The 72089-nt window shown below is 44.7% G+C and overlaps 1 protein-coding gene across 1 annotated transcript; it reads left to right on the top strand.

The window, feature by feature from the left end:
- Nucleotides 1-30773: 30773 nt before the first annotated feature.
- Nucleotides 30774-50938, top strand: LOC143975700 (resistin-like beta). Its single transcript, XM_077478195.1, has 4 exons — nucleotides 30774-30820; nucleotides 40843-40955; nucleotides 48418-48495; nucleotides 50675-50938. Exons 1-4 carry the CDS (start codon nucleotides 30789-30791, stop codon nucleotides 50806-50808), a joined length of 357 nt encoding a protein of 118 aa, XP_077334321.1. The 5' UTR covers nucleotides 30774-30788; the 3' UTR covers nucleotides 50809-50938.
- Nucleotides 50939-72089: the final 21151 nt, after the last annotated feature.

Here is a 72089-nt window from a genome sequence, read left to right as displayed (position 1 = left end):
ATGTGATTGCACGTATCCATTTCTTCCATGTAAAAGATCAGTTAATGCGTTTTGCTAGACAACACCCGTCTCTCCCGGACCCCTTTACAGGGATCGCTCTATATGCTGATCTGTCACAAGCTACGCTCGCGGCTAGGCACAACCTAGTCCCCATCACCAAAATTTTGCGTAATCATAAGGTTCTGTACAAATGGGGGTTTCCAGCTAAACTGGTTTTGGAAATGCATAATGAAACACATGTGATTGCTTCCGTAGAGAAAGGTATGGAGCTCCTCAGAAAATGGCGCCTACTCCCTACCAATGGAGAAACAGCAGACCCGGACCCCCTTCATGACAGAAGGAGTTATCATCGACTCAACAGAAGAAACAGATAAGTACCAGCCTGATACCATTGTGGTTTACTATTGAGTCTCCGGACTACACAATTCTATTACCCCTCACTCTGGCCATCGCCCACGTGCCTTATTTGAAGCAGCTAACTACTCGGGCATAGGTGCAAGTAAGCACCCGCTGAACGGCCACTGTTATACGTTTCTTTCCCCCAGGAAGTCTTGCAGGATGAATCCTGCACACTGTTCATTGGATTTTCCTATGACTATTCTCCCCAAGTTCACTGTTGGCTGTTGGAGGCCTAATCCCCAGTTTCTGACTTCCCAACCACGTCTGTCGGTGTCATTGACACGTAACACCCTCTTGAGCGTTACGATCACTTCTTGGGCTCTACTTCTACAATTTACAATTGGATGGCAACGAACGGCTGTACTGTTCCAGAATGAACATTAAAGTTATGTCTCACAATGTGAGAGGCCTTAACAGCCCCTATAAGCGTAGATCACTTTGGAAGTCTGCTATGGTTATGCACTGTGACATCCTGTGTATACAAGAAACTCACTTCCCCAGTGCTAATCCACCTAGATGCACACATGGGAAATTCCCCCATATATTTACTGCCAACGATTTGAAGAAAAAGAATGGGGTATTAATAGCTGTGAAAGACACTGTCACATTTTCTTTGTTGCAAGATTACATTGACCCTCATGGTCGGTATATTATACTGATTGCTGAAATTAATCACTCTATATATACGTTAGTGGATTTATATGCCCCAAATGTTAGACCTGCACGATTTGTCCGCAAAGTTGTACACAAAGCGAAATCTATGCAAAAGGGTAGCCTAATTTTGTGTGGTGATTTTAATATAGTACTGAATGCTGATCTTGATTCCTCCTCTGTAGCCCTCAGGCAGCGCCCCTGTCTAGACAGCTTCTGCCATGAAGAAAGGCTTTTTGATCCTTGGCGCTGCACCAGGGCTACGGAGAGGGACTATACGTATTTCTCTGCAATGCATAACAGCTACTCGAGGATTGATTATTTCCTCACAGATTTGCATATGCTACAAAATGTGATTAAATCAGAGGTCCATAGCATCACTTGGTCAGATCACGCACCTATAACGCTGGAAATTGTAGACTTTAACAAGGCTAATGGTAGGCCGCTTTGGCGCAACAATACCTTCCTCCTGTCTCGCCCCACCATTAGGGATGAAATGGAAGCGAAGGTCAAGGAATTTTTCCGATTAAATGACAATGGGGAGGCCTCCCCTGCAATGGTATGGTGCGCTCACAAGGCCTTCACTAGAGGTGTCCTTATACAAATAGCTTCGAGGGAACGCAAAAATAAAACCCGCCGCATAACGCAGCTCCAAAATAAAATTATTGAATTGGAGGGAATGCATAAAAACCCGACCCTCACTTCCCCCACCATACTCCAACAGCTCAATCAATGTCGGGAAGACCTAAGGCAGGAGATCAAAACTGACCATGACCTGTACTTCAAAAGACTGAAACTATCATACTACTCACAAAGCAATAAGGCTAGTAAGCTCCTAGCCTCCCAACTTAAAAAAAGACAGACTAAAGCTAACCTACCTTTCATCAAGCACCATCACTCACATCAGATTTTTCGTAATCCTAAAGACATAGCGAATACCTTTAAAGATTACTACCACTCCTTGTATAACCTTAACCAGGACCATGACACTCACCAACCCTCTGACACGGAATTGATCGTTTCCTTGGCACTTTGAAACTACCTAAAATAGATATCCCTACACTGAATGCTTTAAACTCCCCCATCACTTGTGAGGAAGTGACCGCAGTGATTAAGTCGTTGCCCATGCATAAGTCCCCAGGGGCGGATGGCTTCTCGGCTGAATACTATAAAGCACTTACGACTATTCTGACACCTAAACTTACGACTGTCTTCAATTCTGCTATATCCACAGGCTCCTTTCCCAAAGAAATGCTACAAGCTATCATAGTCACGATCCCAAAACCAGGAAAAGACAACTCCCTCCCCCAGAACTTTAGACCGATCTCACTCTTGAACTCCGATTTAAAAATATATGCTAAGGTATTAGCAAATAGATTGATGAATATTACCCCTACCCTACTAGGTTTAGATCAAGTAGGCTTTGTTAAAGGTAGGCAAGCACCCGATGGAACAAGACGCATGATCAATCTCCTACGATATTCTGAAATTAACAAACTTCCTAGCGTATTTTTAGCCTTAGATGCAGAAAAGGCCTTTGATAGGGTACACTGGCCGTATCTATCTAAAACCCTTCAAAAATTCGGACTCTCGGGCCAAATACATACAGCAATCATGTCCTTGTACTCTCATCCATCAGCAAGAGTCTATAATTCAGGCCTTCTCTCCGACCCCTTTAATCTAACTAATGGCACAAGACAAGGGTGCCCACTGTCTCCCATAATTTTCTCACTTGTCATAGAACCATTAGCAGAAAGTATCAGAGAAGCGACAGCTGTGAAAGGTATTCAGGTAGGTGCAGAAAACCATAAAATAGGGCTATTTGCTGATGACGTCATTCTCACAATTACTGATCCTGTCACATCCCTTACTAAAATTCAAGAGCTGATTAGTAACTTTGGGAGGGTATCCTTTTATAAGGTTAATACTAATAAATGCTATGCCCTGGGGTTGCACTTGTCATCAAGTACCCTAAGCACACTAAAAAATGTCTTCCAGTGTAACTGGAATCCTCCCTCGATCACATACTTAGGAGTTCAACTTTCCCCCTCCGCCTCTGACACATACTTGCATAACTATCCTCCCCTGTTAGATAATATAGCTGAAGAAATGAATCATATAGCTAAACTACATCTCTCCTGGGTGGGAAGAATAGCGGCTTATCAAATGCAAGTACTGCCTAAACTACTGTACCATTTCAGAACGTTACCAATCCCTATACCCTGCAAGTTCTTTGCCCAACTATCCACACATCTAAATAAATTCATATGGGCAGGTAAAAAACCTAGACTAGCCTTAGCGAAACTCTATAAGCCAAAGTACCTTGGTGGAATGGGTCTCCCTAACGCACAGGATTACTATCATGCAGCCGTATTGGACCAAATGAAGTACTGGTTCTCCTGTCAATCCGACAATAAATGGTCAAACATAGAACGTACCGTCACTCCTGGGCATGACCTCCCTGCTCTAGCTATGGCGGCTAGCATTCACCACAAACCAATTGTCCCCAACTACCCTACTATACAAGCCACGATTAAGGCATGGTCGGGCATGACTCAAAGTAAAGTTACTGACGTACCACTAAGCAACCTACGAATTCCATTAGCAACCTACCAATACCTAATACCCGACTTCTCCACACAGAAATGGAAGCAATCAGGCAATCATTTTTTTGCGCCCCCTGACGAACAAAAAGACTTAGCTGACCGTTATAGGCTACACCAAATTCAGCACCTCAATGTGTCCAACGCTCCTAATCCAGTAGAAATCCCACAAGTACTATGGGATTTCCTTCTAAACAAAAGCTCTAAATGTAGAAAGGGGATCTCACTTTTCTATAGGCTAGCGAACCCTCTGTATCTAAACTCTAAACTGCCCTGCATGTTACACTGGGAAAGAGAAATGAGGAAGGAATACTCACTATCGCAGTGGCATATGGCGCTAAAACATAGTGGGAAATCCTCTGCTTGTATAGATCACTGGGACAACGCCCAGAAGATACTACATCGATGGTATCTAACCCCGCTACGCATCCACAAAATGCATACAGATACAGCCCCTTTGTGCTGGAGAAACTGCCAGCACATGGGGAATCTTCTTCATATATTATGGAGTTGTGAAGTTATCAACCCATATTGGAAGACGGTGGAGTCCCTGATCAGAGACCTTACAAAGTCTAAAGCCGCGTACACACGAGCAGACTTTTCAACGTCCAAAGTCCGACGGACTGAGTCCATCAGACTATTCGATCGTGTGTGGGCTGCAACGGACTTTTGACTCACCAAAGTCTGAAGGACTTTAGAATATGGAACATGCTTCAAATTTTCCCGACGGAACTCCGCCGGACCCGGGTCCCTTCGAAAACTCCGCTCGTGTGTGTGCTATTCCGACGGACTAAAACCGACGCTAGGGCAGCTATTGGCTACTGGCTATGAACTTCCGTATTCGAATCCAGTCGTACGTCATCACGTTCGAATCCGTCGGAGTTTAGTGTGATTGTGTGTGGCCAAGTCCGCTCCGCCGAAAAGTCCGTCAGAACTCCGTCGGAACTCCGGCAGAACTCCGACGGAACTCCTTCGGAAGTCTGTCGGACATAAGTCCTCTCGTGTGTACGGGGCTTTAGTGTAAACTGGATCCAGGTTTGGCTCTTCTTAGCCTCTCGATAGAACAATTCCCACCAGTAATGCGAAAAATAGTGATTAATATCCTCTTTGCTGCCAGAATTTCGCTAACAAGACATTGGAAGACCCCCACACCCCCTTCTCTAGAGGAGGTTATTATCAGAGTAAACAACATATATCTTATGGAAAAGATGTTAGCTTACAAAGATGGGGCAATCCCGGGTTTCCATAAATATTGGGGGACCTGGGATTCCTCCAAACATGCCTCACCACATAGGTGATCGAATTTGTGGATTTTCATGTTGAATTATACCCTGACATTACGTTGCCCGAACCCAAAATGCGCTTCATCCAACTGCAGTGTAAGCAAAGGTAATTTCATTCATTTTAACCCAGGAGTAGTGCCCAAGGAGGACTATATATCTCTGTTTGTGTTGAAGTTTCTTGGTTAACGTTTTCCCTATGCTTTATGGACAAGTCTTGCCGTCCTATATAATAATACAAATGAGCTGCGTACTTACATGTACCATCGCCCTTGACCCTCGGTAAGGTCAAAGGATACTGATATTCGGGTAATCCTACTCTAGCGCTAAGCCTGCTCTCAGTGTGTACCCGTCTGGGGTGACAGGCTAGGCCTACTAGTAGGCCATGTATTGTTCGCAATCTATCATAGCTCTAATAGGATACTATTGTTATTATCTTCTTATCTATGTGAGTATGTGGAACACTGCCTTCAATATGTATGACAATACTACATATTTCTTTGTTGATTGATGTATACTTGTTTCATTCAAAATCTAATAAAAATCTTTGGTTAAAAAAAAAAAAAATAGAAATACATACGATATTGAATACAAAGTTCATATGAAGAGATTACAACTTAATATTTACACCAGACCCAAATGGCCTAGTAATGGAGTGGGGCAGGGGGGGGGGGAAACCCATGCCGTTTTTTTCTATTTCAATATGTTTATTAGAAATTTAAGTAGACAAGAAAACAGAATACGCTCATTGGACGCCCAAAGCATGAACATAATTCCAAAGGGCAAAACACCACAATATACAGACTGGACAATACAGGTAGAGGATGGCATGTAGACTAGCTGCAACACAAATAATCATAACCCCCTAGCCATCTCTGGGGTGGAAGCCCTTCACCCGCTACCCTCACCGTGGGGGGCAACGGTAAGTGTTAGAAAAGAGAGAGAGACTACAGAGAAGAATAAAAAAAAAGTGAAAAGACTAGAGAAGGGAGACAAAAGACGAGAGGGAGGGGAAAAAAAGAAGGAGAAAGAAAAAAAAGGAGGGGGGGGGGGGGCTCGGGCACGGGGGTCCCAGCAAAGTAGGTCAGACCAGGCCCAGGCATGCTGCGTGGAGCGTAGGGAATTCATATGAAATCCACGGCTCCCAGATTTTTAGAAATTTAGCGTGTGAGTCATGTACGGTGCTGGACATGCGTTCTTGTAGTAGCATAGCAGTCATGCGTGTCTTTACCCCATGAAGATCCACCCGTTGGGGCTTCCAGGCCTGGGAAATGGTCCGCTCAGCTGCTATGAAAAGATAGGTAGCCAGCTTCTGTTGAGGATCTCGCAAACCAGGTATCGGACAGTGGAGAAGAGCTAGCTTGGCATCCCTTCGGATTGTCAAATGGAAGAGTGTCTGCAGCAAACCTAAGATTCTTGACCAGAATCCCACTAGCCTCGGGCAGGATCACCAGGTGTGAAGAACATCCCCCCCGTTGTCCACAATTGCGAAAGCACCTGTCAGAGCTTCCAGGGAAGGCCTGAGCGGTGCGAGCCGGAACCCAGTACCAACGAAATAGTACTTTGTACGCGGCCTCTAAGGTATTTGTATTAAACGAACATTTGGCTACCATTCTCCAGGCTTTACTCCAGTCTTCCAGATCAATTGGGGCCTGAAGGTCCCTTTCCCACTGGGCCATATATGGGAGGAGTGCTGATGGCGAGCGTCCATTCAGGGATGCATAAATGGCCGAGATAAGGCCTGGGGACCCAGTGGGCCCCAATCCAGTGTCTCAATTGAATAAAACAATAAAGCGTACTAATCGGAGCCTTGTGCTTCTCCCGGATAGCCTCCCAGGAAGGGAAAAGGCACGTGGAAAGAAAATTTTGGACTCGTAGATAGCCATGAGAGGGCCACCAAGAAAACGCCTGAGGTTCTTCCATGCCCGGGGGGAAAAGAGGGTTATGAGTGATGGGGAGCAGGGGTAGAAAGGGAGACATCAAGTTGCCAGAGAATCGGACAGAATCCCAAATTTGCAGACCATGAAGCAGCATTGGACTCAAGGAAGAAGGGCGTAATGTCCGAGGGAGCCAAAGCAATGCCTGAAGTGAACAAGGGTTACAGTTAGGCACCTCCAGGAGCACCCACAGGGGAACATCCGTGGCGATATTGGGAACCCCCATCCCTCCCTGGAGCCTATGGGTAAAAAGAGTCGCTCTAGATATCCTGGGACGTTTATGCACCCAGATGAATTGGAGGATCCTATTCTGCAGGAGTCGGAGAAAAAAAACGTGCACGCGGACCAGCAGGGTGCGAAAATAATAAAAAACTTTGGGCATGATCGTCATTTTCACAGTCGAGATCCTGCCCACCCACGAGATGGGTAGGGAATTGCCAATTCTGCATAAGAGTGGACACTGTGCGCAGCAGGGGATAGTAGTTGGCGCAGAACAGGGAGGAATAAGAAGGTGTCAATTTAATACCTAGATAGTCAATTGAGTGGGATGCCCAACGGTAGGGAAAATGGTCCTGGAGGCGCCGTACTAATTCCAACGGGAGATTGACGTTCAGTGCTGTGGTCTTAGAGGGATTAATTTGAAGGCCGGAGAAGGCTGAGAACCGGTCCAATATAAGCTGTAAGTTGGGCAGGGAGATGAGAGGGTCCGACAGAGTCAAAAGAGCGTCGTCCGCAAAAAAGTTTGCTTTATATTGAGTAGCCGCATAGGGAACTCCCGAGATATCACCGTTGGCCCTGATCGCCGCCGCGGGACAGGGGGCATCCCTGTCTAGTACCCCGGAGTATGGGGAATGGGTCTGAGAGAAAACCCACATATTTTACTGTCGCCGATGGTGCAGAATAGAGGGCTTGGATCCAACTCAAAAAATTCACCCCAAATCCCCATCTAGTCAAAACAAATTGGAGATAATCCCAGGAGAGCGAGTCAAATGCTTTATAGATATCTAATGAAAGCAGGAACCCCGGGATTTTACGTTGTTGGAGAATATGGAGGAGATGGATAACCTTGCGGACATTGTCCCCTGCCTAGCGACCGGGCACAAAGCCCACTTGGTCCCTGTGAATGAGGGCCCAAAGGTATCTATTAACTCGCGTGCTCAGAACCTTGCCTAAGACCTTCAGGTCAACATTCAACAGGGAGATGGGATGAAAAGATTGTGGGTCTGTAGCCTCCTCAATTGACTTGGGGAACATGGAGATGTGAGCTTTAAGCGAATCGGGCGAGGGCCACAATCCCTCCCGCCAGGAGTTGAAATAGGAAGTCAGGTGGGGCGTGAGCAGGGGTGCAAATGTCTGGTAATAGAGTCCAGTAAAGCCGTCCGGGCCTGGTGCCTTGGACGGCTTAAGAGACTTGAGGGCCTGGGTGACTTCCAGCTCAGATATAGGAGCATTCAAAGAATCTTGAGCCTCCAAGGACAAGGAGGGGAGGCTAAATGTTTAAAAGAATCTCTCGGCCTTGTCCCGGTCAAAGGCCGCTGGTCTGCTATATAAAGGTGAGAGAAATGAGGCAAAGCCAGCCACTACCTTGGATGAGTTTGACGTGAATCCCCCTCCCCTCACCTGCAGGCGAATTGGCCTGTTCGGGCGCCCCACTGAGTTAAGTTTCCTAGCCAGCATAGGACCAGGTTTGTTTGAGCTGCTATAGAATTTATACTTGGTCCAGCGCAGGGCCTTCTCAACCTGCATGGATGCTACCAGGTCTAACTCAGTGGCCAAGTCATCACGGACCTTTCTGTTGGCTACCGTTGGGCGCGCCTTCCAAGTCGCGTCTGCAGCTTCCAGCAGAAAGTTCAACTCCCGTGTCCGCTGCTCTCTCGCTCGCTTTATGCGAGAAGTGATCAGGTGTCCCCTGACTGTCGCCTTGTGGGCTTCCCACAAAGCGACCGGGGATTCAACAGAGAACACGTTTTCCACAAAATAGTTTTGGATATGCGTTTGCACTTGGGTGCAGGTATCCGGTAGATAGGCCGGGTGGGATACCCCGGCTAGGGAAATCCCAAGGATCAGGGGGTCATGGTCAGACCACGAAGAGGTAGAAATAACAATCTTATGGACCAGCGGCAGGGAGGAAAGTTGTAAGAAGACATGATCAATTCTACAGAAACTCTGATGGGGGTTAGAAAAGAAGGTGAATTCCCGAGACCCTGGGTGTGGCTCGCGCCACACCTCCACCAAGCCATATGAAGGGAAAAGATTGCACAGCGCTCGTTCTTGCGAGGCATCATCCCATAGAGTCCGCCATCGGTTCGTGAGGCCGGGAGCATGCCATTTTTTGATGATATTGCCGGGATCTGACAATTCATTATAGCCGCAAGCAGTTTTAAATGACATTTTTTCCTTTAGAAATATCATTTTACTGCAGTACTGTTCTAAACATGGGAAAGATGCACTACTTGAACTAAGGGGACCCCCAGTCATGATATTAAAAGGAATATAAAATTTTTATTGTTTCACTTTAAGCATTATTAAAATCACTACTCCTGAAAAAAATGCCCATGCATTGATACATGTCCCCTGAGGCAGGACCCGGGTCCCCAAACACTGTTTATGGCAATGACTTGCATATTAGCCTTTAAAATTAACACTTTTGATTTTTCATGTTCATGTACCATAGACTTTAATGGTGTTCGCACAAAGTTTTTGCCTGTTTGCAAATTCTGGAGTGCTAACCTAACCGGGGGGGGGGGTTCGGCTCATCCCTAGTGTCCTAGTATCAGTGCCACCTTTCAGTGTCCCTCAGTGCCACCTGTCAGTGTCAGTGCCACTTATCAGTGTCCATCAGTGCCACCTATCCATGTCCATCAGTGCCACCTTCTCATATATAATAAAAAAAATGGAGATTATCTATTCCCCCCCCCCCCCGATGGTGAATTAATTTTATTTATTTTTATATTTTTTATTTACGGTGTCTGGCTCTGGTGTTTGTCCATTGGTCTCCAGAGGGGGACGGAGTGTTGAGGCCGGTTCCTCATACAGTGGGCTTGTTTTTGCATGGTATATGGGCGGATAAAGGTAGGGACTGGCTGCCGGTGATGAGCTGATAGTGTGGGTGGGGCCTGTTTTTGACGGTGGGCCATCTCACATCCAGTACGATTGGAGGTATCCCTGTGATGTCAGGGTCCATGGCTAGGCTGGGGAAGCATCCACGGGTGAAAGCGAGGCTTGGTCACAGAGGAAGCGACCGTGGATTGGACGGGACTGACCGGAAGACATTCGCTAGTGAAAGCGAGGCTTGGTCAGACCGGATGTGGCCGTAAACCGGATGTGATGGACCGGAAGTAGAGCGGAGGGTGCTGAGTGTCATTGGTCCCTTCTGTTCCTGTTGCTATGGGGTGATTTGTCGGGGGTTGGACGCGGTGTACCGGAAATACAGCGGAATATGCCGTGTTTTATTGGTTCCTTTGTGATGTGGCTGGTCCAATGGTAGCCTCATTCGTATCAAGCGCACCGGTAATTGGGTGGTTTTCATACGGGGTGAGAATGAGGCTTGGTTAATGTGAAGTCTCCCAGCAATTTATTAATCCCATTGGTGGGATCAGTGACTTTGGGAGGGCCTGGCGAATCAGAATTGTCTGACATGGGAATGAGGCTTGGTTTTGGCGGGTGCCCAGAGTGAGGCTTGGAGGGGTAGTGACAGTATAAATGGAGGTGATGCAGCGTGCCGCTTGTGCCCCTGGATGACGCAATTTTAGGGCTGAGCGATACGCTAACGTCACCTCGTGTTTTGGAACAGTTCCAGGAGAACGGGTCTGTCCGTATGCGTCCGGCCGGCGCAACGGACTCAAGGCTGATGATTTCTGTATACACTGTAAGTGCAATTTTATTTTTTGTTTTTTTAGTAATAAAAGGTTTTACACTATCTGGAGTTCTATTTCTCTTCCCTGAGTCCCTCTAAATTTATGAGAAGGATTTTGTGGCAGCATGGGGGGTCATTCTGCGACCCTCTGTAGTGGGGGGTCATTTTGCGACCCTCTGTAGTGGGGGGTCATTCTGTGACCCTCTGTAGTGGGGGTCATTCTGTGACCCTCTGTAGTGGGGGGTCATTCTGCGACCCTCTGTAGTGGGGGGTAATTTTGCGACCCTCTGTAGTGGGGGGTCATTCTGTGACCCTCTGTAGTGGGGGTTCATTCTGTGACCCTCTGTAGTGGGGGTTCATTCTGTGACCCTCTGTGGTGGGGGGTCATTCTGTGACCCTCTGTAGTGGGGGGTCATTCTGTGACCCTCTGTAGTGGGGGGGGTCATGATTTTCTGGTAAGCGGCAAATTGAATTATTTGGTGGCGGATCAAGCACTACTTAATAGCATACGGTGGTGGATGCAGTACGGTTCATCTGTGGAGGACTTTATTCACATTCTGTTTTATTATACAGGGACTTCTTTGACAAACACATATAGACTTTTTGATCTATACACTGGGTGTTTCTAGAGTTTGTATTATTTCATATAGGGGTGTGCGGCCTGGTCCCATATTGTAAGGGATAGGCAGTTTGCCTGGTTTAAGATTGCATTATTCATATGTATTTATCACTTATAATTGGATGTTTATTAACCAATGTTTAGAGGCCGGTAATATCACATAATCTATTGTCACTTTATTTATTTACACACATTTTGATGTATGTGGAATTTAGCGCAGCTTGTATATTTTTTTAAAGTAATTTTTCCCTGTAGTTATTAGACATGGGCGCCGTCAATAAATTCGTTCCGTTCTGTTCCGTTTCGATTCGTAAAAAAATTAGTTCGTACTTCGTGTCCGAAATTCCGTTCTGTTTCGTACAAAATACGAATTGTCGTTCATTCGTTCTTTACGATGAGTTTAAAGGCAAAAACATTGCTCATTATGCTTATTATGACTTGCAGAAGACTTCTGTGATAGAAGTCAATGTAAGTTGCCTGAAGACATCGTCGGATGTCAAGGTTTTTCAGTGCGCAAACCTGTGGTGAAACACAAAACACTCGGGCCTCCCGGCCACGAGCGTGGGGAAGGGGAAAACAAAGAAGGACTCCGATCGTGAACGTACCGTTAAGCAGTCGACAATTTTATTAATAAAAAAATATAAATACACAGCAGACCAAAGGTATGACCGAATAGGTCAGATTCTAACAAATAAAAAGTATGCATAAAAAAACGGTGAAAATTAAGAACAAATATACACCCGTGCTAGGGAATATTCTAAGCGTGGTGGTATCAGCACAAACAGCCCAACATGTTTCGTAAAAACTTACATCCTCCTGGGGCACCTCATACATGTGTTATGTCACGGTGCTGGTGTCAGATCACTCTATCTGACAAGTCGCGGCAGTGTGAACGGGCACTGAGTCGTCGTCCGAAATCCGGAATTCGTAAACAAAAGTTCGTATTCCGTACAGAATTCGGACGCACGGCAATTCGTATTTCGGATCCTCCCGAACGTACGAATTTTTGGAAATTCGTACGAATTTGAGATTCGTACAAAACGAAACGCACATGTCTAGTAGTTATGTGATACAGTTAAGCCGCAGCTAAATCTGATTAGTTTAGAACCAATTTATATAAATTTTTGTGGTTCACCTTAGCACAGTTTTTTCTCTTTTTCTTTTTCGGAGAAAAATTACTTGTTTGCTAAATTTTATAACGAAAAATTTCTGTCCTCTTAAAAAATAAAAACCCCCAGAGGTGATTAAATACTACCAAAATAAAGCTCTATCTGTGTGACCCCCACTTTTTTCTGCTGCTTCCCTGAAAGTCCCCAGAGTGACCTCAGATACTGAGATTTCACAGTCCATGCAGCAGGTCCAACCAGATTCCAGCAGCTGCCTCCAAGACGTCTCTTATGCCGCAGGCTACCATTGGCTGGAATGTCATCATTACTCTGTGCATGTCATCTATGGTGGAGACCCCTCCAGGGTAACGGGCTCAGTGATCTCTGTACAGCACTGCGGTATATGTCAGAGCTATATACTGAGCCTTGCAAAAGTATTCACCCCCCTTGGCTTTTTACTTATTTTGTTACATTACAGGCTTTAGTTCAATGTTTTTTTTTTTTAAATCTGAATTATATGTGATGATCAGAACACAATAGTCTAGGTTGGTGAAGTAAAATTAGAAAAATATATACATAAAACGATTTTTCAGAAATAAAAAACATATAATTGTCATGTGCGTATGTGTTCACCCCCCTTTTGTTATGAAGCCCATAAAAAGCTCTGGTGCCACCAATTATCTTCAGAAGTCACATAATTAGTGAAATGATGTCCACCTGTGTGCAATCTAAGTGTCACATGACCTGTCATTTTATATATATATATATATACATATACATACACCTTTTTGAAAGGCCCCAGAGGCTGCAACACCTAAGCAAGAGGCACCACTAACCAAACACCGCCATGAAGACCAAGGAACTCTCCACACAAGTAAGGGACAATGTTGTTGAAAAGTACAAGTCAGGGTTGGGTTATAAAAAAAAAGGTATCCAAATCTTTGATAATCCCTAGGATCTCCATCACATCTATCATAACCAAATGGAAAGAAGATGGCACAACCGCAACCCTGCCAAGAGACGGGCGCACACCAAAACTCACAGAGAGGGCAAGGAGGACATTAATCAGAGAGGAGAACAGAGACCTAAGGTAACCCTGGAGGAGCTGCAGAGTTCCACAGCAGAGACTGGAGTATCTGTACATAGGACGACAATAAGCCGTACGCTCCATAGAGTTGGGCTTTATGGCAGAGAGGCCAGAAGAAAGACATTACTTCCAGCAAAAAACAAAATGGCACGTTTTGAGTTTGGGAAAAGGCATGTGGGAGAATCCCCAAATGTATGGAGGAAGGTGATCTGCTCTGATGTACGGAGGAAGGTGATCTGCTCTGATGTATGGAGGAAGGTGATCTGCTCTGATGTATGGAGGAAGGTGATCTGGTCTGATGTATGGAGGAAGGTGATCTGCTCTGATGTATGGAGGAAGGTGATCTGGTCTGATGTATGGAGGAAGGTGATCTGCTCTGATGTATGGAGGAAGGTGCTCTGGTCTGATGTATGGAGGAAGGTGATCTGCTCTGATGTATGGAGGAAGGTGATCTGGTCTGATGTATGGAGGAAGGTGATCTGCTCTGACGTATGGAGGAAGGTGATCTGGTCTGATGTATGGAGGAAGGTGATCTGGTCTGATGTATGGAGGAAGGTGATCTGCTCTGATGTATGGAGGAAGGTGATCTGGTCTGATGTATGGAGGAAGGTGATCTGCTCTGATGTATGGAGGAAGGTGATCTGGTCTGATGTATGGAGGAAGGTGATCTGGTGTGATGTATGGAGGAAGGTGATCTGCTCTGATGTATGGAGGAAGGTGATCTGGTCTGATGTATGGAGGAAGGTGATCTGCTCTGATGTATGGAGGAAGGTGATCTGGTCTGATGTATGGAGGAAGGTGATCTGCTCTGATGTATGGAGGAAGGTGATCTGGTCTGATGTATGGAGGAAGGTGATCTGGTGTGATGTATGGAGGAAGGTGATCTGCTCTGATGTATGGAGGAAGGTGATCTGCTCTGATGTATGGAGGAAGATGCTCTGGTCTGATGTATGGAGGAAGGTGATCTGGTCTGATGTATGGAGGAAGGTGATCTGCTCTGATGTATGGAGGAAGGTGATCTGCTCTGATGTATGGAGGAAGGTGATCTGCTCTGATGTATGGAGGAAGGTGATCTGGTCTGATGTATGGAGGAAGGTGATCTGGTCTGATGTATGGAGGAAGGTGATCTGGTCTGATGTACGGAGGAAGGTGATCTGCTCTGATGTATGGAGGAAGGTGATCTGGTCTGATGTACGGAGGAAGGTGATCTGCTCTGATGTATGGAGGAAGGTGATCTGATCTGATGTATGGAGGAAGGTGATCTGGTCTGATGTATGGAGGAAGGTGATCTGGTCTGATGTATGGAGGAAGGTGCTCTGCTCTGATGTATGGAGGAAGGTGATCTGCTCTGATGTACGGTGGAAGGTGATCTGGTCTGATGTATGGAGGAAGGTGATCTGCTCTGATGTATGGAGGAAGGTGATCTGGTCTGATGTATGGAGGAAGGTGCTCTGGTCTGATGTATGGAGGAAGGTGATCTGCTCTGATGTATGGAGGAAGGTGATCTGCTCTGTTGTATGGAGGAAGGTGATCTGCTCTGATGTATGGTGGAAGGTGCTCTGGTCTGATGTATGGAGGAAGGTGATCTGCTCTGATGTATGGAGGAAGGTGATCTGCTCTGTTGTATGGAGGAAGGTGATCTGCTCTGATGTATGGTGGAAGGTGATCTGGTCTGTTGTATGGAGGAAGGTGATCTGGTCTGATGTATGGAGGAAGGTGATCTGCTCTGATGTATGGAGGAAGGTGATCTGGTCTGATGTATGGAGGATGGTGATCTGGTCTGATGTATGGAGGAAGGTGATCTTGTGTGATGTATGGAGGAAGGTGATCTGGTCTGATGTATGGAGGAAGGTGATCTGGTCTGATGTATGGAGGAAGGTGCTCTGGTCTGATGTATGGAGGAAGGTGATCTGCTCTGATGTATGGAGGAAGGTGATCTGCTCTGATGTATGGAGGAAGGTGATCTGGTCTGATGTATGGAGGAAGGTGATCTGCTCTGATGTATGGAGGAAGATGCTCTGGTCTGATGTATGGAGGAAGGTGATCTGGTCTGATGTATGGAGGAAGGTGATCTGCTCTGATGTATGGAGGAAGGTGATCTGGTCTGATGTATGGAGGAAGGTGATCTGCTCTGATGTATGGAGGAAGGTGATCTGGTCTGATGTATGGAGGAAGGTGATCTGGTCTGATGTATGGAGGAAGGTGATCTGGTCTGATGTACGGAGGAAGGTGATCTGCTCTGATGTATGGAGGAAGGTGATCTGATCTGATGTATGGAGGAAGGTGATCTGGTCTGATGTATGGAGGAAGGTGATCTGGTCTGATGTATGGAGGAAGGTGATCTGCTCTGATGTACGGAGGAAGGTGATCTGCTCTGATGAGACTAAAATTGAACTTTTTGGCCATCAAAGAAAACGCTATGTCTGGAGCAAACCCAACACATCGCATCACCCAAAGAACACCATCCCCACTGTGAAACATGGTGGTGGCAGCATCATGCCGTGGGGATGTTTTTCAGCAGTCAGGACTAGGAAACTGGTCAGGGTTGAGGGAAAGATGGATGGTGCTAAATACAGGGATATTCTTGAGCAAAATCTGTAGCACTTGAGGCTAGGACGGAGGTTCACCTTCCAGCAGGACAATGACCCCCAAGCACACTGCTAAAGCAACACTTGAGTGGTTTAAGGGGAAACATATAAATGTGTTGGAATGGCCTAGTCAAAGCCCAGACCTCAATCCAATAAAAAATCTGTGATCAGACTTAAAGATTGCTGTTCACAATCCCAAACCATCCAACCTGAAGGAGCTGGAGCAGTTTTGCAAGGAGGAGGAATGGGCAAAAATCCCAGTGGTGAGATGTGGCAAGACTCATAGAGACTTATCCAAAAGACTTGGAGCTGTGATAGCTGCAAAATGCGGCTCTACAAAGTATAGGGGGGTGAATAATTATGCACATTGACTTTTTCAGATATTTTGTCCTATTTATTGTTTGCTTCACAATAAAAACATTTTTTTTTTAAAGTTGTGGGCGTGTTCTGTAAATTAAATGATGCAAATCCTCAAACAATCCATGTTATTCCAGGTTGTAAGGCAACAAAACATGAAAAATGCCAAGGGGGGTGAATACTTTTGCAAGGCACTGTAAATGTATAATACTAACTTAAACACAATCCAGGCTAAGAAACATTTTGAGAGGTAGCTGCCATCAGGAAGATTTAGATTAACGCTTCTTAGCTTGCTCACCCCCCTCCCCCCTACTCGGAGATTCTACCCGTTTTATTATTCTCTGCGATTCCTCCTCCATAGAAATCACAGACTCCCCAGCAGATGATCCCTCCACCTCAGAAAACACCTCAAAAGTATTTGATACCCCACCCTCACCAATTCCAAGCCATTAACCCCTTCCCTCACATCATTCACCCCAACTTCCACATCATTCACCTTCCATTCTGCACCAGCCACTCTCATTCCCTTCCCACCTCCCCCTCCACCATCATCCAATCCATCACTCATTCCACCCCTTGGTGTCTGCCGACCTCCAGCCGCACTTCTGCCATGCCGAGGAAGAGGGGTTGGCACTACCATACATGCTGGTCCAGCACCCTCCATGACATCTGTAGGACTCTAAGCCCAGTGTATTATAAACCTTTTACTCCTCCAATTTCCCTTAACCACTTCCTGTAACCCACCTTAAACAAACGACTGGACTACATATGGATTAAATGGCCATCCGGCCGTAATTTATTTAACAAATCTGTTTCATAAATAACATAAATAACTTTAAAATAACCGTAAACCTTCCCAGCCTTTAAACGGGTCCTGGGTACTAGCATAATAACATACTGGTCACTGCGAACGACTTTGAACTTTTGACCTCTTGACCTCCAGACGGAATCCCCTGTCTCGGAGGCTATACCCAAATCATCGCAGTGACCTACCCCTTTTAACCCTTCCAGGTTAACCCCTCGTAACCTGGAAGTACCAATAAACCACCCCCATCCATGGATGGGTACAACAGTTTACTACCCGTACCTCCCATTATTACCTTAAAACTCCCAAAGAACCGCCTGGCTCCCCTTGGAGCACTAAAAAAACCTCCCAACAAATGACCCCCACTCTATAACTAGGGAGGGTGGGTGGGGATCACTTCCTCCTCCGCTCTGTGACTGAGCGCAGCACGCACTGCAATCACAGAGCTCACGCTAGGCTCCGCCCCTGGCTCCGCCTACCTGGCCTCCTTAAAGCGGCCCTAATTTTTCCTAAAGACGGCGACTGTGCGGTCCAGCACATGTCATGCCGTCCCTGCGCCCACCCCCTACGGCTGCTAGCTCCGGGACTCTCTCTACTTTAGGAGAAATAACAGGTACAGACTCAGACTTAACAACCACATTTTCTGACACTGACTTGGGAACCACAAACTGGGGGGACACTGACACCACAGAGGACCTCACAGACACAGATTCTGATGGGACACAGACACTAGGATCCCCTGACACAACCTCCACCAACCCAGACTCTTCTCTATCCAGACAGAGGAGTTCCTCCACTAACTCTGGCATATTGTGCAAAGCCTCAGGGCACCGGCTATAAGGGTGATCAACCTCATCACATAGGTTACATTTAATGATGTTACAGTCCCTCGCCAGATGCCCCAGTTCCTGACACAAAGAGCACTTCTATTCTGTACAGGAAGAGGAGAAATGTCAGTTGACTCCACATTAATGGCACAGCTTAGGTTGACCAGAGTAGAAGATGGTAATCCTAGCTCTACCAATAAAGGCAGAAGAGGGCAAATGCTGGATCACATTCCCACACACACTCAACCTCATTGACACCGACCACCCACCACCAGATTCCTCTATCATCCATAATCTTTTTTAGGTGGCATGAAGCACTGAAGCAAGAAATGGTCCATCATCTCCTCTACACCGCCACACTCCACTGTTGGACAACCATGGTTCTCCACAGAACAATGCTTCAAGTTGCCCTTCACATAAATTCTGCCATGGAACGAGAGCCCGGCCAAATCCTGAAACTTTAAAGGAATTCTCTCAAGATTATTCAAACACAGACCCTCCCTTATAACAGGACCTGGGAAATTCCTCAAGGCCATTGGCTCGCTAAACGTAGATTCAACAACCCTCTTCTCCATTGCCTTCCAAGGAAGAGGCTTAATTTCCTCCGCCGTCACTCGCCACTGCTGAAGCATTTTCAGGCATGGGGCAACGTGAACCGGGAGCTTACCATGTCGGACCCTCAGGCTTTTCACTGGCCCACCATTCTCCCAGCTTCACAGAAAAGGCGTAACCTAGGACTGAAAAATACCAACCCACCCAGGCGGTTCCTCTGCCAGCATATTACCAAAATGATGTTTCAAAAATATCAGAGAAAATAAAACCACCGGGTTGACCATACCTAGGCCACCCATCCACCTGGGAAGGTAGGTTACCGACCTCTTAATGACATAACAGCTGGAAGAAACAGCTGTAGATTCTCGCATAGAGAGACACTGGCAAAACACTGACAAAGCTGACATACAGAAATTCCGGGATCAGGTCAGTTTTAATCAGGTCAATCCTTTCCTTCTGAGAGCATTTCCAATCCTTCCAGCTGGCAACCTTGGCATCGGCATCTTGTACATTGAGAAGCAGTGTAGGCATGGCGCTGTTCTGTTATTATTATATATATATTTATTATTAATAAAAATGATATTGTGGATGGCTTTGTATGTAGTTGTTAGTATTTTGAATTTAATTCTTTGGCCGAGCGGAAGCCAGTGGAGGGATTGACAGAGAGGAGTAGCAGACACCAAGCGACTGGTAAGGTGGATGAGTCTGGCAGCGGCATTCATGATGGATTGAAGAGGTGATAGACTATGTAGAGATGAGCCAATGAGAAGGGAGTTGCAGTAGTCGAGGCGGGAGATGACCAGCGAGTGAATTAAGAGCTTTGTTGTGTAATTGGTTAGAAAGGGGCATATTTTGGAGATGTTGCGGAGGATGCGGCGGCAGAATTTGGACAGTGATTGGATGTGTTGCTTGAAGGAGAGTTCAGATTCCAGGACTACACCTAGAACTTTAGCATGTGGGGGATGGGCTTATGGTTGTGCCATCGATTTTGACAGTGAGATCAGGGGAAGGGGCATATGGGGGAGGAAAATGTATAAGTTTGGTTTGGTATAGATTGAGTTTGAGGAAGTGATGTGACATCCAGACTGATAGATCTGATAGTAAATTAGTGATATGTGAGGAGATGGAGGGAGTGAGCTGAGGGGTAGAGAAATAGATCTGGGTGTCGTCAGCATAGAGGTGGTATTGGAAGCCGTGGGAGGCTATCAGTTGACCCAGGGAGGAGGTGTAGATTGAAAATAGGAGCGGTCCAAGAACAGAACCTTGGGGGACCCCAACAGAGAAAGGAAGAGGAGAGGAGGAAGTAGAGTTGTAAGAAATGCTAAAGGTGCGGTTGGATAAGTAGGAAGAGAACCAGCGAAGAATACAGTCACGGAGACCAAAGGTGTGGAGTTTTTTGAGGAGGAGGGGGGTGGTCAACTGTATCAAAGGCAGCAGAGAGGTCCAGGAGGAGGAGTACAGAATAATGTTGATTGGTTTTGACCGTTAGTAGATCATTTGTTAGTTTTAGGAGAGCAGATTCTGGGGAGTGTTGAGGACGAAATCCAGACTGAAGGGGATCAAGAAGGCTATTATCAGCGAGGTGGTCACTCAGTCGGTTGTAAACCAGACGTTCGAGTTGTTTGGATAAAAAGGGGAGCAAGGAGATGGGCTGTAGGTTGTTAGGATTGGATGGGTCCAATGAGGGATTTTTTAAGTATGGGGTGACAAGGGCACGTTTTAGAGAGTTGGGGAAGATGCCAGAAGAGAGGGAGAGATTGAAGATGTGGGTTAGAGAGTGTAGCATAGAGCCAGAATGTAGCATTTGTGAGGCAACGGGATCCAGAGGGCAGGTGGTAAGGTGGACATTACCAAGTAGTTTAGCAACTTCGTCTATAGTGGTGGGGTTGAAAGAGGGAAGTAATGATTGTGCCTGTGGGCATGATGTGTAAAGCGTGAAGGGTATGTGTACAGCAGAGATCTCCTCGTGAATTGTATCAATCTTCTGTTTGAAGTGATTGGCGATCTCCTGGGCAGTGAGTGAGTTGGCGGGTGGAGGACGAAGTAGAGAGTTGAAGATAGAGAAGAGTTGACGGGAACGGGATGATAAGTTGCTAATGAGAGTGATAAAATAGTTCTGCTTGGCAGAGAGGAGGCTGGAATTGTATTTTTGGAGGGCAGATTTATATTGGTTGAAATCTCTCTGAGACTTGGTCTTACATCACAGGCATTCATGAGTACGTTTTTTCAGACTTCTAGTAACATCTGTTTGCCAAGGTTGAAGGGGTCGGGGCCTGATTCTGTGTGTAGTGAGGGGGGCCAGTGAGTCCAGAGAGGCCAGAAGTGAAGCGTTGTAGACAGAAGTGGCTAGGTTTGGTGCAGGATAGGGGTGAGATTTTGTTGTGGAGATTGTCGACAGTAGAGTAGAGAAGAGAAGCGTTGAGATGATGTAGGTTTCTATGGGTAACTTTTAGGCGGTTGGATGGAGAGGAGGTGAAGGAGAGAGAGAGAGTGAAACGAATAAGGTGGTGATCAGAGAGAGGGAATGGATAGTTAGAGAGGTTGCATGGAGTGAAAAGGTGAGAGAAAACGAGGTCAAGGATATTGCTTTCGGAGTGAGTAGGAGCGTGTATCCACTGCTTCAGGTCAAAGGAGGAGGATAGGCTGAGAAGTTTGGAAGGGGCAGGAGTGTTAGTATTAAAAGGGATGATGAAGTCACCAAGAATGATTGTGGGTATTTCAGAGGAAAGAAAGCAGGGTAGCCAGGCAGAGAAGTCATCAAGAAAGGCTGGTAGATCACGGCTATCCTAAGGCTGCGTACACACGCGGGGACTGTTCGCTCAACTTTGTCCGCTGAACAGTGTTTCGGCGGACAGTCCGCTCGTGTGTGGGCTTCAGCGGACAGTCTGACGAACAAAGTTTTTCGGAAATTCCGTAAAACTGTCCGCTGAAACTTGGTTTGAGCGGACAGTCCGCCCGTGTGTAGGCTTGTTCGTCAAACTAAGTTCCGCGCATGCTCAGAAAGGATTTACACGCCGAAGGTTGCATTGCAGTGTATAGGACGTCGTATTTCTAGTCCCGTCGTACGTGCCGTTCACGTCATCGCGCAAGTTTCAGCGGACTGTTCGTTCGTCGTGTGTGGCCAAGTCCGTCCATGCTAATTTTGAGCGGACTGTCCGCTCAAACTGTTTGACGAACAAAGTTGGGCGAACAGTCCCCGCGTGTGTACGCGGCCTTAGAGAAACTGGAGTGAAAATAATGCAGTGTGCTTCAAAAGAGGAGAGTGACACTGGATCTGGGGGAGTGAGTCCAGAGAAGACCACCATGGGATAGGGCAACAGAAGACGCAGTGTCTGATTCGTGGAGCCAGGTTTCGGTGATGGCGAGTAGGTTCAATGAGTTGGCGATAAAGAGGTCATGGAGAGAGGTGAGTTTGTTGCAGACAGAGCGGGAGTTCCAAAGGGCACAAGAGAAAGGGAGTCTGGTCTTGGGAAGAATAGAAATGGGAACTAAATTGTGTTGATTGCGGCTGCTGCCAGAGGGTGCAGGGTGATGGGTGCAGGGTGATGGGTGCATGGGGTACAGTTTGATGATGGAGGCCCGGGGTTTGGGGATATATCTCCAGAGGTTAGGAGAACCAGGAGGGTGAGGGAGGAAATATGGGAGTGTGATTTATATGAGGGGACATGGCTCAGGGTCCTGGAGATTCTTAGAGTGTGTGGATTTACAATTAGCAGGAGTTGGTGGGTGCAGTAATAAGGAGAGGACAGAAGTGAGGGTGATATATATATATATTGTGGGGGGGAGAAGAGGGGTGAAGGAGAGATAGTTTTAGAAAAGAGGACAGAACTGTTGGAAGAAGTGGTAGAGAGTGCATGTTACAAGGAGAAAGAGCTGGAGGGGTAAACAAGTTCACCTGATGTCTGTCGGGTTTTTTCTAAGTATTTCTTTGTGACCTTTCACTTTGTGCATTCTCTGAAGTGCAGAGTCAGAAGTTCTCCCACTTATAGAAATCGCCACTGAAAGAGCCCCAGTTGCAAATGTTCCCCCTGCAATAGCTTCCCCCAAAAGAAGCTTATCTTTATACTGATAGGGGTGGGGGGATGGGTGGATTTCAATTATCACTTAGGAGGTAATAAAGGTTGGTTGGTTAGCGGGGCAAAATTCTAACTTCAGAAACAGACTAGCAAGAGGGCACTAAAGTTAGACGGGCCATAATTTTGGGTAGGACAAAGGAGATAATAAAGCATTGTAATGTGGACAGGTCTACAGACTGTTGAGCAAAAACAACATACCAGCAATTATTAAATAGAGATAAGAAAAGCAGATAGCAGTGTTTCAGTTTTTGGGTGGAGATGGTTCAGTTAGTACATACCTGTAGGATGAGAGAAGAGATTCTCAGATGAGACAGTCAGATGATCAGTTAATGATAAGTGAAGAGTCAGAAGTGCTTCCACTTATAGAAATCGCCACTTTGAGAAAGAGCCCCGGTTGCAAATGTGCCCCCTGCAATCTGTTAAGCAAAAGTGCTTATTTTGGATAAATGAAAGTGACAAGTGCTGGGTGTCGCCTTGAAAACCTTTGGCTAAAAAAATGAGCATTCAAATATTTATGTGTGATGATACGTAAGTGTCTGCTGTGTGTAGCACCGACCCCCGAAGGAGCGGCTGGTTTGATTGGGCTTACTGTTACCTTCTTCTCCTCGATTTGTGTCTAGGGGGTTCCTGTGGTAGATGCCCAGTAACTTTGGAGACTGACGACAGATCCGCTTAAAGGGATTTTTATTTGCAGAAACGTAATCAACGAACAGTCTCTTGAAATGGGATCAGAGGGTTAGGAGGAAAGTTCAGGTACTCTTAGTGTCAAAGTCAATAAAAAAAGGACTTGCTTACTTTGACCAGATCCAGAGAATAGCCAATCACAGCTGGATGATCACTCAGGTTGGACAGTCCCTCTATCACAAGGCCTAGCAGTCAACAAGGTGCTTAACTCAGGAACAAGTCTCTGCCACAGACGTAGAAAATATAGGAAACCAGAATTTGTAGAACCTTCGTGTGGAACCAGGATCTTTCAGCCGGTTCGGCGATACCCACGAAACTGGATTCACTTAGGTCCCTCAGCCTCACCAGGCTCTTGCTAAGAAGTCAACCCATACGTGGCCTTCTTCTGAAGAGTCCTCCCTTGGATAGCTACAAAGTTGTTGGGCCTCTCCATGACCGGAGACGGCACCGGACCAACTTGGAATCCTTTCCTTAGATTCCCGAGACATAAAGTCGGGTGGATCCGCACCCCAGGCCATAGCCTTCCCGGGGGCTGGTCAGGAGGACCAGGACCATGGAGTCAGAACATACTTCTGGACCGGAACCCCGAACCACGTGACATCTGCATCTTAAGTACCCTGTACCAGAAAGCACAGCAAGAGTGACACTCCCACGGGGCGGGCTCAGAGAGAAAGTAGCCTTAAAGCACCCAACCAGACTGTGGTTCTATGCCTGCCAGAAGAGACAGCGCCCCCTATGGCCAGGCTGAACATCCTATAGTCCAGTCAGACTGATTCTGAGGTCAAAATTTAGAACAAACTGCAGTTCAGGTGAAACTGAAATTTCAAAACACATACAGTAATGCGTGCTCTTCAGGAGCCGGCACTACATGTGCGTATGGTAACACAACCTGATAATGTTTGACCCAAACTAACGGTGTTTTTACCAGTGTTGTAAATCCCCTACCATCTATTAAAGAACTGGTATCTGAATTCGTGATTTGAATAAAAACAGTATAAATATACAGGCGAGAAATTTGTTTTTGAATAAGGAAAAAAACATAAATAAAGTCCTTTTCACTTTAAATATTGTGATAAACGGTGAAAAACGAAGTGACTTTTGCTCTTCACAGGAAAATGTCCAGTGCTAGTGAACAGAAGGTTGCTCGTTCTTCTTCTCCAAATAAGGTGATTGCCATGTAGGTGACTTTTCCGGGCTCTTTCTACAAATGCACTCACCAGATACTTCTTACCCCCCCAGGGGTGTAATGCAGCCGCAGTATTTGCCACTGTGTAGCGATCTAGGAGACGGTCAAGCTGAGGTGTTTTGGCGTTTCTCCAAGGTTGTTACATAGGGGAGAGAAGGATGCCCATAGCGTGATACAGTTTAAAAACTTTTATTTCAATAAGAAGATGTGGAGATATACTCACATTGCTACAAAAACAATGCAGACACAGGCGCTGAGAAAAAGTCCTGTCTGCGGTCAATGATTTTTCATCTATATTGCCGGGATCTGACAATTCATTACAGCCCCAAGCAGTTTTGAATTACATTTTTTCCTTTAGAGATATCATTTTGCTCTCGGACTTTTCTAAGCATGGGAAACATGCGCTCCCTGACCAGAAGGGATGCAAAGACGTATTAAATGCCGCCCTGCGCGTTTCATCTCTCTGACGTCGTCTGGAGCGTACGTTCCAATGAAAGCTTTTATATAGGTGAGGGCGGGGCCACCCGGTGACGTAAACGGGTGACGCCGCACCCCTCTGTTGTTAAGTGACATCGCATGACGTTAGAAGGGGTAGGGACATCCATTTACTTCACTGGGTGGCCCGTCCTCAGCTGTATAACACCTGTCATTGCAAAAAAGCCTGCATGGAGGCGGAGTTTTTTTGTTTTTTTCTCAGGTCGACGGCTCTGTTGATGAAGATGAAGTGACATCACAGGACACTTTTTAAATTTTTTTATTGTTTAATAAAGGACTTGTTCCAAACTGTCTCATGTCATTTTTACCATTTTTACACTTTTTGTTGGTGAATGTGTAGGGGTACAATGTACCCGATACCATATCACATATAGGGGGGCAGGATCTGAGGGCCCCCCACCCACAGACCCCCACAACAAACGGCCAGGGTTGTGGGAAAGAGGCCCTTGTCCCCATCAACATGGGGACAAGGTGTTTGGGGGGACCCTAAAACACCCTCCCCCTTGTTGAAGGCATGTGGCCTGGTATGGATCAGGAGGGGGGTGGTGCGCTCTCATCCCCCCTCCTCTCCTGCAGCCTGCCAGGTTGCGTGCTCGGATAAGGGTCTGGTATGGAGTTTGGGGGACCCCCAGACATTTTTTTCACATTTTGGTGCGGGGTTCCCCTTAATATTTATGCCAGACTGAAATGGCCTGGTAATAGACCCATGCAGTTTTTTTCCATGATTTTTCATCTATATTGCCGGGATCTGACAATTCATTACAGCCCCAAGCAGTTTTAAATTACATTTTTTCCTTTAGAGATATCATTTTGCTCTCAGACAGTTTTAAGCACAGGGAAACATGCGCCCCTTTACAGGCATACTATAGACACCCCCCAGGTACGATATTTAAAGGAATATTTCACTTTTATTGTTTCACTTTAATCATTATTAAAATCACTGCTCCCGAAAACAAGGCAGTTTTTAAAACGTTTTATTTGCATTGATCCATGTCCCCTGGGGCAGGACCCGGGTCCCCAAACACTGTTTATGACAATAACTTGCATATAAGCCTTTAAAATGAACACTTTTGATTTTTCACGTTCGTGTCCCATAGACTTTAACGGAACACACATTTTTTGCCTGTTTGCAAGTTCTTCTGGTGCAACCCGAACCGGGGAGTGTTTGGCTCATCCCTAGTGTCCATCAGTGCCACATATCAGTGTCCATCAGTGCCACATATCAGTGTCCATCAGTGCCACATATCAGTGTCCATCAGTGCCACCTGTCAGTGTCCATCAGTGCCACCTGTCAGTGTCCATCAGTGCCACTTGTCAGTGTCCATCAGTGCTACCTCATCAGTGTCCATCAGTGCCACCTATCAGTGCCAATCAGTGCCACCTACCAGTGTCCATCCATGCCACCTACCAGTGTCCATCCATGCCAACTACCAGTGTCCCTCAGTAAAAGATAAAAATGACCTGTTTGCAAAATTTTAACTCGAAATATGAAAGAAAAAAAATCCCCAAACTTTTTGTCCTTCCGTTAAAAAATAAAAACCCCAGAGGTGATTAAATACCACCCAAAGAAAGCTCCATCTGTGTGACCCCCACTTGTCCTGCCGGTTTCCCCAGAGGGACCTCAGATACTGAGATTTCACAGCCCATCCAGCAGGTCCAACCAGCCCAACCAGATTCCAGCAGCTGCCTCCAAGACGTCTCTTATGCCGCAGGCTACCATTGGCTGGAATGTCATCATTACTCTGTGCATGTCATCTAACGACATCTAAAGGAACGATTGATTGCGGCCTTTTTTGAAAAATCTGATCTTATCAAAATCCAGGGGACATGAAAGGGCAGAAAGAAAAGCCGCACACCCAGAGACTGACAGACAGCGGCTACCGGCACCTGACATTCCTCCACCACTTTGTCCAGACCCCCCGACCATCACCTGTCCATCTTAAGACCCTGAATATTCCCAACCTTGTCATCTATGGTGGAGACCCCTCCAGAGTAACGGGCTCAGTGATATCTGTACAGCACTGCGGTATATGTCAGATCTATATAAATTTATAATAATAATAGTGTGTGACTGCGGGGGAGGGGACATTACAGTGTAAATTTTCTTCATTAAAAAATCAGACAAACATACAGCTTATTGGTAAAAACATATTTACATAAAAATAAATAATAACTAAACAAAAACAAGCATGTTTACATCATCAGGTAAAGAAAACAGCTTTCTGCCAAGATAACAGAGAAAGAATCATATTTTAATGGCAACAAAAAAGAGACTACAAACCCCGAAGCTCAACTTATACACAATCCAGGCCAAGACACATTTTGAGATTTAATCGCCATCAGGATGCGATTCCAAAACCCCTCAATTAACCCCTCCCCCACATCATTCACCCCGACTTCCACATCATTCACCCCGACTTCCTCATCATTCACCTTGCATTCTGCATCAGCCACCCTCATTCCCTTCCCACCTCCCCCTCCACCATTGTCCAATCCATCCCTGACTCCACCCCTCGGTGTCCGCTGACCTTCAGCCCCCATTCTGCCACGCTGAGGAGGAGGGGTTGGCACCACCATACACTCTGGTCCAGCACCCACCACTGCCTTCACTACACTAGGAGAAACAATATGTGTGGACACAGACTTAACAACCACAGTTTCTGACACTGACTGGGGAACCACAGACTGGGGGGACACTGACACTACAGAGGGCCTCACAGACACAGATTTTGATGGGACAGTGAAACTAGAATCCCCTGGTACAACCTCCGCTAACCCAGACTCTTCTCTATACAGACGGAAGAATTCCCCCACCAACTCTGGTTTATGCCCCGTACACACGAACGGACTATCTGGCGGACTTGGTCCGGCGGACTAGAGTCCGCCGGCAAATCCGCCCGTGTGTGGGCTCTGGCCGACTTTTTTCCCCAAAAAGTCTGGCGGACTTAGAAAGACTCAAAATTGTCCACCGGACTCGGCAGTTGGCGGACAATTCGGCCGTCTGTGCGCTAGTCCGCCGGACTTTTGAAATGAACGGACTTGCCCACACTCGAAGGAAAGTCCGTTCATTTTGAATTCAGCTCCAGGCAGACGGGACTAGCGAAGGAAGTCAATGTCGCCGCATCCATCGGCGAGATTGACACCTCGCCGGCCCCGTCACCTGGTATGGACTTAAAGGGGAAGCCCTACGCTGAAAAAACGGCGCGTGGGGGTCCCCCCCAAGGTCCATATCAGACCCTTATCGGAGCGCACAGCCTAGCTGGTCAGGAAAGGGGGTGGGGATGAGCGAGCGCCCCCCCCCTCCTGAGCCATACCAGGCTGTGTGCCCTCAACATGGAGGGGTGCTTTGGGGAAGGGGGGGCCCTGTGGCCCTCCCCACCCCAAAGCACCTTGTCCCCATGTTGATGAGGACAAGGGCCTCTTCCTTACAACCCTGGCCGTTGGTTGTCGGGGTCTGCGGGTGGGGGGCTTGGTTGAGTATGGAGTACCATTCACCTGGTGAAAAAAGTGTAAATAAAGCACAACACAAGGTTTTAAAATAATTTACTGCACAGCTCCGATGGTCTTCCGTCTTGGGGGGTCTTCTCACCGGACTTCTCCGCTATCTTCTGCCAGCTCTTTTACTAGCGGAGGAGCCTGGCTTTCTTCTTTGCTGCCCGGGGGTCTTCTTCCGACTTCGGGGGTCTTGTCTCCCTCTTCAGGGTCTTGTCCCCCTCTGCGGTTCTTCTTGCCGGGCCTCCGCTTTCTTCTCCTAGCTCTTTTACTAGCGGTGGCCCAGTCTTCTGTCGCCGCCACTGCCTTCTCTTCTTCTTCCTTGAGATGTTGACTCGACGATGTCTCTGGCCGCAATGACAGGGATGCGTTGAGCGGCGACTTATATAGGGACAATGGGTGGGGTCACCGGGTGATGTCCCCGGCCCTTATGATGTCACAGTCCTGGAGGATGCGGAACCTGCATTACATCAGAGGGGGCGGGGTCACCCATACGTCATTGGGGAAGGGAGAGATCACCCGTCGCTGGATCAGATCAGCCATCGCTGGACCCCGGAGTGATGATCATCCGTCGCTGGATAGCAAGAGCGGATTACCACCGCTGGAATCTTTTTTTATTTTTAATAGAGGAATTTTTCAAAAGTGTGTTTGTCTTTTTTAACATTTTTTTTTTTACACTTTCTTTGTGAAAGTCAATAGAGGTCCAAAAATTGTTACACATGTAACTTCCCAAAGGTTTAAATAAACCTTTCATATGACCCTAGTCACATAAAGTGCTCTCATATATAATATGTGCAAAACCAGGAACTAATCAATTAATTCGATATATAAAATGTGCATAATCCTCTACTTATGGAGACTTAGAAATAAACTTCAAATTTCCAGCCACACACTGGTCTTTCAATCACCTATTTTCATCCTCCCTCCAAGTAATGGTCAAACCATTGCAACAGATACGGACATGCGTGGGACCAAAGAGAGGAAAGACACAATAGTGTGATACTGCGGGTATAGGTCAATACTGCTCTGTGCTCAGCGGTTTTACTCACAAAACCTGGACTTGTATACAACCTTTCTGATAGAGCGTCAGTGTAATCACTCCTCCTCACAGCCTTCCTGCCGACCGAAGGCTCCACGCCACTTAGCTCCCCCTCCCGACGCGTTGCGTCACAAGTCACGTGACATTCTCAAGGGAATACTTTTGTTCCCCCTTACCATTTCAAACAAGGGGGGGCGGGATCTGGGGGTCCCCTTGTTAAAGGGGGCTTCCAGATTCTGATAAGCCCCCCCACCCGCAGACCCCCACAATCACCGGCCAGGGTTGTGGGGATGAGGCCCTTGTCCCCATCAACATGGGGACATGGTGCTTTGAGGGGTCACAGACCCCCAAAGCATCCTCTCAATATTGAGGGCATGTGGCCTGGTACGGTTCAGGAGGGGGGGCGCTCTCTCGTCCCCCACCTCTTTTCCTGCGGCCTGCCAGGTTGTGGAATATTACACTTTTATTGTTTCACTTTAATCATTATTAAAATCACTGCTCCCGAAAAAACTGCAGTTTTTAAAACTTTTTTTTGCATTGATACATATCCCCTGGGGCAGGACCCGGGTCCCCAAACACTTTTTAGGACAGTAACCTGCATATTACCCTTTAAAATTAGAACTTTTGATTTTGAACGTTTGAGTCCCATAGACTTTAATAGGGTTCTAAAGTTCACACGAAGTTTAGGTCTGTTCGCAGGTTGTGGTGCAAACCGGGGGGGGGGTTCGGATCATCCTTAGTCAGAGCTATATCAATGTATAATGATAATAGAGTGTGATTGTGGGGGGGGACATTAGAGTGTAAGCTCCTCTGTACAGAGACTGATGTGACTGTGGGGGGAGGGGACATTAGAGTGTACGTTTTCTCTGTACTGCGCTATGGTATATGCTATCACTTTATAAAATCAGAACATGCCAGTACAATCCTGCAGATATACACACTTGTGTTTGTGTGAAATCTTGGAGTGTCAGCTCTGTGGGCTCACATAAGATATGACTGTATCTGGGAGGATACACATTCCTTTCTGTTCCCTGCAGGGAGGGGGCTGGGCTCCAGCAGGGGAGGGGTTATTGAGGAAGATGACCCTTGTCCTACTGTGATTGGTGGAAGGTCGGTCCCCATCAGGTATATAAGTGTCTCCTCACCTTCATGAGATATAGAACTTCTCTCATATCCATCAGGTAAGTGTTATGGAGGGGGGAGGGGGGTCTTAGTCCTGTATGGGGGTCCTGAATCTTTATATCACTGGGATAATGATGGGTTACTGGTGTAATGTCTCCCTTTATAATGTTGGTGCCGAATAATTCCTGAATAATGATAATAATACACCATATATAGAGCTCAGGGGGGAATTACTAAAGGAGTGGAGCATGGTCCCTCTTCCAATAGTCCCCATTACTATCTATATAGGAAAGTCTATGGGACGTCACCAGAAGTAAATGTTGGGGACAAATTCCTCTTCTGTGATCTTCCCAAATATTTCCGGATGGTACAAAAATCCAAGTTATAAAGGTTGCTCCCGACTCATCCCGGCTTCTTCACCTTAAAGTTGGTGAAATGGATTATTATCAGTGGAGGAAGCCAGAGGAGGAACGTCTCACCATAACTGGTACTTCAGGTTCCCGGGGGAAACTTCTCCGCGTTGGGGGCGGAGCCGGGAAAATGTATCAGTAAGGAAAAGTGAGATGATTTTGATGATATATATAGGGAAAAACTAGTGCGCTCCACCTAAAATATCATACAGGAAAGAAATGATGTATCTAGGAAGCAGCCAGCATAAAAAAGTGATCTCTATACCCAAAATTATGTATATAAATTAATAAAAATGCGGCGCTACCAAATGTGATAAATCCAATCAGTGAATGGTAATCTCAAAAAAATATAAATCAAATAATTACCACTAAGTGTAACAAAAATAAAAAATGTAAAGTAAATCAATATCAATACTTCAAAAAAAAAATTCACGTGTATACAATACAAGTGCAACAATTGGTGAATAAATGTCCGTGAAGAAATAATCAGACACCTAAAATGATCCGCATAAACCATTCAAATAAAAACAAACGTGTAAAATACATATAAGAATTAATGTATAAAGATAGTAAAGTGAAATATACGTGAAAAATAATTAATCAAACAATTAATATAAACACGTGATAGTCCATAATTAACGTGCATTGATGACTGATGCCATTGCAAAATATAAAGTTCATGCAAAAAGATGTGCAAAGATGATTCCCACGTGTGACAAATCACTGCAAACTTCAGTGCATTTAATGGGTGCACCACCTATTTCCCCCAGCCTCTCACCTCCAATATCTCATAAACAGGCACTGTATATAGGGATAACTGCTGGCTTCTATTTCTTTCACACTGCTCCACCGCTGGTTGTTTTTTCACTGTGGTGTTAAATATTAAATGCCCTCCCAATAGCTCCAGGATATCCAGGTCATAGAGAGTGAGAAAACACAGAGGGCTCTCATGTGTAGTACCTTCACTATTTATTATAATCAACAGTAACAATCCACACTTACATTTAAAAAAACAGCAGAGTGTGCAGCAGACGCGGACTTCCGGTTTCGGCCGTAAACCGGAAGTAATGGATCCGACACCGAATTCCTTCCCTGACGCGTTGCGTTACAAGACGTAACTTTTTCAAAGGGTGATAGGAAGTAGGTGTCATAGGTGTATATATATGTGACGAGCGCCGCCGCCATATTAACTTAGGGCGGTTCCACCATTACTAACTAATGATATAGTGGCTGTGATACCCATAATCCGAAGGTGTTAGTTTTAAAAGTATCAAAGCCTAAACCATATGTATGGGTCACTAGTTAGAGGGAATTTATAATTAAAATACATTAAATTTAAAATCACACCGTAATATATACGGATTCGATGAAGAGAGCGACATCTAGTGGTCAAACTACAAAATTGCACTTTAAAATACATTCAATTTAAAATAGCACCGTAATATATACGGATTCAATACGAAGAGCGACATCTAGTGGTCTAATAAAAGATTGCTCTTTAAATTATTAAACTTGGATATATAACACCGTGCTGGTTAACGGACTCAATAAGAGGAGCGACATCTAGTGGTTTAAATAAAAAATAGCTCTTTGAATATTCATGTTAAAATCCGAAAAATAATAAAGAGCACTAAAGGGCAAAGGACTTGGTAAACAAAAAGATGGATCATACTAATATTATTGTTCAGCATGATAAATGATCCTCTCTATTTGAGCTAGCTGCATGAGAGTATCTCAATAATATCTCCTATGGATATCTCATGAGGATAACTCAATAATACATCTATATCTCCAAAATATAAATAGACAAATAAATTGTATAAAATATTACTATAAAATATCCTAAAGTTAAAGAAAATCACCATATTGTCAAAAAAATAACATAAATACATACAGTACCAGTATATGCAAGTGCCAATATATATCTAATAAAAAATCTTAAAATCAAATAAATTATACTTATTACTGGAGTGTATATAAAAACCATCTATAAAATTTCTAGCTAAAAAAGGTTAAAAATTCGAAATAAAACTATTGAGATCAAATTCAACATTATGTCCTAGTGGTGTAAGGGTACGAAGTTCATGTATCCATCTTGACTCAGCTTGGCTGATTTTAATCACTTTATTATCGCCTCTCCAATGAGGTACAAATTTTTGAATACCGCAGATTTTTAATGACGTGGGGTCTTTATTATGGAACTTAGTATAATGTTTAGATAGGCTATGTTTATCAAAACCTTTCTTTATGTTTTGAATATGTTCCCTTAATCTTTTCCATAATTTTCTTTTTGTTCTTCCTACATACTGGATCTTACAAGGACATTCTAATAAATAAACAACCCCTTCCGTGTGGCAGGTGATGCAATCATCAATTATATATTCTTTTTCTGTCACCGTAGATCTAAATGACTTTTTTTTGGTTTTTGATTAATATGTCTGCAGGCATAACATCTCTTGCAAGGATAGAAACCCTTTCCCTCAAAGAAGGAAAAAGGTTTCTTTGGAGGGTCAGGAACATTTTTTGCCAGACTATCTCTCAACGTAGGCGACTTTCTATAGACAAATTTTGGAACTTTAGGTAAGATATTGGCAAGATGACGATCAGTTCTAATAATCTCCCAATGTTTCTTAATTATTTTTTCTATTTGTTTATGTTGCATACTGAAATTCATAATGATGGGTACCATGTCGTGTTTTTCAGAATTCTTTGTATTATCCTGTATAAGTATCTCTCTATCTAATAATGCTACGCTTTCAATTTGGTCCCTAATAAAATCTCTATGGTAACCTTTTTGTATGAATCTGTCACCAATTAGATTAGCTTGCTCCAGAAATGTTGATTTATTGGAACAGTTACGTTTCAATCTGATTAGCTGTCCCTTGGGAATATTGTCCAGCCATCTTCGGTGATGACAGCTATCTATAGGAAGATAACTATTCCTATCTACTGTTTTGAAATAGGTCCGGGTACTCAGTGAATTTCCATTTTTTTCAATCACTAAATCCAGATAGGTTGCTTTTTCCTCATTAATACTCATACCAATTTAATATTTTTTTGATTCATATTAAGGTTGGAACAAAAATCGTTTAGGCTTTCTCTATCCCCTGACCAGATTAGGATGAGATCATCTATAAATCTTTTATACAGTTTTACCTGTTTTGGTAAATCTTTGTAGATACTTTCTTCCTCCCACTGAGCCATATACAAATTGGCTACGCTAGGTGCATATTTTGCTCCCATTGCGATTCCGCAGATTTGTTTATAGTAATCATTAGCAAACCAGAAGTAATTTGACTCCAGGCAGAACCTTAAACATTCAGCAATGAATTTCCTTTGTTTGCATTTTAAAACACTAAAATTTCTCAGGCCCCATTTAGTAGCCTGTATTGCCTCTTCGTGATTAATTATTGTATATAGAGAACTTACATCGGCTGTGACTAAATAGGTGGGCCCATCCTCTAATTTGATAGTGCTTAATAATTGGATCAGATGTTTAGTGTCCCTTAAGAAGGATTTAGTTTCTCTTACTGTGGGTTGCAGAAAAAAATCAATATATTCCCCGAGTCTTGCACAAACAGAATTAATTCCATTCACAATGGGTCTACCAGGAGGATTGGTCTCATTTTTATGTATCTTAGGGACCGTATATATGATAGGTATCTTACATGTATTAGGCACTAAATATTTGGCTTCTTTTTTGTTTATCAATCCTTTATCAAATCCTTTCTGTATAATTTTTGTTAAATCTTTCTTATATTGTGAGGTAGGATTATTATATAATTTCAAATAGGTGGTTTCATCTCCCAATTGTTTATTTAATTCTTCGTTATAGTCTTTTTTTGACTGTATAACGATAGCTCCACCTTTGTCGGCGTGTCTTATGACAATATCTTTTCTAGCTTCAAGTTGCCGGATACCTTTTTTAATATCAATAGGGTCATAAATCTTCTTCGTCTTCAGTTCCTGTAGGTCTTTTAAAACCATTTTTTTAAAAACTTCAATGTGAGCATCATTCGTCCCTGGTGGATTAAAAAGGGATTTGTTCCGCAGATTTGTATATAATATACCATTTTGATCAGGGAGTTTAACTCCTCTACCCATTCCAGGGTCACTTAGCATATATTTCTTTATATTCATGCTTCTTATAAACTTATTGATATCTACATATGTGCTAAATTTATTCAGATTTCTTTTTGGAGCAAATTTTAACCCTTTATCTAGTACTTTTAATTCTTCTTTTGTCAGTATGGCTTCGCTTAGAATGATTATGCCTTCGCCTATCTTTCTCTTTTTCTTTTGTTCTTTGACTCCTGCTCGGCGACCTCGTCTCGTTTTTCGTTTCTTCCATTTCGTCTCTCTGCTTTTTCTGGTGATCTTCTGGGCGATTTGCTCCTTTGTAAATCCTCTTTGTTTTTGTTCCTTTGATGATCCGCTTTTCTGGGACTTTTGTTTTCCCTGTGCTCCGGGGAGCGTCTGTCGATTTTCCATGGTGATATTTTTTGGTCGTGATATCGAGGGGGATCCCACCGGCGTTGATCTAAAAAATGATACGGGGTTTTCTCATAATTATGCCTTCGTGATTCATGGCGTCCGCGTACTGGAGTTCTTATGTTACCATAATGTCTTTGATCATCATATTCTCTAAGTTGTTCAAACCTATTTCGAACTGGTACTGTATATAATTCTCTTTGTGGTGATATTTCTCTTCGTCTATTATATTCTGGATATTGATCATGAGGAGATCTTCCTCTTCCATCTTGATGTTGTGTATATCTCCAGTCATCATCTCTTCTCCTTTGTTCTTCATATTGATATCTTTTGTTCATATCATCTCGATCTCTTCTTGGAGGTGATGGAGATCTTCTGATGTAGTATGGCGGTTTGAATGTTCTTCTATTAGGGTTATTGTTATAACCTCTCTTCTTCCAAAAAGGTTTTTTCCAATTTTTTTGGTTACCATTCCACCCATACTGTTTATTGGGAGTATAATGTCTCATTTGGGTGGGGAAGGTGGGGATTTCATTATTAGTTTTCGTTCTAGTTTCTTCTTTTGCTGGAGAACTATTATTAGAATTTATGGCTGGTTCTTCTATTTTCTTTTGCCATTTGAAAACAAGATCATCTTGAAAGTCTTTTATATCTCTTTGGAATTTTCTTTTCTTTCTTGCCGCCGTTTCACTATCCTTTTGTTCCAAATCATTATTTAATTGTTTGGATAATGTGGTGAATTCTGGGAGATCTTTTAATGGCTCTAAGCTAGTTCTAATTACTTCAACCATTTTATCTATAGTCCTAATCTTCTTTTGTTTCCGTTTTATTAAAAAATGTAATAATTCTAAACCCTTATTATTAAAAAAATGGAACCATTCATCAGTGGACTCTTTGTCCATCAGGCCATCATTTATGGGAACATCCCATCTCAGTCTTCTAGGGACTATTTTTTCTTTGATATATTTCTCATGGGTTACAATATCCCACCATGCATTGATCTTTTTTTCCATTAAATGTCCAATTTTTCTAAATGAGTGTTCAATGGATCCTGTATTGTTAACCTTTTGTTTCTCAAAAAAATCATCTGCATTAATGGTTCTACCATTTAAAAAAGTACTAGATAAAGGGTTAAAATTTGCTCCAAAAAGAAATCTGAATAAATTTAGCACATATGTAGATATCAATAAGTTTATAAGAAGCATGAATATAAAGAAATATATGCTAAGTGACCCTGGAATGGGTAGAGGAGTTAAACTCCCTGATCAAAATGGTATATTATATACAAATCTGCGGAACAAATCCCTTTTTAATCCACCAGGGACGAATGATGCTCACATTGAAGTTTTTAAAAAAATGGTTTTAAAAGACCTACAGGAACTGAAGACGAAGAAGATTTATGACCCTATTGATATTAAAAAAGGTATCCGGCAACTTGAAGCTAGAAAAGATATTGTCATAAGACACGCCGACAAAGGTGGAGCTATCGTTATACAGTCAAAAAAAGACTATAACGAAGAATTAAATAAACAATTGGGAGATGAAACCACCTATTTGAAATTATATAATAATCCTACCTCACAATATAAGAAAGATTTAACAAAAATTATACAGAAAGGATTTGATAAAGGATTGATAAACAAAAAAGAAGCCAAATATTTAGTGCCTAATACATGTAAGATACCTATCATATACACGGTCCCTAAGATACATAAAAATGAGACCAATCCTCCTGGTAGACCCATTGTGAATGGAATTAATTCTGTTTGTGCAAGACTCGGGGAATATATTGATTTTTTTCTGCAACCCACAGTAAGAGAAACTAAATCCTTCTTAAGGGACACTAAACATCTGATCCAATTATTAAGCACTATCAAATTAGAGGATGGGCCCACCTATTTAGTCACAGCCGATGTAAGTTCTCTATATACAATAATTAATCACGAAGAGGCAATACAGGCTACTAAATGGGGCCTGAGAAATTTTAGTGTTTTAAAATGCAAACAAAGGAAATTCATTGCTGAATGTTTAAGGTTCTGCCTGGAGTCAAATTACTTCTGGTTTGCTAATGATTACTATAAACAAATCTGCGGAATCGCAATGGGAGCAAAATATGCACCTAGCGTAGCCAATTTGTATATGGCTCAGTGGGAGGAAGAAAGTATCTACAAAGATTTACCAAAACAGGTAAAACTGTATAAAAGATTTATAGATGATCTCATCCTAATCTGGTCAGGGGATAGAGAAAGCCTAAACGATTTTTGTTCCAACCTTAATATGAATCAAAAAAATATTAAATTGGTATGAGTATTAATGAGGAAAAAGCAACCTATCTGGATTTAGTGATTGAAAAAAATGGAAATTCACTGAGTACCCGGACCTATTTCAAAACAGTAGATAGGAATAGTTATCTTCCTATAGATAGCTGTCATCACCGAAGATGGCTGGACAATATTCCCAAGGGACAGCTAATCAGATTGAAACGTAACTGTTCCAATAAATCAACATTTCTGGAGCAAGCTAATCTAATTGATGACAGATTCATACAAAAAGGTTACCATAGAGATTTTATTAGGGACCAAATTGAAAGCGTAGCATTATTAGATAGAGAGATACTTATACAGGATAATACAAAGAATTCTGAAAAACACGACATGGTACCCATCATTATGAATTTCAGTATGCAACATAAACAAATAGAAAAAATAATTAAGAAACATTGGGAGATTATTAGAACTGATCGTCATCTTGCCAATATCTTACCTAAAGTTCCAAAATTTGTCTATAGAAAGTCGCCTACGTTGAGAGATAGTCTGGCAAAAAATGTTCCTGACCCTCCAAAGAAACCTTTTTCCTTCTTTGAGGGAAAGGGTTTCTATCCTTGCAAGAGATGTTATGCCTGCAGACATATTAATCAAAAACCAAAAAAAAGTCATTTAGATCTACGGTGACAGAAAAAGAATATATAATTGATGATTGCATCACCTGCCACACGGAAGGGGTTGTTTATTTATTAGAATGTCCTTGTAAGATCCAGTATGTAGGAAGAACAAAAAGAAAATTATGGAAAAGATTAAGGGAACATATTCAAAACATAAAGAAAGGTTTTGATAAACATAGCCTATCTAAACATTATACTAAGTTCCATAATAAAGACCCCACGTCATTAAAAATCTGCGGTATTCAAAAATTTGTACCTCATTGGAGAGGCGATAATAAAGTGATTAAAATCAGCCAAGCTGAGTCAAGATGGATACATGAACTTCGTACCCTTACACCACTAGGACATAATGTTGAATTTGATCTCAATAGTTTTATTTCGAATTTTTAACCTTTTTTAGCTAGAAATTTTATAGATGGTTTTTATATACACTCCAGTAATAAGTATAATTTATTTGATTTTAAGATTTTTTATTAGATATATATTGGCACTTGCATATACTGGTACTGTATGTATTTATGTTATTTTTTTGACAATATGGTGATTTTCTTTAACTTTAGGATATTTTATAGTAATATTTTATACAATTTATTTGTCTATTTATATTTTGGAGATATAGATGTATTATTGAGTTATCCTCATGAGATATCCATAGGAGATATTATTGAGATACTCTCATGCAGCTAGCTCAAATAGAGAGGATCATTTATCATGCTGAACAATAATATTAGTATGATCCATCTTTTTGTTTACCAAGTCCTTTGCCCTTTAGTGCTCTTTATTATTTTTCGGATTTTAACATGAATATTCAAAGAGCTATTTTTTATTTAAACCACTAGATGTCGCTCCTCTTATTGAGTCCGTTAACCAGCACGGTGTTATATATCCAAGTTTAATAATTTAAAGAGCAATCTTTTATTAGACCACTAGATGTCGCTCTTCGTATTGAATCCGTATATATTACGGTGCTATTTTAAATTGAATGTATTTTAAAGTGCAATTTTGTAGTTTGACCACTAGATGTCGCTCTCTTCATCGAATCCGTATATATTACGGTGTGATTTTAAATTTAATGTATTTTAATTATAAATTCCCTCTAACTAGTGACCCATACATATGGTTTAGGCTTTGATACTTTTAAAACTAACACCTTCGGATTATGGGTATCACAGCCACTATATCATTAGTTAGTAATGGTGGAACCGCCCTAAGTTAATATGGCGGCGGCGCTCGTCACATATATATACACCTATGACACCTACTTCCTATCACCCTTTGAAAAAGTTACGTCTTGTAACGCAACGCGTCAGGGAAGGAATTCGGTGTCGGATCCATTACTTCCGGTTTACGGCCGAAACCGGAAGTCCGCGTCTGCTGCACACTCTGCTGTTTTTTTAAATGTAAGTGTGGATTGTTACTGTTGATTATAATAAATAGTGAAGGTACTACACATGAGAGCCCTCTGTGTTTTCTCACTCTCTATGACCTGGATATCCTGGAGCTATTGGGAGGGCATTTAATATTTAACACCACAGTGAAAAAACAACCAGCGGTGGAGCAGTGTGAAAGAAATAGAAGCCAGCAGTTATCCCTATATACAGTGCCTGTTTATGAGATATTGGAGGTGAGAGGCTGGGGGAAATAGGTGGTGCACCCATTAAATGCACTGAAGTTTGCAGTGATTTGTCACACGTGGGAATCATCTTTGCACATCTTTTTGCATGAACTTTATATTTTGCAATGGCATCAGTCATCAATGCACGTTAATTATGGACTATCACGTGTTTATATTAATTGTTTGATTAATTATTTTTCACGTATATTTCACTTTACTATCTTTATACATTAATTCTTATATGTATTTTACACGTTTGTTTTTATTTGAATGGTTTATGCGGATCATTTTAGGTGTCTGATTATTTCTTCACGGACATTTATTCACCAATTGTTGCACTTGTATTGTATACACGTGAATTTTTTTTTTGAAGTATTGATATTGATTTACTTTACATTTTTTATTTTTGTTACACTTAGTGGTAATTATTTGATTTATATTTTTTTGAGATTACCATTCACTGATTGGATTTATCACATTTGGTAGCGCCGCATTTTTATTAATTTATATACATGATTTTGATGATGTTCTCTGTTATTCGTGTCGTATTTGCTGTCGCGGTTGTCCACCATATTTGTATAGAGGATCGGTATTTATGGTGAGATATCATCCCGTTCTCCACAGATTCTCCGTCCCTCTCGGGTGTTCCTGGACTCTGAAGATGAAGCTTCTTCTGCTTTGTTTGGCTCTCCTGTATGTGGTCACAGCGGTGGACGGTGACATCTCTCAATCTTTAGGTAGGTCACACTCCGCTCTTCATGATTAGAAGGCATTCTTTCCTCTGCTATGTATCTTCTTGCTGTGTACTTCTCAATCAATTTACATCACCGAAAACTTCTCACAGGGATATGTTAGGACAGACCCCCGGCTTTTATCAAATACTGGGGGGGGAGGGGGGAGGGGCACAAGGTACTTGAAACCCAACAAAAGAGCAAATACATTCTTCAATAAATTAGAAGTTCCAACCAGAATGATGGTCGGTTACACGGCTGAGTGTAAGAAAGGACTTCTGAGGTCTCTTGTTCTGTAGGTCCAGTAATTGTGAACCTCCATTGGTTGGACGGCTGAATGTAGGGCTGGTAAATTGAATTGGTGTGGGGGGGAGGGGTGGGGGGTTGATGGGGAGGTGGGTGACACTTCCTCCATGTTTTCCTCCTAGTTGGGCTACACTAGGCACTTTGTTTAGGGTCACTGCCTTACACACGGGGTACTTTTACTTGGACAGACGACTGAACTTTAGTAAATTCTTTGGATATTATATACACCACCATGGTCGGTGATGCATCCAGAGCCAATATCCCCCCACCCGTCCGGCGTATCACCGCTACCTCACTCCCAGTAATGGTATGGGGCCACTCCATGCACCTAGTGCTGACTCCATGCGAGGCAAAGTTTCCAAAGCTTTACTGGAACAACTTGTTATAACAGATAAATGAATTCTAAAGGCAGAAGGTGCATTCTAAGCAGGAAGATAAAGAAAACATTTGTGTGCAGCAGCCCCCCCACAGCCCCCCACAGCCCCCCATCACTTCAGCCTCATTGGTGTGTGCAGACTATTGTATTAGGGTGTGCACCCCAAAGCTCAAACACACAGGTCTGTCTGTATATATATATATATATATATATACACATGAATGCCCCCATAGCAAGTGGCATTCTGTGGGGCACTTGGCAAGGGAGGGAAAGGCGGGATCACTGATGGGGGACCCAAGAAAAGGAGGATCAGGGCTGCTTTGTGCAAAACCATTACACAGAGCAGGTAAGCATGACATGTTTATTTCCTAATAAAAAATGTTTGTTAAATAACATAAGCCTCTAGTATCTATTTAAACAAAGGCCGCAGTCTTTCCCTAAACAAATCCATAACTCAGGATTGTGGCTGCCCCAGCATACCTGCACAGGAAAGTGTCTGGCTTAGTCCAGGATGGCAGTATACAGGGTTGGCATCTTTAGGGCAGGCTGCAGGTATCAGAAAGGTACAAGTGGCTGGGCAGACCCTGTGCTCCTTTGTGATAGACAGAGGCTGTGCCCCCCTGTGATAGACAGATGCTGTGCCCCCCTGTGATAGACAGATGCTGTACCCACCTGTGATAGACAGATGCTGTACCCACCTGTGATAGACAGATGCTGTGCCCCCCTGTGATAGACAGATGCTGTACCCACCTGTGATAGACAGATGCTGTGCCCCCCTGTGATAGACAGATGCTGTGCCCCCCTGTGATAGACAGATGCTGTACCCACCTGTGATAGACAGATGCTGTGCCCACCTGTGATAGACAGATTCTGTGCCCCCCTGTGATAGACAGATGCTGTGCCCCCCCTGTGATAGACAGATGCTGTGCCCACCTGTGATAGACAGATGCTGTGCCCACCTGTGATAGACAGATGCTGTGCCCACCTGTGATAGACAGATGCTGTGCCCCCCTGTGATAGACAGATGCTGTGCCCCCCTGTGATAGACAGATGCTGTGCCCCCCCTGTGATAGACAGATGCTGTGCCCCCCCTGTGATAGACAGATGCTGTGCCCCCCCTGTGATAGACAGATGCTGTGCCCCCCCTGTGATAGACAGATGCTGTGCCCACCTGTGATAGACAGATGCTGTGCCTAGACATGTGCATTTCATTTCGTTCCGAATCGAAATTTCGGACGAATTTTCATTATTCGGACATTCAGATGCATCCGCATTACCGAATTACAATGCTAACGAATTCAAACGAAATTTGAATCAAATTCGAAAAATGACATTTTGCGACCCGAATTTGGGGCCACGTATCTCTGGGCCACTTGTAGCTAGAAACCCCAAATTTGGTATGCAAACACAGTAGAAGTAGCACTACAAATTTGGGGTTTCTAGCTCTAAGTGACCCCGAGTTACGGGGCCCCAAAGTCGGGTCGCAAAATGTCATTCTCTGCTGCAGAAAAGTCCTTGACATTTTGCGACCCGAATTTGGTGGCCCCATAACTCAGGGTCACTTAGAGCTAGAAACCTCAAACTTGAAAATATTTTAGTGCTAGTTCTACTGTGTTTGCATACCAAATTTGGGGTTCCTAGCTATAAGTGGCTCCGAGATACGTGGCCCCAAAGTCGGGTCGCAAAATGTCATTCTCTTCTGCAGAAAAGTACTTGACATATTGTCCATATCTCTGGGTCACTTGGTGCTAGGAACCCCACAACTTGTGGCAGGTGTCGTGGCAAGTGGACAATACACAACTTGTGGCAGGTGACGTGGCAAGTGGACAATACACAACTTGGTCATGTGGCACTCATGGCAGGTGATGTGGCAAGTGGACAATCCACAACTTGGTCATGTGGCACTCATGGCAGGTGACGTGGCAAGTGGACAATCCACAACTTGGTCATGTGGCACTCATGGCAGGTGACGTGGCAAGTGGACAATCCACAACTTGTGGCAGGTGACGTGGCAAGTGGACAATACACAACTTGTGGCAGGTGACGTGGCAAGTGGACAATACACAACTTGGTCATGTGGCACTCATGGCAGGTGATGTGGCAAGTGGACAATCCACAACTTGGTCATGTGGCACTCATGGCAGGTGACGTGGCAAGTGGACAATCCACAACTTGGTCATGTGGCACTCATGGCAGGTGACGTGGCAAGTGGACAATCCACAACTTGGTCATGTGGCACTCATGGCAGGTGATGTGGCAAGTGGACAATACACAACTTGGTCATGTGGCACTCATGGCAGGTGACGTGGCAAGTGGACAATCCACAACTTGGTCATGTGGCACTCATGGCAGGTGATGTGGCAAGTGGACAATCCACAACTTGGTCATGTGGCACTCATGGCAGGTGACGTGGCAAGTGGACAATCCACAACTTGGTCATGTGGCACTCATGGCAGGTGATGTGGCAAGTGGACAATACACAACTTGTGGCAGGTGACGTGGCAAGTGGACAATGACATACAGCATATGCACTTGCCTTGTGATCGACATCCGTGACTTCTTCAATCAGCTGACAACTTCATTGATGTGATAAATATAAATGAAATAAGATGTGTGAGTTGTTTGCACTGTACACTGCAAGTATGAGAAGTTGATGTGACAGATGTATATAAGTAACCATCTTCCAAAATTTCTAATTCAAATAGAAAAGATTAGAAAAAAATATAATTTAATAGAATAAAATAGAAAGAATGTACAACCATCTTCTGAAATTCAAATTTCAAATAGAATAAATTAGAATTTCGAATAGTATGAATTCAAATTTTTTAATGATTTAATTTTAAATTTGGATAGAAAAGATTATAATAAAATAGAAAATAGACTAGAAAAACTATAGAATATATTATATTCTATTCTGTTCTATTGTTTTTCTAGTCTATTCTCCATTTCTATTCTAATCTTTTCTATTCAAATTCAAATTCATTCTATACGAAATTCAAATGGCGGAAATATATATATATATATAACCATCTTCGGAAATTCGAATTTAGTATATAATGATTTTGATTTTAATAAAAAAAAAAGATTTTAATAGAATATAAAACAATAGACTAGAAAAACAATAGAACAGAACAGAATAAAATATAATATATTCTATTCTGTTCTATCGTTTTTCTAGTCTATTTTCTATTTTATTATAATCTTTTCTATCCAAATTTTAAATTAATTAATTTAAAAATTTGAATTCATACTATTGGAAATTCTAATTTATTCTATTTGAAATTTGAATTTCAGAAGATGGTTGTAGATTCTTTCTATTTTATTCTATTAGATTATATTTTTTTCTAATCTTTTCTATTTCTAATTAGAAATTTTGGAAGATGGTTAGTTACTTATATACATCTGTCACATCAACTTCTCATACTTGCAGTGTACAGTGCAAAACACACACATCTTATTTCATTTATATTTATCACATCAATGAAGTTGTCAGCATGCCTGATTGAAGAAGTCACGGATGTCGATTGCAAGGCAAGTGCATATGCTGTATGTCATTGTCCACTTGCCACAAGTTGTGTATTTGTCCACTTGCCACGTCACCTGCCACGAGTGCCACGTGACCTGACACGAGTGCCATGTGACCGGCCACGAGTGCCACGTGACCTGACACGAGTGCCATGTGACCGGCCACGAGTGCCACGTGACCAAGTTGTGTATTTGTCCACTTGCCACGTCACCTGCCACGAGTGCCACGTGACCTGACACGAGTGCCATGTGACCGGCCACGAGTGCCACGTGACCAAGTTGTGGATTGTCCACTTACCACGTCACCTGCCACCAACTGACCCCAGATATGGGCAATATGCCAAGTACTTTTCTGCAGCAGAGAATGACATTTTACGACCCGACTTTGGAGCCATATATCTCTGGGTCACTTATAGCTAGAAACACCAAATTTGGTATGCAAACATAATATAACTAGCACTACAACATATACAAATTTGGAGTTTCTAGCATCAAGTGACCCCGAGATACATGGCCCTAAAGTCGGGTCGCATTTTTTCAAATTTTCAAATCCGGTTGAAATATTTTCTAATGTGGCCAATTTTTCGAATTCCGTAGATAACGAAACAAAATCTGAAAACGAATTTAACGAATTTAACGAAGATAACTAAACTAAATTAATTAACGAATTATAACGAAACGGAACTAAACAATTTTTTTTTCCTTTTGCACATGTCTAGCTGTGCCCCTCTGTGATAGGCAGACCCTGTGCCCCTCTGTGATATGCAGGCCTTGTGCCCCTCTGTGATAGGCAGACCCTGTGCCCCTCTGTGATATGCAGGCCTTGTGCCCCTCTGTGATAGGCAGACCCTGTGCCCCTCTGTGATAGGCAGACCCTGTGCCCCTCTGTGATAGGCAGACCCTGTGCTCCTCTGTGATAGGCAGACCCTGTGCCCCTCTGTCATGGGCAGACCCTGTGCCCCTCTGTGATAGGCAGACCCTGTGCCCCTCTGTGATAGGCAGACCCTGTGCCCCTCTGTCATAGACAGATCCTGTCCCCCTCTGTGATAGACAGACACAGTGCACCTCTGTGATAGGCAGACCCTGTGCTCCTCTGTGATATGCAGGCCTTGTGCCCCTCTGTGATAGGCAGACCCTGTGCCCCCCTGCCATGGGCAGATTCTGTGCCCCTCTGTGATAGGCAGACCCTGTGCCCCTCTATGATAGGCAGACCCTGTGCCCCTCTGTGATAGGCAGACCCTGTGCTCCTCTGTGATAGGCAGACCCTGTGCCCCTCTGTCATGGGCAGATCCTGTGCCCCTCTGTGATAGGCAGACCCTGTGCCCCTCTGTGATAGACAGACCCTGTACCCTTCTGTGATAGGCAGACCCTGTGTCCCTCTGTGATAGGCAGACCCTGTGCCCCTCTGTGATAGACAGACCCTGTGCCCCTCTGTGATAGGCAGACCCTGTGCCCCTCTGTGATAGGCAGACCCTGTGCCCCTCTGTGATAGGCAGACCCTGTGCCCCTCTGTGATAGACAGACCCTGTGCCCCTCTGTGATAGGCAGACCCTGTGCCCCTCTGTGATAGACAGACCCTGTGCCCCTCTGTGATAGACAGACCCTGTGCCCTTCTGTGATAGGCAAACCCTGTACCCTTCTGTGATAGGCAGACCCTGTGCCCCTCTGTGATAGGCAGACCTTGTGCCCCTCTGTGATAGGCAGACCCTGTGCTCCTCTGTCATGGGCAGATCCTGTGCCCCTCTGAAGTTGGACTGGGATCAGCATCAGCTAGGCTGCACTGGCGTGGCGCCCCTGAAGTGCAGAACAGCAGCTCTGATGCTCTGTGTGAAATCCCCGGTGCCAAGAGAGCGAGCCCGCCAAATTCAATCAAATATATAATCTCTCCCACAAGTCTACTGTGCGGTTCAGCCACTTGGGAGGTGTAATTCAAGGAGTGGTGTCAGGGCCGTCTTTAATAGTGATTGGACCCCGGGCAAACGTTTTCTTGGGCCCCCCCATACAGTTTCGCTCTCCACCTGCTCTGAGACATACAATAAATAGCAGCTAGACTTAAAAGCAGTTTACTGTATCAGATCAGGAAGCGATTGCGATTGGTTGCCAGAGGTTACAGTGTATCATTACCTTTACTGACTGGTTGCTAGAGGTTACATCACACATTACGGCTCACTGACTAGTTGCTAGATATTATAGCACATGATTTCTGCTTGTTGATTGGTTGCTAGAGATTATTGTACAGTAATACTGCTCACTGATTGGTTGCTAGAGGTTACATCACACATTACGGCTCACTGATTAGTTGCTAGATATTATAGCACATGATTTCTGCTTGTTGATTGGTTGCTAGAGATAACTGTACATTAATACTGCTCACTGATTGGTTGCTAGAGGTTACAGCACATCATCTCCTCACTGCAGGGAGCATGATATACATATGAATGCCGCCTTTATTTACATATCTATGTCGCCGGATGCAGCTATTTACATATGAATGACGATTATTTACATGTAAACACAGGGTCTGCAGGTGAGTCATCTGTACACAACAATAAGGCAGAGCTGGGCAGCATTAATAGCAGCACGTCACACTGAGATATCAGGACATAGCACAGGACTAAAACTTCAAGGGCCAAGGGAATGTAAACTGGGATTGTTGGCAAGTATGAGACGGCTGCTTTGGGCCCCACAACAATGACAGGGCCCAGGGCAGCTGCCCCTTTTGCCCTGCCTTAAAGACGGCCCTGAGTGGTGTGGTAACCTTTTGTCTAATAACATCAGGACTACATGTCCCAAGATTCTCTGCTTAATCCAGGACAGGCATTCTCCACTCCTCGGACAGGAAATGACACGGGGGATTATTTACTAAAGGAAAATCCACTTTGCACTGCAAGTGCACTTGGAAGGAAAGTCTCTGTAGATCTGAGGGGGACATGCAAGGAAAATAAAAAAAACTGCATTTTAGCTTGCACATGATTGGATGATAAAATCAGCAGAGCTTCCCCCGCATTTCAGATCTACCCCTTAGATTTAGTGCGACTTCACTTCCAAGTGCACTTGCAGTGCAAAGTGGAGTTACCTTTCGTAAATAACCCCCCCATAGTCTTTGGTAAAACAGACACTAGAGGGAAATGTTAGGTCAGCTGTCCCGAGTAATGTCTTCCTCCATCATGGCATAGCTGCCACCTGACTACACGAGTATTGGGGGGCAATATCTTCTCATTTACATTTGTAGGCTCCTCATATCTCTGTCTTCTCTTCCAGCTTCTGGTTTGCGGGTGAACAGTAAACTTGTCTGCACCGGTGTCAGCACCCCAGGATTATCCGCTACCTGTCCTGATGGTAAGTGACCACAAGACCCCAAATAGAGCTCAGTATCTGTGTGAGAGAGACATGTCCTTCACTCCAGACCACCCTTGAGGTCCTAGAGATTACAGACCACCCACGAGGTCCTAGAGATCGCAGACAACCCATGAGGCCCTAGAGATCGCAGACCATCCATGAGGCCCAAGAGATCTCAGACCACCCATGATGCCCTAGAGGTCTCAGACCACCCATGATGCCCTAGAGGTCTCAGACCACCCATGAGGCCCTAGAGATCTAAGAGCACCCATGAGGCCCTAGAGATCTCAGACCACCCATGAGGTTCTAGAGATCTCAGAACCCCCATGAGGTCCTAGAGGTCTCACACCACCCATGAGGCCCTAGAGATCTCAGACCACCCATGACGCCCTAGAGATCTAAGAACACCCATGGAGCCCTAGACATCGCAGACCACCCATGAGGCCCTAGAGATCTCAGACTCCCATGAGGCCCTAGAGATCTCAGACCACCCATGAGGCCCTAGAGATCTCAGACTCCCATGAGGCCCTAGAGATCTTAGACCACCCATGATGCCCTAGAGATATCAGACCACCCATGAGGTCCTAGAGATCTCAGACCCCCCATGATGCTCTAGAGATCGCAGACCACCCATGAGGCCCTAGAGATCTCAGACTCCCATGAGGCCCTAGAGATCTCAGACCACCCATGAGGCCCTAGAGATCTCAGACCACCCATGAGGTCCTAGAGATCTCAGACCCCCCATGATGCTCTAGAGATCTCAGACCCCCCATGAGGCTCTAGAGATCTCAGACTACCCATGAGGCTCTAGAGATCTCAGACTACCCATGAGGCCCTAGAGATCTCAGACCACCCATGAGGCCCTAGAGATCTCAGACCACCCATGAGGTCCTAGAGATCTCAGACCCCCCATGATGCTCTAGAGATCTCAGACCCCCCATGAGGCTCTAGAGATCTCAGACCACCCATGAGGCCCTAGAGATCTAAGACCACCCATGAGGCTCTAGAGATCTCAGACTACCCATGAGGCCCTAGAGATCTCAGACCACCCATGAGGTCCTAGAGATCTAAGACCACCCATGAGGCTCTAGAGATCTCAGACCCCCCATGAGGCCTTAGAGATCTCAGACCACCCATGAGGTCCTAGAGATCTCAGAACCCCCATGAGGTCCTAGAGGTCTCACACCACCCATGAGGCCCTAGAGATCTCAGACCACCCATGACGCCCTAGAGATCTAAGAACACCCATGGAGCCCTAGAGATCGCAGACCACCCATGAGGCCCTAGAGATCTCAGACTCCCATGAGGCCCTAGAGATCTCAGACCACCCATGAGTCCCTAGAGATCTCAGACCACCCATGAGTCCCTAGAGATCTCAGACCACCCATGAGGCCCTAGAGATCTCAGACCACCCATGAGGTCCTAGAGATCTCAGAACCCCCATGAAGTCCTAGAGGTCTAACACCACCCATGAGGCCCTAGAGATCTCAGACCACCCATGAGGCCCTAGAGATCTCAGACCACCCATGAGGTCCTAGAGATCTCAGACCCCCCATGATGCTCTAGAGATCTCAGACCCCCCATGAGGCTCTAGAGATCTCAGACCACCCATGAGGCCCTAGAGATCTCAGACCACCCATGAGGCCCTAGAGATCTCAGACCACCCATGACGCCCTAGAGATCTAAGACCACCCATGAGGCTCTAGAGATCTCAGACCCCCCATGAGGCCCTAGAGATCTCAGACCACCCATGAGGTCCTAGAGATCTCAGAACCCCCATGAGGTCCTAGAGGTCTAACACCACCCATGAGGCCCTAGAGATCTCAGACCACCCATGACGCCCTAGAGATCTAAGACCACCCATGGAGCCCTAGAGATCGCAGACCACCCATGACGCCCTAGAGATCTAAGACTACCCATGAGGTCCTAGAGATCTCTGACCAAATATGAGAAGAAGGACCGCTGTCACCCCCCCCCCCCCCCCCCAGCAGAGCAGAGTGGGAACAGTCTAAGAAATAGGAGAGGGAGGGCTGGACATTCACCCAAAGCCTCTATATGAGGGTATTTTTGGGGTACACCTGGGGGGGCTCCAATCTTCTGTAAATAGCTGTGTATATATGTATGATTGTAGAATGTTATTATCAGATATTTCATCACTGCCTCTTCTCATTTTATTCAGGTTACATCCCCACGACTTGTGTCTGCACGATGGGCTGTGTGTCGTGGAGCGTCCAGTCTGAGAATACCTGTAGATGTCAGTGCCCCAATGTGGACATGACAACGGCCCGCTGCTGCAAGGTCGTCTCTCAGTAGAGTCTGACCACCAGAGGGCGATGGGAGTGACACCGCTGAATGATCTCTTCTATCACAATAGCTGCACATCACAACTATTATATGGCTGTAGAACGGCTGAGGGGGTCCAATAATAAAAGGTTGAAGTTTATACTTTGTGATTTCTTTTGTGGCAAATAAAGTTTTCCTGCAAATGTTGTTCAGTTACTCCGCCCTAAACCCAAATTATCTCCTATTATTCCTCACAGTGGGAGGGCGGAGTCGGGGTGACATCACAGGTTCTCCCCAGTTGTAGCTGGGCCTCACCAATAAGGTTTTCTAGATCCTCCCCCTGAGGTTGTGACTTTGTGTAAAACCTTCATAAAGTGGAGAAAAGCCAGTGAGAAGGGCAGCGGTAGAAGCGGGGGATTATTTTGCAGATCTGTCAGGGGATGCCATACACAGACATCCAATACAGGTGATCAGATTGTTGGGCTGCACCAAGGAATCAGGAACAAACAAGTGAGGAAAGTATATTTATTAAAATAAAGACATATGTGCAAACCCAACAGCAAACCATAGACAAGTAATAAGTGAAAGACACAGCAAACCCCAGAAACACCAACTAACTATCTAACTGTAGCGGCGGCTCCTGAAGAGCACTCACTATGTTTTTTTTTCAAAGTTAAAGTTTATACTGAACTGCAGTTTGGTTTGGGTACAATTGTCTAAATTTGGACTTCAGCATCAGTCTGACTGGACTATGAGATGTTCAGCCTGGCCACAGGGGGCGCTGTCTCTTCTGGCAGTCATGGAACCACAGTCTAGTTGGGTGCTTAAGTTACTCTCTCTTGGAGCCCTCCCAGTGGGAGTGGCGCTCTTGCTATGCTTTCTGGGAGAGGGCATTTAAGATGTGGATGTCACGTGGTTCTGGGTTCCGGTCCAGAGTGTTGTACTGACTTCATGGTCCTGGTCCTCCTGACCAGCTCCCAGGAAGGCTATGGCCTGGGCTGCAGATCCACCCGACTTGATGTCTCAGGGCTGGCTAGCCCGAGGCAAGGAAACTAAAGGAGGATTCTGAGGTGGTTGGGTGCTGTCTCCAGTTTGGGAGAGACCCAGTAACTTCAAGCTATCCAGGGGAGGACTCTTCAGAAGAAGACCACGTATGGGTTGGTTTCTTAGCAAGAGCCTGGAAGGGCTGAAGTACCCAAGAGAATCCGGTCTCATGGATATCACCAAGCTGGCTGAAAGATCCAGATATCCTACGAGTGTTCTTCAAGTTTAGTTTTCCTACATGTTCTACAACAACGTCTGTGGCAGAGACTTGTTTCTGAGTAAAGCACCTTGTTGACTGCTAGGCCTTGTGATAGAAAGACTGTCCAACCTGAGTGATCATCCAGTTGTGATTGGCTATTCTCTGGATGCAGTCAAAGTAAGCAAGTTCTTCAACATTTTGACTTTGACACTAATGCCGCATACACACGTAGCAGACTGTCCGCCGGACTTTCCGAACGAGCTACTTGCCCACACACAGCACTTTTTCAGCGGACTAATACGGCGCATTAAGTCCGCCGGACTATCCGCCGTACTTTTGAAATTAACGGACTCGCCCACACACGAGGAGGAAAGTCCGCTCATTTTGAGAGCGTCTCCAGGTAGCCGGGGCCAGCGAAGGAGGCGTTACTGGCCCCGTCACCTGGTATGGAGTTAAAGGGGAATCCCTACGCTGAAAAATCAGCGTGGGGGCCCCCCCCAGGTCCATATCAGACCCTTATCCGAGCACGCTACCCGGCCGGCCAGGAAAGGGGGTGGGGACGAGCGAGCGCACCCCTCCTGAGCCGTACCAGGCCCTTGTCCTCATCAATATGGGGACAAAGCACCTTGTCCCCATATTGATGAGGACAAGGACCTCTTCACGACAACCCTGGCCGTTGGTTGTCGGGGTCTGCGGGCGGGGAGCTTATCAGAATCCGGGAGCCCCCTTTAATAAGGGGGCCCCCGGATCCCGGCCCCCAACCCTATGTGAATGAGTATGGGGTACAATGTACCCCTACCCATTCACCTGTGAAAAAAAGTAAAAAAAAAAACCACAACACACAAGGGTTAAAATAGTTTATTGCACAGCTCCGGGGGTCTTCTGTCTTCGGGGGTCTTCTCGCCAGACTCCTCCGCTATCTTCTGCTAGCTCTTTTACTAGCGGAGGAGCCCGGCTTTCTTCTTCATCGCCGCCCTCTTCTTCCGACTTCGGGGGTCTTGTCCCTCTCTTCGGGGGTCTTGTCCTCCTCTTCGGTTCTTCTTGCCGGGCCACCACGCCTTCTTCTAGCTCTTTTACAGGCGGTGCTGTCGCCGTCTTCTCTTCTTCTCTTCAGATGTTGCCTCGTCGCTGTCTCTGCTCACAATGATGGGAAAGCGGCGTGCGGCGACTTATATAGGGACATCACCGGATGATGTCCCCGCCCATTATGATGTCACAGTCCCAGCATCCTCTGGGGTTACGCAGCCTCCGACTCCGATGACCCCCTGGGTACCCCTGCCCGCGGTGGTATGGGACCCAACAGGTAGGCTGGATAAACCACAGAAGGCGATGGCGTTGGTGAGGGCGGAAACGCAGATGGAAAAGGACAGCGTGGGATCCACGGCCGGAGCCGCGGTGGTGGACAAGGAAGCGTAGAAGGTGCGATTAGCGGATGCGGCGTGCTGTGAGGTGTACGTTTGCTTCGAGGGTCCCTTGGGAGCGCATTTGAAGAAGGAAGTGCGGGGAAAAATCTGTAAGGATGAGTTTGTGGAAATTTTTTCCCTGCTCCCGTTGGAAAAGTTTAACTTAGATCGGGTGAAGCAAGATGAGAGTAAAAAAGAGGAGGAGGAAAATAGGAGGTACAGACTTATTCCACGCACATTCGCAAATTGGTTGCAAGCATTTGTGATTTTTGCAAGTGTGATGGGGGAGAAGGCCCCCAAGAATTGTTCAGTGTTATTTTGCTATCTGTAAGTGATTAGTGAGGCTCATAGGGTTTATGGGGGCTTGGCATGGCTTTGATATGATGAGCAATTTCGTCAGTGGAAGGCCGTTCGCCCTTCAATCAGCTGAGATCACAAGGACATTAGTCTTTGGATGAAACTGATGATGTCATCCAGGACTACGAGACAGTTTTTTCCAGGTGGGGTCGGCGGCGCTTCCTCCGCGGGATCGCCAGCCCCTAAAAAGAAAGGGGTATGCTGGCAGTTCAACGAAGGAACATGCCGATTTGGCACATCATGTTGTTACAAACACGAGTGCTCCGGGTGTAGCGGTACACACCCCTTCATGCGCTGTTTTAGGCAAGGAAAAGGTTGCGCAGGGGACGCCGCTGGAAAAAGGGACGACGCCGGTGAGACTTGTAAGGATGTTACCTTTTCTAAGTAGGTATCCCGATAGGGCCACGGCGTGTTTGTTAGAGGTTGGTTTTAAGAAGGGTTTTAGGATTCCGAGTATGTTTCGGGAGGTCCCACCGGTCTCTGAAAATTTGAGGTCAGCCCGTCTTCATCAGGGGGTGGTGTTGGCCAAAGTGGCTAAGGAAGTGGCGTTAGGGCGAATGGCGGGCCTGTTTGTGGCTCCGCTGATGCCAGGTTTAGTTGTTTCATCGTTGGGAGTTGTTCCAAAAAAGGAGCCCGGTCAATACTAGACATGTGCATTCGTTTTCGTCCGAATGCATTTTCGTCCGAATTTCAGCTATTTTCGTTTTCGTTTTGACAAACGATAACGAAAGCACAAAATCCGAAAAATGAAAGATCCGACATAAATAAATGCTTTATTTTCGTTTTCATTGTTACAACAGTTCAATATAGAATAGGAGATTCGACATGACTCTGACAACAATCTGTCTATAGAACCTGTGTTCGAATGTGCCTAACCTTACCTCTATTAGTCCAAGATTATATAGAGAAAATATTCGACAGAGAAAAAAGATTTGACAGAGAGAAAAGATTCTGCAAGTTACTGTCCTAAAAAGTGTTTGGGGACCCGGGTCCTGCCCCAGGGGACATGTATCAATGCAAAAAAAAGTTTTAAAAACGGCCGTTTTTTGGGAGCAGTGATTTTAATAATGATTAAAGTGAAACAATAAAAGTGTAATATTCCTTTAAATTTCGTAGGGGGGGGGTTGTCTATAGTATGCCTGTGAAGGGGCGCATGTTTCCCGTGCTTAGAATTGTCCCTGCACAAAGTGTCATTTATGCAGGAAAAAAAGTCCTTTAAAATCACTCGCAGCTATAATGAATTGTCGGCTCCCGTAATACAGAGAACACTCATTGAAAGTCATTGATAAAAAAATAAATAAATAAATAAATAAAAAAGCGTGGGGGTCCCCCAAATTCAATTACCAGGCCCTTCAGGTCTGGTATGGATATTAAGGGGAACCCTGCCTCAAATTTAAGAAAAAATTTGACGTGGGGTTCCCCCTAAATATCCATAACCAGACCCTTCAGGTCTGGTATGGATATTAAGGGGAACCCCGCGTCAAATTTAAAAAAAAATTGACGTGGGGTTCCCCCTAAAAATCCATACCAGACCCTTTATCCGAGCACGCAACCTGGCAGGCCGCAGGAAAAGAGGGGGGGACGAGAGAGCGGCCCCCCCTCCCTCCTGAACCGTACCAGGCCACATGCCCTCAACATTGGGAGGATGCTTTGGGGGTCTGTGACCCCTCAAAGCACCTTGTCCCCATGTTGATGAAGACAAGGGCCTCATCCCCACAACCCTGGCCGGTGGTTGTGGAGGTCTGCGGGCGGGGGGCTTATCAGAATCTGGAAGCCCCCTTTAACAAGGGGACCCCCAGATCCCGCCCCCCCCCCTGTTTGAAATGGTAAGGGGGTACTTACCCCTACCATTTCACAAAGAAAGTGTAAAAAATGGTTAAATAAAACAAACACACTTTTGAAAAATTCCTTTATTAAAAATAAAAAAATTAAAAAAAGATTCCAGCGGCGGTAATCCACTCTTGCTATCCAGCAACGGACGGTCATCTCTCCAGCGATGTCTCATCTCATCCAGCGCAGCAATCCATCCTTCTTCTGTCTCCGTGGAGGAGACACTGCAGGCATTCCGACGGCTGACGTTTCTTATATACGGAGGGCGGGGCCACCCGTCACCTGACCACGCCCCCCTCTGACGCAAGGGGAAACCCGGGGTTCCCCGTGACGTATAGGTGACCCCGCCCCCCTCTGATGTAACGGAAACCTGCCTGTGTTACATCAGAGGGGTGCGGGTCACCCATACGTCACGGGGAACCCCGGGTTTCCCCTTGCGTCAGAGGGGGGCGGGGTCAGGTGACGGGTGGCCCCGCCCTCCGTATATAACAAATGTCAGCCGCCGGAATCCTTGCAGTGTCTCCTCCACGGAGACAGAAGAAGGGTGGATACACTGCGCTGGATGAGATGAGACATCGCTGGAGAGATGACCGTCCGTCGCTGGATAGCAAGAGTGGATTACCGCCGCTGGAATCTTTTTTTTATTTTTTTATTTTTAATAAAGGAATTTTTCAAAAGTGTGTTTGTTTTATTTAACCATTTTTTACACTTTCTTTGTGAAATGGTAGGGGTACTTTTGTACCCCCTTACCATTTCAAACAGGGGGGGGGCCGGGATCTGGGGGTCCCCTTGTTAAAGGGGCTTCCAGATTCTGATAAGCCCCCCGCCCGCAGACCTCCACAACCACCGGCCAGGGTTGTGGGGATGAGGCCCTTGTCTTCATCAACATGGGGACAAGGTGCTTTGAGGGGTCACAGACCCCCAAAGCATCCTCCCAATGTTGAGGGCATGTGGCCTGGTACGGTTCAGGAGGGAGGGGGGGCCGCTCTCTCGTCCCCCCCTCTTTTCCTGCGGCCTGCCAGGTTGTGTGCTCGGATAAAGGGTCTGGTATGGATTTTTAGGGGGAACCCCACGTCAAATTTTTTCTTAAATTTGAGGCAGGGTTCCCCTTAATATCCATACCAGACCTGAAGGGCCTGGTAATTGAATTTGGGGGACCCCCACGCTTTTTTTTATTTATTTATTTATTTATTTTTTTATCAATGACTTTCAATGAGTGTTCTCTGTATTACGGAGCCGACAATTCATAATAGCTGCGAGTGATTTTAAAGGACTTTTTTTCCTGCATAAATGACACTTTGTGCAGGGACAGTTCTAAGCACGGGAAACATGCGCCCCTTCACAGGCATACTATAGACAACCCCCCCCCCCCCTACGAAATTTAAAGGAATATTACACTTTTATTGTTTCACTTTAATCATTATTAAAATCACTGCTCCCGAAAAAACGGCCGTTTTTAAAACTTTTTTTTGCATTGATCCATGTCCCCTGGGGCAGGACCCGGGTCCCCAAACACTTTTTAGGACAGTAACTTGCAAATTAGCCTTTAAAATTAGCACTTTAGATTTTGAACGTTGGAGTCCCATAGACTTTAATAGGGTTCTAAAGTATGCTATATACTAGCTCCGTCGAATCTTCTTTATACATTCGACAGACACCATAAGCCTTCAAAGACAGATTCGACCGTAATTCATGTGGATTTTCGGACGAATGCAATTTTTGAACGAAAAACGAAATAAATAAAAACGAATTTCGGGAGTAACTAAATAAATTAAGTTTTCAGACGAAAACGAAATTCCGAAACAAAATATTTTACTCTGCACATGTCTAGTCAATACTGGATGATTCATCATCTGTCTTACCCAAAAGGCGGCTCAGTTAAAGATGGTATTGACCCGCAAGCATGTGTGGTTACCTATATATCGTTCGATGCGGCTGTCTTGTGGGTTAGAAAATACGGAAGGGGATCGCTTATGGCAAAAACCGACATGTAGTCGGCGTTCTGGTTATTACCGATACACCCCGAGAGCATGTATTTGTTAGGTTGTTGATGGCAGGGGTCATATTTTGCGGATAGGTGCCTGCCTGTTCAATTTCCTGTGCGTTTTTTGAGGCTTTCAGCTCCTTTTTTGAGTGGGCAGTTAGGGAGGTTGTGGGGGTGAGTTCCATTATCCATTATTTGGATGATTTTTTATGCATAGGACCTCCGGATTCTCGTTGTTGTGGAATATTGCTAGGGACAGTACAGCACTTGGCGGAGAGGTTTGGAATCCCCCTGGTGGCAGATAAGATGGAGGGTCCAAAATCGGAACTGGTTTTCCTAGGTATTACGATCAATTCCATGACTATGGAGTGTAGATTGCCAGAGGATAAGCTGGTGGCCTTGCGACGGGAGGTGAGCATGGCGAGTGTTAGGCAGAAACTTTGCTTGAAGGAAGTACAATCGTTACTGGGCAAGTAAAATTTTGAGTGCAGAATTATCCCCATGGGACGCATTTTTTGCCGACGATTGGCAGATGCCATGACAGGAGTTTGTGTGCCGAATCATTTTGTGTGACTGACTAGGGAGTTACAGGAGGACTTAAAGATTTGGGATTCATTTTTGGCATCCTTTAATGGGAGGTCAATGTGGCAGGTGGGGCCGGTCAGCAATGCAGACTTGGTCTTATTCACGGATGCGGCAGGATCGGGTGGATATGGTGCGTATTGCCAGGGTAAGTGGAGTGTGGGCCCCCGGCCAGAGAGTTGGAGGGAGGAGGGTTTCCTAAAAAAATTGGTTTTGCTGGAACTCTTTCCCATTGTTTTAGCAATAGAGCTGTGGGGGGATGAGTTAAGTAACAAGAAAGTGCAGTTTAACTGTGACAATATGGGGGTGGTTGTGGCTATTAATAACATCTCAGCCTCTTCTCCTCCGGTGATAAGATTGGTACCGTGACTGGTGCTCGGCTGTTTGTGCATAAATGCATTTGCGTATGCAGTTCATATCCCTGGGGTCGACAACAAACTAGCGGATGCTTTGTCTCATTTCCAGTGGGAAGAATTTCGCAAGCTGGCAAGCTGGGAAGCGAATCAGGTAGGAGAGCGATGCCCACAGGAGTTGTGGAGGGTTGTGTTGGAGTCGCCGCAAGATTTATATGACGTGTCTGGATGTAGAGTTCCGTGGAGCTTTAAAATTGGAATTTTGGGTGCAGAGGCACTGGTCTGAGCAGGGAAACACCCGGTCATGAGAAAGGGGGCCTCAAAATCCGGTCACCAGACTCTGCAGAGACATCGCCAGACTCAACCATCACGAGGCACAGAGGCAGCGGCCGCCGCCATCTTGCCTTCCCCTCCTCCCTCCACAAGGCCTGCACAGCAAACACAGAGGATGGCTGCAGCAGCAGAAGACTCTCATAAGACCGTCTCACACGAGGCAGATGCCTGTGGAGCCAGGCCAGCTTCTCCTGTTCCGGCTGATGCCCAGGATGGGATCACTCACCCGATCCTGGAAGCGATCGCTGCAAGTAAGGCCGCAGTAATGGTGAGCATAGATCATTTGATAACCGAATGTACTTTAATCAGGCATGATTTAGACAAGATCAGGGGTCGGCTCACTGCGGCTGAGGAGAGAATATCGGAAGTGGATAATGTTTCACATACACAAGGCAATCAGCTGTCCGAGTTGCACGGAATAGTAAAATCGATGCAAAGCCGCGCTGACGACGCTGAGGATAGACAGAGGAGAAATAATGTGCGGCTGGTGGGCCTGCTGGGGGGGAACAGAAGGGTCCCACACAATCACCTTTGCGGAAAATTTCTTTAAGCAGCTGCTGACATTGGGTAATCAGCCATCAACATATGTGGTAGAGCGAGCCCACGGGGTTCCCACGGGGAGGCGTCCACCGTGTGATTTCCTCAGGCCTTTTCTGGTACGTTTCCTGAATTTCAGGGACCGAGATATGATCCTGGCTGCCTCCAGGAAAACCCAAGAGCTAAAATATGAAAACACTTAAGTGATGCTGTTTCCTGACTTTTCGGCTGAAACACAGCGCAAACGGAGATCGTTTACTGAGGTCAGGAGGAAACTGCGGGAGAAAAACATCCAATATAGTATGCTGTACCCCAGCAAACTGCGTATTCAACACCAAGGTACAGTGAAAATTGTTTGACAACCCACAAGACGCATGCGCCTGGCTGGGCAGGAATCCATGAGAAGTTCGCAAATTTGGTCAAATGATATTTTTTCAGTTGCACCGGTTGTGCCTTACCATGACAGATACCTACATTTTGGATGGCTTGCTGTGAGAAGAGTGCTGGATACTGCTCTATAGCAAGCCAGATCTGAGTTGTAGTTGATGGCTGTTTCAGAAATGCTGGTATCTATGTCACCTTTTCTTTTTCCACATGGGAATGCAGGCCGCACCTACCTTCCCCGAATACCAAAACTTATATAGCTTATTTAAATAATGACTCAACACACTTATTGGCAAAGAATTGGCCGCTGCACTTTTATTGGTGTATTCAAATCAAAAATAAATAATAATCATATTCTGATAATTTTATTGCATCATAAAATTCTTATATTTCAAACGATCAACTTCAAAACAGCTCAGTCTTAAAGGACTCGAGCATACATAAATCTTTTCAGTCCCCCCTACATTACGTAGAGTGACAGACCACATAAATGTGCTTAGCGGCAAGGGAAGGGGGGGTGGGAAGCTTGTTGCACCTTCACTGCCTGGCTGGGAACAGGTGAGAGTGCACCTGTGAGAGGGTCCTATATATAATAAGCCCCCTTTCTAGAACATTCCCCATAGGTCACGTGACCCTTTGGGATAACACCAATAGCCTTGCGACCCTTAACCCCCGCCCCCAGCCCAATTTGCCATTCTCTTAAAGGGACATTAACCCAAATACATTAAGCTGTATATAGCCCTAAATATTTACAATATTGCTTCTATCCTCTTATTAATAAAGGGAGGGGGCGACCGCATGCCCATGCTGTCGGGCTCAAAGCCTTGAGCCCTCATAGTTCATTAGACAGATGTTTGACCAATACAACCTTTACGCCACTAGGTGGTGCTAGACAGATGTTTGACCAATACAACCTTACGCCACTAGGTGGTGCTAGACAGATGTTTGACCAATACAACCTTTACGTCACTAGGTGGTGCTAGACAGATGTTTGACCAATACAACCTTACGCCACTAGGTGGTGCCAAAGTATTACATATGCCTTATACACAGGTGTTTACATTCCTATGGCACATGCTCCATTTGTATTGACTAAGTGGAGCTCCCTGGAAGCTTCAGGAACAATATACATAGTCTTGTCGGACTATTCTACGTAGGGAGACCTTCTAGCAACATCTTTTTGATTGTTTGATAAGTTTGGGCGTATAAGCTGCATACCAGACAATGGTGGTTTTTTAAGTTTTTTTTCTTCAGAGTTTTGTTTTTTTTCCTAGTTAGCTCTGGTATAACAGCGGGGGAGGGGGGGAGGGGGGATATGTGTTTGTTCTAACTTTAAGGGGGAAAGTTATTACTCAGTTCCCATTCCCCCACTGGTGAAGGCTGCTATTCACTTAATGGAGAATGTATTCCTAGAGGGTTTTAGTTTAACCCTAAGCCTACAACACACCTATATATACAAGTTTTTTGCAGGACTATGGCTAACAAAATTAAGTTGATGTCCTGGAACGTGAGAGGGTTAAATGGCAAAATTAAAAGGGCTGCGATGTTTCAATATCTAAAAATTGCAAAGCCGCATATCGTCTTCCTGCAGGAGACCCACCTGGATGGTAGTAGAATTTAAGCTTTAGGCAGATCCTCGTTGAAGGGATATTTAGCTTAACCGCTTTCATTATTTAAGAAATTTGGTTTCCATTTTGTGTCTCTCTCTAACATCCACCTCACAAAATGTATGCTCAAGTTTTGCTAGTCTAGTTTCGTTTCCCATGTTACTGTTATCTTCTTTCAGTTGTTTCGTTTCTTGGAAAGCACATGATTTTGAGGAATTGCTAGTTTCACTTTTATTGTAGGCTGTACTTGTATATGATTGGATAATCTGTATGACACGTTCAAAGGGCGGTACTTTCTGAAAGCCCCCTTTAAATATTCACACCAAAGAATAAAGATTAGATTTGCTCGGAGAGACTTTGTTGTTTTGTGTCATTGTCTCAATGGGCTAATCTCCCAGGCCTGTGTGGGGATTGAACGTCACACTTTGACAGACATGAAGGGGTTAAGAAATCACCTTTAGACAATCTACATTTCCTTCACTCGTTACAAAGGGCGTTTCATGCCACATATTCCACCTTTGCCAGGGGGGTTTCAATATTAGTTGGGCGATTCCATGCACCATCCAACAGGTGGTCTCTGATCTGGGGGGACGTTATGTGGCACTGATTCTGGATATATGTAATTGTAAAATGCTTCTGGTTAATGTATATGTCCCGACTCCTTTTTCCATCCAATTTCTATATGATTTACTGGTGAAGCTGGCCCCGCATGTACACCTCCCGCTTTAGTTAATGGGTGATTTCAATGCAACATTGGAGGCCAGAGACTCCTCCAACCCGGGGGGGTCAGTGGATTTGCTGTCTTGGGCCACAATGGCCGATTTAACTGAGATATGGAGATTGAAAAACCTGACCGAAGTTTGTTATTCGCACCTATCTCAGTCACATCACTCATCAGCCAGAATTGACCTGGCATTTGGTAATCTGACCATGTTGTCTTATGTGGAGGGTGTAGAGTACCTGGCAGGGGGCTTATCTGATCATAGCCCCCTCCAGGTTTCTTTGCTCCTCCCGATGGGTAGGGGGGGGTGAGAGGGTGGAGCCTTGCCCCAGGTTGGCTGCAGGAAGAACAGGTATCATCCCATATCCTAGCCTCAACCACGGAATACTGGGCCACAAACACTGAAACAGCAGACCCTCCAGTTGTGTGGGACACCTTCAAGGTGGTAATTAGGGGAGAATGCATAACGGCCATCAAAAGAGTACGGGTAGATCAAAATGTGGAAATCCTGCGTTTGCAAGACAGGAAAAGAGAATGTGCAAGGGCGAATGCTGAGGATCCCTCAGACTCCACCTATGCGGCATTGCTAGAAGCCAGGAGGCACCTTTCCTTGCATTGTAATGATCTGGCACATACAGAAGCAAAAAATTTAGCTAATTCTTTATTTGCCGAAGGGGACAAGAATGGGAAAATATTAGCGAGATTGGTAGCAGACAAAAAACAAAACACCCATATTCCAATAATTAAGGGATATAATGGAGACTTGCTTAAAGGCCCGACGGACACTTTAGCTGAATTCCAGAAATACTTTTCAACACTGTATGCTCCAGGTAGACAATATGATGTGGTGGCCTTGGGAGACATGCTGGATGGTCTGACCCTTCCTAGGTTATCTGAGGAAGATAGACTAGCATTAGATGCCAAAATCACGAACAAGGAGGTGACGGCGGCGATTTTTGCATTCCCACCCAATAAGGCATCTGGGCCGGACCAGGTTCCCAGCAGACTTCTATAAGACCTATGCGGAACAGCTGGCCCCAAGACTTATGACGCAGCTAGAATACTGTTTACAACAGAAAAAGTTACCGGACTCGATGTTAGATGCCTACATGATTTTATGACCTAAACCTGGTAAGGACCCTCTAGAATGTTCTTCCTACCGACCCATTGCTTTGCTCAACATGGACCTTAAATTTTTAGCTAAGGTCCTGGCAAGGAGGTTGGCAGCAGTAGTCTCCTCTCTGGTGGATGTAGACCAGACGGGATTCATGCCAGGCAAGTCGACTGACACTAATTTGAGGAGACTGTTCACTCACCTACTACTACCTAACTTAGACTCATCTTATAGAATCATTGTCTCAATTGACATTGAGAAAGCCTTTGATTCAGTCGACTGGCATTTCATGCATGCAGTCCTAGAACGCATTGGGGTTTGGCCCAGGCTTTCGTCATTGGATATCCCTCTTGTATAGTATGCCACGGATGGCTATCCGCACGAGTACACATACATCTGAATATTTTTCGGTGGGTCGGGGTACGCGTCAGGGGTGCCCTTTATCACCCTTCTTGTTTGCACTGGTGATGGAGCCGTTAGCGATGGCGTTGAGAGCATCAACAAGGGTTAAAGCAATCAGGGTAGGCAATATTGATGAGGGATTGGCACTGATGATCTCTTACTATTTTTACGAGATCCAGAAGATTCACTGGTGGCGGCCCTTGATATAATGAGCACCTTTACTAGATATTCAGGTCTTAAGGTCACTTGGACCAAGTGCTCCATTTTGCCTTTGGATGAAGAAGCCAGAGCTAAAGCGAATCCAAATTTGCCATTGAAATGGGTTACCTAACTCGGAATCAAAGTAATGGCAAATGTAATGGATTTCATGTCCCTGAACATGGAACCACTCTTAACCTTCTTCAAACACAAGGCACAGGTATGGCAGAAACTCCCATTGTCTCTGATAGGCTGGATTAACCTTGTAAAAATGAAAAATTCTCCCGGTTATCTTATATTTCTTGAGGAACGCTCCGGTATGGATACCAAGGTCTTTTTTCAAGAAACTGGATGGGATCACCAGCTCATTTTTTTGGGCCCCTAAAATGCCAAGAATAGGCCTGAAAGTACTTTAGGAGCTGTGGGGACAGGGAGGGTTGGCTCTCCCGGATTGGCGTGAATACTATTTGGTAGGCCAAATGTTTTTTGTGAACAGATGGTTGGTTTTGGAGACTCTGCAACAATTCTGGAAGCGGTTCACTTGGGTTCCTATGTATCCCTTTGTTTAGCCATCCACAGAGGCCCAAGGAGTGAGCTCCCTCTCACTAACTCTATGAAAGCTACTATTAGAGCATGGGGGAAGGCAGTGAAATTGGCCTGCCCTAGTTTTCGGGGAATTTCCCCATCATCCCCCCCTGTGGATGAACCCCGAAGTTGAAACATTTTTACACTCCGGAGAACATAATGGGATGGGTGAGCAAAGCAGTTAAACTACTTAAAGATATAACACGGGTTGGTGAACTTTTGACGTTTAATGACCTTAAGGCCAGACATGACCTCCCAAGCTCTCAATACTTCCGATACTTGCAACTAAGGCACGCCTTTCTGGCGCAATTCAAGGAGGTGAAAGTTGAATCCTTACCCTCTAGTTTAGAGGACACGCTAATGACAGAGGAATTATCAAAGACTTTATCAGTGACATATAAAGATTTGTTCAAAACTAGCCCCAAGGCACTAATTAAATGTAGAGAATGATGGGAAACAGAGGTACCTGGAATACAGGGTGAGGATCGGGACTGTATGTGGGAAAAACCCTTTCAGGATCTAGTGGCAGCAATAGATAGACTCTTTCAGTTTTTTACATAAGATATATTATACCCCGGCCAGACTGTCCTCAATATATCCATCTGTTTCATCAGAGTGCTGGCGATGCTCGGCCGCTTCGGCGGACGCACATCATGTGTTCTGGAGCTGTCCCCGGATCCAACAATTCTGGTCTGGGGTCACTTCCTGTATAGCGGAGACGTTGCAAGTTCTGGTGTCTTTGACTATTGAGGTGTGTGTCCTGGGGCTGGTAGACGAGGTAGTTCCATCAAGGGCACACAGAACGTTACTCACCATATTACTTTTCTATGGGAAGAAGTCCATTTTACTTAAGTGGAAACAGGTGGGGGCCCCTGAAATAACCTTTTGGAAAGGTTTAGTGAATGCAATGCTCCCACATTATAGAGGGTGTAATAGAAAATTTGAAAAATTTTGGAGAGCATGGTATGATTCTGATTAAACAGTGTGATAAGATAACCACATATTGAACAGGGTGGGCGTGGTCTAGCATATAGCTATTAATTATCATGCACATGGTGCAGAATAAACGGCGGATATTGCTGGTAACTAGTGAGGGTGAAGTGGCTTCATTTCATTTCAAATATAACATAAAAGTCGCTGGGGGGAAGGGAACTGAGTATAGGGAGTGGGGGGGAGGGTGGGGTGGGGCGAGGTTGTACTTGTTGTAGCTGTCGTGGGTGGCAGTGTTAAGGTTGTTCGATTTACTGGCCATGTTGACCGAGTGTTCAGCTTGGTGTATGTGCTGTATGCCAAAAATTGTTCAATAAAAAGAATTTTCTAAAATAAAAAGAAAGACTCCAGGTGCCCTATGTCCTCTGTGGTGCTGGGGTCGATTTTAGCAGTATTGGGGAATGTATGCTCGTCCCTTTTTGAGAACATACTGTTTTGGGCAGCATTCGTGCTAGCATTCTTTGGGGCTTTCAGAATCAGGGAGCTAGTCTCGCCGTCGAAACGAGTGGCTGGTGGACTGCGTGCGTTTGGAAGATGTACAGTGTACGGATGGGAAGGTAAGGATCTGGATCAGGAAGTCAAAAATGGATCAGGAAGGAAAAGGAGTCGGGGTGGACTTGTTCAAGGGGTTGGATAGTCAGCTTTGTCCGGTTGAAGCCCTGCGTCAGTTTATGGTGATTGGCCCGCCAGGGGAATGGGGTGTTGTTGGTTGATCGGGATGGATCGTGCTTATCTAGGTTTCAATTCTCGGGAGTTTTTAGAAAATGTTTAAAAGGCGGATGGTCTCCCTTCGGGGGGAATATGCAGCCCACTCTTTTAGGATTGGGGCGGCTACAGAAGCGGCTGGGTGGGGACTTCCGATGGAAGTCATAAAGAAGATAGGTAGATGGGAATCAACTAGGTACAAATTGTATGTTAGGCCACATTTACTGTGATTCTTAATTTAGCTCATGTATGTTTTTATTCATGTTGTTTTTTTGAGACAGCAGTTGGGTTTGAATTTTGTGTTATGTCTTTTCAGATCCCCCACGATGTCTCGTATGGATAATGGGACATTCATAAATTTTTGGGGGGGCCAGAAGGGCAGATGTCAGGCCAGACGGTAGGCAGCTCAGGGTGGCCAGGGAGGAAGGCACGGTCAAATGGATCGGGATTCCGGGCATGATGTGGCACAAGGTAGTCCCTGAGGTCCATTGTTTTTCTAGGTTGGACAGGTCCCCAGACATACTGGTGCTCCACATTGGGGGCAATAATTTGGGGATCAGGCCAATGCGCTAGGTTAAATAAACAAGAAGGTGAATGTAGCTAAACCCATCCAAATAACCATAAAATATCACCTTGTAGCGCTAAATTAGTGTAAAAGTAATCAAATTGAAGTTCTACAACTACCGGGTGTCCGAATTGGACTCTAGTCCATGTAAGCGGACACAGATCTATCTAAAAGATGAATAAATTGGCTTAGTACCTATGGGAAAAAAACGACCGGGAAGCGCATAGAACCGGTCGGTACTATAGGCTATTAGAAAATGGTCGTGTAACTAGAGTCGTGCCCGCGAATAGTAATAAATAGGATTGACTACAGGAAAATGGCCGCGAATTAGAGAGACTATTTAAACGTTCGTCCACCTCCTATGCACTAGTCCCTGATGAAGTCACGTGATCAATGACGATACGCGTAGGATTGGCCTAGGAGGATACCGGAAGTGACGTCCGGGGTACGAACGAGGAAGCCGTTCGTTGTTTGTTAGATGTAAAAACGTTTGAATTTTACTGCATAAATGTGAGTACCCAGGACCTGGTCCTTTTATAATAAAGTATTTGTGTGACGTACTTCACTATTGGAGTCCCCTTTTTTCTTTCTTGGGTCTGACTTGCGATCCTTTGCGGAGTATCTGGAGGAAAAGTTTTGGGGGCGCCCATACTGCATTTAGGATATACACCGCAAAGTATTGGAGTGTCCCTACACCCACTGAGGACATACATCCCATTTGAGGACACAACCGCTATATTGGAGCATATTGCTGTCTGACTGACAGCAGTGAGGTAAGGTACCCACTGCACTCAGTGTGTGAGCACCCACGTTTAAGGAGCTGCAAGATCACTGGTGGAATTATCCCGGGGTCGTTCACAGGACTAATTTCTTCACATAGCACAGCGCGGATTCATTTCATTTCCTGCATGAACTTTATTACTAGTTTTTTATGTTAATTTAGAGACACTTTTAGCAATCACGTTTGTTGGATTATTGTCTTTTTACTCTGTGATACATACTTTTCACACACCGTTCTATATTCTTTTTATTGTGTATTTATTATATATGGTTTTTTTATATATAAGTTTTGCACACATGTTGGCACTTGGATGCACTTTCATGGACTGACACAGATTTGTTCGATGTCACGATTCTTTTGAAGTATTACTATTAGGATCTGCGTTTTTTATCTGGCACTTTATTATGATTGTATAGATCATTTTAGATCCTTCATTTATGAATAATAGTAGGAACTAGCTATACTCCGAGCACTGTATTAATCACTTGGCATTAATTTTTTGCACTAAAGTTTGTAGTTATAATTAATAGTAATTTTAATCGCATGAGTGCGTCTTCAAGATTTTATGCAATTATTTATCAATTGTGTTATTAGATTTAATTTATTTGGCGTGGAGCGCAACACCATTTATATTTTTTTACTTACTATCAAATTGAAGTTACCCCTCAAACAACAAATTGTGTTAATCACAACAAAATATCTCTAAAAAAATGGAAAATATATATATTTGTGAAAAGACTCAATGTGATAGTCTTAAAATAATAATACTTAGATGAAATCAATAGTCCAAAAAAAAAAAAAAAATTAAATCCTTTTCATGTGCAAATCTTATCAGTGTCCATATAATACTGGTATAGCCTTCACCATACACCCTCAGTGACTGTGCCCCCCTCATTGGAGAACTCACCAGCTGCGGCGCCCAGCACTCTCGTGCCAGGCTAGATGTGCGTTTAGATCACTCAAACGATGACAGCAGGTATCCAGCAATCACTGTATATTCTCCTTTAAGGCTTTTAATGGAGAAACCCCTCAAAGCACCTCAGAAAGAAGAACAAAAATCTCCCATAGTGCAACACTGTAAAAACTCTTTAATTCCAAAATTAAAATCCACTCATTGATGCACTCACATGTAAACAGCTTGAACGAAAGCACTTCAAAAATCACTCCACTCCTTAGTAACAACGCACTTCACTCCAAGGCATTGGTGGTCACAGTGGATACTGGTTGGATTAGTAGCATAAATACTGTCTCTCACCCTTCCTTCTGCTGTTTGGTACCTCACGGCGGAGCTCACAGTTCAAACACAGCGCCACAATCTCCCAGTTCTGTTCCTCGTATTAGACACCTCCTTCCGCCTCGGTTGCAGTGCTCAGTGTATCAAAGATAGTTGCCAGATAGCCACGCCCCCGACATGTTTCGTCATAGGACTTATTCATGGGATTGGCTATCTGGCTCCCAGTTCCACCTTTTATTCAAATAGCAACTATCCCATAATACCACGCAGCCTAACCCCGCCTCTGTCTCCACAGGCTCTATGAGCAGCCTAGGTCTTCTCATTGGCCACTCAGTGTAACGCTACGCAGCGCCCCTTTGTGTAGGCCCTCCCTCAAGAAGTGTCCATCCGACAGAGCGGCAGAACGAACAGGAGCTTACAGCTGATCAGCTGTTTCCACTCCCGCACGTCGTCGATCGGCCACGCATGCGCAGACAGTCACAATCCCTCATTCACAGATGACATTGTTTATCCAGCGCACAGCCCACACCCCCCCCCCATTCGCGCATGCGCCATCCCCTTCACCTCGCTCCTTAGGACATGCACGATACATAGGAGCTCCCACTAAACCGTATCTCGTCGGCGCAAACCATCCCAGCCACGCATGCGCGGTCCCATATTAGCCGTCAGACCTGGATGACAACATCAGCCTCCATGCCTTGATCACCATCCAATCGCTTGACGCAGATCCATCAGTGGGCAGGCCCTCACCTCTCCTCAAAAACCACTCCACAGGCAATAACGTAGCCCCTGGATACAACATGTATCCGGGTCACATGCAGAGTGATACTCTAAATGGCCAGTAAATGAAATCTCTTATCCCCATTCATTTAAGCTAAATGGCGTACCCCTGTGTCACCAATGCCTTAAAGTTTACACAAGCATATTTGGTTCGAGGTATATGAACCCGGTAATACATCTCTACATCCCAGGAATCCATTCCTCTTAATTCGCAATATAAACATCAAAACATAAAAACATACTAAAAATAAAACTATAAAATACAATAAAAAATAATAATGAATAAAAAATTATATTAGAAAGGTAATGTATAGTTGCGTTTACTTCTGTATATAGAGCCGCAGTCCTATATTCACTCCAACTATACTACATAACCTATATAACAACTATAGGACCCTCCTCTACCTATTTGTTATCAGGGGTCATTTCATTTTTTTGGAACAGATGAACAAATATTCTAAAAACTTATTCTAGATACTAAAGCCCTCCTCCTTCATTAAGTTACTATACCAATTAGTCCCTCTTTCTAAATCCTCATTTTTTTTTAAACATATAGATCACAAAAAGTAAGGACATTCCTGCCATAGATCTCATATGGATAGTCCACCCTATATTCCCAGGGTATCAAGAATTTTTAATGAAGCAATTAACATCTAATTCAATGTTCATTGCCTTCGGCGTCAAACTTCTCATCAAAAAAATCCATTTAGTTTTCCTTTGGGATGAATCCCTCACCCGATTTGAGCCCCTCCATGAGGGGTGAACATGATCAATGCCACAGAATATTGTAGGAGACTGGGGTCTTGTTGGTGACATTCCTTAAAATGTAAGGATACACTGTGGTACTGGTATCCCTTCCGAATGTTAGCTAGATGTTCAGAGATCCTTATCCTCAATAAGAGAAAAAAAAAGAGAAAAAAAGGAGAACTGCGCTAACCTCAAATGCCCAAAGTGAATGGGGTATGTGTATGTGCCAAACCCACGATGTGAGTCTCAGTGTCTTATTGTCTCTAAGACCACCTCAAAAATATAATGCATACTATTATATGTACAAATAAGTGAAATTAAATACAAAAATGGGACACAAATACGTGTCAATAATGTGAATTACCCAAACGCAATACAGATTGTGTAGATCTCTGTGCATAAACCCCTAAAGTAAAAAATTATTTTGTTTCCAGTTTTTTACATAAAATAAATTATCAAAAAAATATATATTCTGAGACACTCTATATAATGTCCATACAATTATATACCAAAATATTGTAAAATGTCCATATGGTAAATAACACCGGTGAAGAAAAACTTCATGTAAAAGCTGGATTAGAAGTGCACAAATTAGAAATCTTCTCCAGAAATATAATGTGCTTTTCCCATCACCGAATAAATGAATTGGCTCCTTACCAGATCCAAGCGACCCCCCCGTTACAGAGGGTCACCACAGGCAAAAACAATCAAAGGATATCCGGGTAACGGTTCCCCCTCAGGCGATCCCGAATCCTTCACGCAATAGGGCTATGGCTGTTGCTCCAAATGTCACTCCCAACTCAACGTGGTGTCACATAGGGAAAAACATAGGCTCCAGATAGTGTAAAACCAATGATTTTAATTTGCAAAAAACGAACGTATACACTTACATAAAAGACTTTAAAAACAGGTTCAAAACAGAGGCGTGCACCGGCCGGACACACGCCAACGCAGAGACCAACCCGTCCTTCCTGGTCTGAAAAGAACGAACACGACTGGGCGGTGCGAACGTGTCGACGTCACCCCAGTCGTGTTCGTTCTTTTCAGACCAGGAAGGACGGGTTGGTCTCTGCGTTGGCGTGTGTCCGGCCGGTGCACGCCTCTGTTTTGAACCTGTTTTTAAAGTCTTTTATGTAAGTGTATACGTTCGTTTTTTGCAAATTAAAATCATTGGTTTTACACTATCTGGAGCCTATGTTTTTCCCTATGTGACACCACGTTGAGTTGGGAGTGACATTTGGAGCAACAGCCATAGCCCTATTGCGTGAAGGATTCGGGATCGCCTGAGGGGGAACCGTTACCCGGATATCCTTTGATTGTTTTTGCCTGTGGTGACCCTCTGTAACGGGGGGGTCGCTTGGATCTGGTAAGGAGCCAATTCATTTATTCGGTGATGGGAAAAGCACATTATATTTCTGGAGAAGATTTCTAATTTGTGCACTTCTAATCCAGCTTTTACATGAAGTTTTTCTTCACCGGTGTTATTTACCATATGGACATTTTACAATATTTTGGTATATAATTATATGGACATTATATAGAGTGTCTCAGAATATATATTTTTTTGATAATTTATTTTATGTAAAAAACTGGAACCAAAATAATTTTTTACTTTAGGGGTTTATGCACAGAGATCTACACAATCTGTATTGCGTTTGGGTAATTCACATTATTGACACGTATTTGTGTCCCATTTTTGTATTTAATTTCACTTATTTGTACATATAATAGTATGCATTATATTTTTGAGGTGGTCTTAGGCCGCGTACACACGGGCGGACTGTTCGCCCAACTTTGTCCGCTGAACAGTGTTTCGGCGGACAGTCCGCTCGTGTGTGGGCTTTCAGCGGACAGTCTGACGAACAAAGTTTTTCGG

This window comes from Lithobates pipiens, unplaced genomic scaffold (assembly GCF_037356315.1).
Source record: "Lithobates pipiens isolate NorthernLeopardFrog02 unplaced genomic scaffold, aLitPip1_a1.2 Scaffold_13, whole genome shotgun sequence".
Classification (NCBI taxonomy): Eukaryota; Metazoa; Chordata; class Amphibia; order Anura; family Ranidae; genus Lithobates; species Lithobates pipiens.
Note: the sequence above shows the minus strand (reverse complement) of the source record. Positions and strands in the feature narration are given on the sequence as shown.

Bases quoted from the DNA above. Each gene is read 5' to 3' on its own strand.
- LOC143975700 (XM_077478195.1), top strand. From the start codon at position 30,789: ATGAGATATAGAACTTCTCTCATATCCATCAG. The intron at 40,956-48,417 runs GTAGGTCACACT...CTTCTCTTCCAG, and splicing joins TGACATCTCTCAATCTTTAG to CTTCTGGTTTGCGGGTGAAC. The intron at 48,496-50,674 runs GTAAGTGACCAC...CATTTTATTCAG, and splicing joins ATCCGCTACCTGTCCTGATG to GTTACATCCCCACGACTTGT.